At 43.7% G+C, this 72089-nt stretch overlaps 2 protein-coding genes across 3 annotated transcripts; both read left to right on the top strand.

Annotated features, from left to right (window-relative positions):
- Window positions 1-28197: 28197 nt before the first annotated feature.
- On the top strand, window positions 28198-39896 carry LOC123070277 (structural maintenance of chromosomes protein 3). Of its 2 annotated transcripts, none has more exons than XM_044493406.1 (30): window positions 28198-28358; window positions 29226-29276; window positions 29368-29443; window positions 29950-29988; window positions 30088-30155; window positions 30233-30304; window positions 30534-30613; window positions 30700-30778; window positions 30849-30966; window positions 31044-31219; window positions 32409-32654; window positions 32730-32851; window positions 32929-33073; window positions 33599-33771; window positions 33865-33964; window positions 35034-35170; window positions 35260-35461; window positions 36044-36131; window positions 36211-36360; window positions 36854-37005; window positions 37135-37326; window positions 37403-37586; window positions 37674-37744; window positions 37828-37979; window positions 38131-38299; window positions 38385-38531; window positions 38614-38709; window positions 38915-39089; window positions 39340-39541; window positions 39642-39896. In XM_044493406.1, the coding sequence occupies exons 2-29, from the start codon at window positions 29262-29264 to the stop codon at window positions 39528-39530; spliced, it is 3615 nt and encodes a 1204-aa protein (XP_044349341.1). In that variant the 5' UTR covers window positions 28198-28358; window positions 29226-29261; the 3' UTR covers window positions 39531-39541; window positions 39642-39896. The 2 variants fall into 2 exon arrangements, with proteins under 2 accessions (XP_044349341.1, XP_044349331.1); XM_044493396.1 differs by having other exon boundaries at window positions 39340-39548.
- Window positions 39897-40976: 1080 nt separating this feature from the next.
- LOC123070253 (F-box protein At5g07610) lies at window positions 40977-42761 on the top strand. The gene is made up of 2 exons (XM_044493355.1): window positions 40977-41181; window positions 41295-42761. The coding sequence occupies exon 2, from the start codon at window positions 41324-41326 to the stop codon at window positions 42515-42517; it is 1194 nt and encodes a 397-aa protein (XP_044349290.1). The 5' UTR covers window positions 40977-41181; window positions 41295-41323; the 3' UTR covers window positions 42518-42761.
- The last annotated feature ends 29328 nt before the right edge of the window (window positions 42762-72089 follow it).

Raw genomic sequence — 72089 nt, 5'->3', positions numbered from 1 at the left:
ATCAAGTGATCCTATTCTCAAAATTTGAGAAAACTCAAATATGAAAATAACGAAATCCCCAACTCTCTCCGTGGGTCCTTGAGTTGCGTAGAATTTCTAGGATCAAAGCAAAAGCAAAAATAAAATATGATATGCAATGATGATCTAATGTATAACATTCCAAATTGAAAATTTGGGATGTTACAAGGGCTAACTCCGTAACCACTGTGTACCGTCAATAGAGATGATCAGGAAGAGGGTATGTTGGATTTTCACAGAAACATGAAGAGCTATTTTGCTTGTTGCATCTTCTTTGCACTATGTCCTGTTGTTTATCCTTTAAGAAGTATTTAGTAGTTGACTCAATAAATAGTTGAAATTTAACGACCACGGTACTTGCTGAACAACCTGAATATTTTAATAGGTCATTATTCCGGAAGAGGCATGTGCATGAGATCCTAATTACATGAAAATGAAATCCATTATTGAGGAAATATAGAGCTTCGAGGTTCTGATCACCTTTATGAATGCGGAGGGCAACCTTGCCATGGGAAGAGTGTGGAAGTTCTTTTTGCAGGTGCATGCTTATGGAGACCGAGCAAGAGTTGAGGCTCTGAAATTTGTCGTTGTCCTTGTGCACTCAAGAGCTACACATGACGATAGCGTTATATGGGTAACACATCGGGAAGCGTATGTAATAGGCTGTTTGATGTGGCCCTTTGTTGCTCCGGGCGAGCTGCCATCGACCTGGGTTCACTACAACTCCAGCCGCTCAGCTTGCTTTCCTTCTATCTACGATATTCAAGTCATGGTGGGACTCAGCATAGAACATGAGACAGCAAGAAATGACAGAAGTGTGGCAGAGCTGGATGATTGGCTAAAGATCCGTGTAGACTCCCGTGAATATGTTGTCACTATATGTAGATGCTTCACTGTGTTAGACATACAAGTTTAGACATGACATGAATAGGATCTTGAGCCTAGCATTAGACCACCTAAAACAGATTAACAGAAAAGGGTTCGTGATTTCTTACAGGTTCCGAGGGAAACCATGTGCCTTCTTGATGCACCCTCCCGCTCTGAATAAAGCCGAGGGACGGTGCGGCGAGGCTTTCGAAGATCTGCTCCTATCCGGGGACACCCTCAACCATACGTCCATACTGATGTCTACTACACAACCTTCTTCTTGTAGACGTTGTTGGGCCTCCAAGTGCAGAGGTTGGTAGGACAGTAGCAAATTTCCCTCAAGTGGATGACCTAAGGTTTATCAATCTGTGGGAGGCGTAGGATGAAGATGGTCTCTCTCAAGCAACCCTGCAACCAAATAACAAAGAGTCTCTTGTGTCCCCAACTCACCCAATACAATGGTAAATTGCATAGGGGCACTAGTTCGGCGAAGAGATGGTGATACAAGTGCAATATGGATGGTAGATAAAGGTTTTTGTAATCTGAAAATATAAAAACAGCAAGGTAGCAAGCGATAAAAGTGAGCGTAAACGGTATTGCAATGCTAGGAAACAAGGCCTAGGGTTCATACTTTCACTAGTGCAAGTTCTCTCAACAATAATAACATAATTGGATCATATAACTATCCCTCAACATGCAACAAAGAGTCACTCCAAAGTCACTAATAGCGGAGAACAAACGAAGAGATTATGGTAGGGTACGAAACCACCTCAAAGTTATTCTTTACAATCAATCCATTGGGCTATTCCTATAAGTGTCACAAACAGCCCTAGAGTTCGTACTAGAATAACACCTTAAGACACAAATCAAGCAAAACCCTAATGTCACCTAGATACTCCAATGTCACCTCAAGTATCCGTGGGTATGATTATATGATATGCATCACACAATCTCATATTCATCTATTCAACCAACACATAGGACCTCAAAGAGTGCCCCAAAGTTTCTACCAGAGAATCAAGACAAAAACGTGTGCCAACCCCTATGCATAGGTTCATGGGCGGAACCCGCAAGTTGATCACCAAAATATACATCAAGTGAATCATGTGATATCCCATTGTCACCACAGATACGCACGGCAAGACATACATCAAGTGTTCTCAAGTCATTAAAGACTCGATCCGATAAGATTACTTCAAAGGGAAAACTCAATCCATTACAAGAGAGTAGAGGGGGAGAAGCAACATAAGATCCAACTATAATAGCAAAGCTCGCGATACATCAAGATCGTGCCAAATCAAGAACACGAGAGAGAGAGAGAGAGAGAGATCAAACACATAGCTACTGGTACATACCCTCAGCCCCGAGGGTGAACTACTCCCTCTTCGTCATGGAGAGCACCGGGATGATGAAGATGGCCACCGGCGAGGGATTCCCCCTCAGGCAGGGTGCCGGAACAGGGTCCGGGTTTTGGTGGCTACAGAGGCTTGCGGTGGCGGAACTCCTGATCTATTCTGTTCCCCGATCGTTTTAGAGTATATATATATAGGAGGAAGAAGTACGTCGGTGGACCAACAGGGGGCCCACGAGGGTGGAGGGCGCGACCTCGTGCCCTCCTCGAAGCTTCCTTGACTTAGGATCCAAGTCTCCTGGATCACGTTCGGTGAGAAAATCACGTTCCCGAAGGTTTCATTCTGTTTGGACTCTGTTTGATATTTTTTCTGCAAAACTCTGAAATAGGCAAAAAACAGCAATTCTGGGTTGGGCCTCCAGTTAATAGGTTAGTCCAAAAAATAATATAAAAGTAATAAAGCCCAATGTTGTCCAAAACAGTAGATAATATAGCCTGGAGCAATCAAAAATTATAGATACGTTGGAGACGTATCAGGCATCCCCAAGCTTAATTCCTGCTCGTCCTCGAGTAGGTAAATGATAAAAATAGAATTTTTGATGCGGAGTGCTACTTGGCATAATTTGAATGTAATTCTTCTTAATTGTGGTATGAATATTCAGATCCGAAAGATTCAAGATAAAAGTTCATATTGACATAAAAATAATAATACTTCAAGCATGCTAACTAAGTAATTATGTCTTCTTAAAATAACATGGCCAAAGAAAGTTCATCCCTACAAAATCATATAGTTTAGTCATGCTCCATTTTCGTCACACAAGAATGCTCTCATCATGCACAACCCCGATGACAAGCCAAGCAATTGTTTCATACTTTAGTAATCTCAAACTTCATAAACCTTCACGCAATACATGAGCGTGAGCCATGGATATAGCACTATGGGTGGAATAGAATATGATGATGGGGGTTATGTGGAGAAGACAAAAAAGGAGACCGTCTCACATCAACGAGGCTAATCAATGAGCTATGGAGATGCCCATCGATTGATGTTAATGCAAGGAGTAGGGATTGCCATGCAACGGATGCACTAGAGCTATAAATGTATGAAAGCTCAAAAAAAGAAACTAAGTGGGTGTGCATCCAACTTGCTTGCTCACGAAGACCTAGGGCACTTGAGGAGGCCCATTGTTGGAATATACAAGCCAAGTTCTATAATGAAAAATTCCCACTAGTATATGAAAGTGACAAAACGAGAGACTCTCTATCATGAAGATCACGGTGCTACTTTGAAGCAGAAGTGTGGAAAAAAAGGATAGTAGCATTGCCCCTTTTTATTTCTATTTTTTGGCCTTCTTTTTTTTGCCTTTCTCTTTTTTTTGGAACAATGCTCTATTAAATGATGATCATCACACTTCTATTTATTCACAACTCAATGATTACAACTCGATACTAGAACAAAGTATGACTCTATATGAATGCCTCCGGCGGTGTACCGGGATATGCAATGAATCAAGAGTGACATGTATGAAAGAATTATGAACGGTGGCTTTGCCACAAATACTATGTCAACTACATGATCATGCTAAGCAATATGACAATGATGAATGTGTCATGATAAATGGAATGGTGGAAAGTTGCATGGCAATATATCTCAGAATGGCTATGGAAATGCCATAATAGGTAGGTATGGTGGCTGTTTTGAGGAAGATATAAGGAGGTTTATGTGTGAAAGAGCGTATCATATCACGGGGTTTGGATGCACCGGCGAAGTTTGCACCAACTCTCAGTGTGAGAAAGGGCAATGCACGGTACCGAAGAGGCTAGCAATGATGGAAGGGTGAGAGTGCGTATAATCCATGGACTCAACATTAGTCATAAAGAACTCACATACTTATTGCAAAAATCTACAAGCCATCAAAAATCAAGCACTACGCGCATGCTCCTAGGGGGGTAGATTGGTAGGAAAAGACCATCGCTCGTCCCCGACCGCCACTCATAAGGAGGACAATCAAAGAACACCTCATGTTTGAAATTTGTTACATAATGTTTTCCATACGTGCATGCTACGGGACTTGCAAACTTCAACACAAGCATTTCTCAAATTCACAACTACTCAACTAGAACGACTTTGATATCATCACCTCCATATCTCAAAACAATCATCAAGCATCAAACTTTTCTTAGTATCCAACACACTTATAAGAAAGCTTTTACTATTTTTGTATACCTAGCATATTAAGATTATTCAAGCAAATTACCATGCTATTTAAGACTCTCAAAATAATCTAAGTGAAGCATGAGAGATCAATAGTTTCTTTAAAACAAATCCACCACCGTGCTCTAAAAGATATAAGTGAAGTACTAGAGCAAAACTATATAACTCAAAAGATATAAGTGAAGCACATAGAGTATTCTAATAATTTCCAAATCATGTATGGCTCTCTCAAAAGGTGTGTTCAGCACGGATGATTGTGGTAAACTAAAAATCAAAGAATCAAATCATAAAAGACGCTCCAAGCAAAACACAAATCATGTGGTGAATAAAAATTTAGCTCCAAGTAAAGTTACCGATGAACGAAGAAGAAAGAGGGGATGCCTTCTGGGGCATCCCCAAGCTTAGATGCTTGGTTATCCTTGAATATTACCTTGGGGTGCCTTGTGCATCCCCAAGCTTTGGCTCTTGCCACTCCTTATTCCGTGGTCCATCGAATCTTTACCCAAAACTTGAAAACTTCACAACACAAAACTTAACAGAAAACTCGTGAGCTCCGTTAGCGAAAGAAAGCAAAACACCACTTCAAGGTAATGTAATGAACTCATTCTTTATTTATATTGGTGTTAAACCTACTGTATTCCAACTTCTCTATGGTTTATAAACTACTCCCTCTGTCCCAAAATATAAGAACGTTTTTCATACTAGCGTAGTATGAAAAACATTCTTATATTTTGGGACGGAGGGAGTATTTTACTAGTCATAGATTCATCAAAATAAGCAAGCAACACAATGAAAACAGAATCTGTCAAAAACAGAACAGTCTATAGTAATCTGTAACTAAAGCAAACTTCTGTAACTCCAAAAATTCTAAAATAAATTGGTGGACCTGAGGAATTTTTCTAGTAATCATCTGCAAAAAGAATCAACTAAATAGCACTCTCCAGTAAAACGTTGAAGCAAATCTCGTGAGCGCTAAAGTTTCTATTTTTTTACAGCATGATCATAAAGACTTCACCCAAGTCTTCCCAAAGGTTCTACTTGGCACAAACACTAATTAAAACACAAAAACACATCTAAACAGAAGCTATATGGATTATTTATTACTAAACAGAACCAAAAAGCAAGAAACTAAAATAAAATTGGGTTGCCTCCCAACAAGCGCTATCGTTTAATGCCCCTAGCTAGGCATGATGATTTCAATGATGCTCGCATAAAAGGTAAGAGTTGAAACATAAAGAGAGCATCATGAAGAATATGACTAGCATATTTAAGTCTAACCCACTTCCTATGCATAGGGATTTTGTGAGCAAACAACTTATAGGAACAATAATCAACTAGCATAGGAAGGCAAAACAAGCATAACTTCAAGACTTTAAGCACATAGGGAGGAAACTTGATATTATTGCAATTCCTACAAGCATATATTCCTCCCTAATAATAATTTTCATTAGCATCATGAATGAGTTCAACAATATAACCAGCACCTAAAGCATTCTTTTCACGATCTACAAGCATAGAAAATTTACTACTCTCCACACAAGCAAAATTCTTCTCATTCGGAATAGTGGGAGTATCATAAGAGACTTGAATACTATAAATTGTTTCCACATTAAAAGAGTAATGTTCAGAAAAAGGGTAATCATAATCATGACAAGTTTTATAAATATAATCATCACTACTTTTTATAGCATAAGTTTTATCACAATAATCATCATAAGTAGCAACTTTGTTCTCATCATAATCGATTGAAACCTCTTCCGAGATAGTGGATACATAACTAAATAAAGTCATGACCTCTTCAAATCCACTTTAATAAATATTATAAGATTCAACATCCTCCAAAATAGTGGGATCATTACTTCCTAAAGTTGACACTCTTCCAAACCCACTTTCATCAATATAATCATCATAGGTAGAAGGCATGCTATCATCATAACAACTTTGAATATCAAAACTTGGGAGACTAAAAATATCATCTTCATTAAACATAGCATCCCCAAGCTTGGGACAAACATTAATTGCAGCAAATATATTCTCAAATATGTCATTCTCATCAAACATAGCTTCCCCAAGCTTGGGCCTTTTCATATCATAAGCATAATCACTCTCATCATTAATAGTATGGATAACACCAATAGTATAGCAATTATCATATTCTTCCAAGAAAGTGCCAAAAAGATTTTCAAGATCATAAGAAGTATCATTATTTTCCCAGTCATAATCATCACAACAAGCAATAGGCATAACGAGATCATCATCAAGTGCATCATCTTCATTTTCATGAGGCACAACAATAATAGGAGCAACATTATTTGGGAGAGATATCTTTTTACCTCTCCTCCTTTTTCTTTTCTTCTTCTTCACCTCATGTGTGGGTACAATCCTCTTTTTGGAGCTCCTTATTGATGAGATTGGTTGAATAGAAGGCTCCTCCTCGTTACCTGATTCATCATAAGAAATAATAGGAGGATATTGGGAAGTCTCTTCCCTTTCGTTAGCATTCTCTTCATCTTCTATTTGTTTTCTTTTCTGAATGTAATTGGCAATATAAGGATTTTCAATGCAATTCACCGCACAATACATATAAATCTTCTCTAGATCAAAATCAAGAAATTTATCAAGATTAAATTTTGGAATACCCTCAGTTATACGTTTCATTTCTTCATAACCCAAAAGAAGACTAATCTCTTTATGATGCTCAAGAGTAATCAAGTTATCACAATTTTTGGACACGACTTGATCATGAAACAAATAGCATTGGAGCTTTAAATGACCATGTTCATTGCAAAGTTCACAAGAGGCGCAATAAATATTGAATCTTTCAGCGCAATCATCTAGCCTCTCTTGCAACAATTTAGTTTCTAAGTACTTATGCCTCTTGCAATATCTATCTTCCCTATTTGGTGTGTACTCACAAACCAATGTACTCCACAAAAGATGACATGTTTATAGGAGACATTTTCATCATAACTAGTGCAATCATCATTAGTACTATGGATATTCAAGGAGTTCATACTAACAACATTGCAATCATGCTCATCGTTCAAAGATTTAGTGCCAAACATTTTAATGCATTCTTCTTCTAACACTTTGGCACAATTTTCCTTTCCATCATACTCATGAAAGATATTAAAAATATGAAGCGTATGAGGTAAACTCAATTCCATTTTTTGTAGTTTTCTTTTATAAACTAAACTAGTGCTAAAACAAGAAACAAAAAGATTCGATTGCAAGATCTAAAGATATACCTTCAAGCACTCACCTCCCCGGCAACGGCGCCAGAAAAGAGCTTAGTTGACGGGGTGTGAGTGCCGCTTACCTAGCCTCCCCGGCAACGGCACCAGAAAAGAGCTTGATGTCTACTACACAACTTTCTTCTTGTACATGTTGTTGGGCCTCCAAGTGCAGAGGTTTGTAGGACAGTAGCAAATTTCCCTCAAGTGGATGACCTAAGGTTTATCAATCCGTGGGAGGTGTAGGATGAAGATGGTCTCTCTCAAGCAACCCTGCAACCAAATAACAAAGAGTCTCTTGTGTCCCCAACACACCCAATACAATGGTAATTGTATAGGTGCACTAGTTCAGCGAAGAGATGGTGATACAAGTGCAATATGGATGGTAGATAAAGGTTTTTGTAATCTGAAAATATAAAAACAGCAAGGTAGCAAGCGATAAAAGTGAGCGTAAACGGTATTGCAATGCTAGGAAACAAGGCCTAGGGTTCATAATTTCACTAGTGCAAGTTCTCCCAACAATAATAACATAATTGGATCATATAACTATCCCTCAACATGCAACAAAGAGTCACTCCAAAGTAACTAATAGCGGAGAACAAACGAAGAGATTATGGTAGGGTACGAAACCACCTCAAAGTTATTCTTTACAATCAATCCATTGGGATATTCCTATAAGTGTCACAAACAACCCTAGAGTTCGTACTAGAATAACACCTTAAGACACAAATCAAGCAAAACCCTAATGTCACCTAGATACTCCAATGTCACCTCAAGTATCCGTGGGTATGATTATACGATATGCATCACACAATCTCAGATTCATCTATTCAACCAACACATAGGACCTCAAAGAGTGCCTCAAAGTTTCTACCGGAGAATCAAGACAAAAACGTGTGCCAACCCCTATGCATAGGTTCATGGGCGGAACCCGCAAGTTGATCACCAAAACATACATCAAGTGAATCACATGATATCCCATTGTCACCACAGATACGCACGGCAAGACATACATCAAGTGTTCTCAAGTCATTAAAGACTCAATCCGATAAGATTACTTCAAAGGGAAAACTCAATCCATTACAAGAGAGTAGAGGGGGAGAAGCAACATAAGATCCAACTATAATAGAAAGCTCGCGATAGATCAAGATCGTGCCAAATCAAGAACACGAGAGAGAGAGAGAGAGAGAGAGATCAAACACATAGCTACTGGTACATACCCTCAGCCCCGAGGGTGAACTACTCCCTCCTCGTCATGGAGAGCGCCTGGATGATGAAGATGGCCACCAGTGAGGGATTCCCCCTCCGGCAGGGTGCCGGAACAGGGTCCCGATTGGGTTTTGGTGGCTACAGAGGCTTGCAACGGTGGAACTCACGATCTATTTTGTTCCCCGATCGTTTTAGGGTATATAGATATATATAGGAGGAGGAAGTACGTCGGTGGAGCAACAGGGGGCCCACGAGGGTGGAGGGCGCGCCCTTGGGGGTGGGCGCGCCCCCCTACCTCGTGCCCTCCTCGAAGCTTTCTTGACTTAGGATCAAGGTCTCCTGGATCACGTTCGGTGAGAAAATCACGTTACCGAAGGTTTCATTCCATTTGGACTCCGTTTGTTATTCCTTTTCTGCAAAACTCTAAAATAGGCAAAAAAAAGCAATTCTGGGCTGGGCCTCCAGTTAATAGGTTAGTCCCAAAAATAATATAAAAGTGGATAATAAAGCCCAATATTGTCCAAAACAGTAGATAATATAGCATGGAGCAATCAAAAATCATAGATATGTTGGAGACGTATCACATACCATTGTAAGAAGACATCTTTGGGAGATCACATTTTGTCGTCCACATGAGCTAACCTGCCACATTCACAACAAAAGTGAGGAATATTTTCCTATTGAAATGCATACCACGTCCCAATCTTGTCCCGCGGTAAGGAACGAAGAAAAAAACCTAGTGAGAGGTTCAAAATAGAGAACTTCGCCTGCACTCGGAGTTTCTTCCCTCTCGCCGATCCATCTTTTTTCACAGCACTCTGGTGACCTTTCCTGGCCAGTTCCTCAAAGCCTTACCAAATATTCTATACATTTATCTAGCGGGACATCCTTAACCCCCACCCATGCCTTAGTCATGTCAAAACTCATCTTGGAGTGCCGGGTTTTCGCGGTGAAAACCTCCAACATCATGACATGAAAATAGAATTGCCAGTGACTATTTTGTAGAACATGCTTCCATCACCTTCACCACCAAAAATTACAATGAAAAATATTGTCTCCCATATCCTGAAGCCGAACCTCGCGATGGAGCCCCCATGCATGTTGCATCGCCCTCTCCAAATCATGGATGTCCAGCGGGAGTGGCGAGCAAACCTAGCTTCCCCACCGCCGCCCACTTATAGTTCACGTTTAGATCCCTCTCTGGCTCTTCAAAGATCACTCACTACTGGAATTAGCTTATTTGCCGCCTGCCAGTTCTTTGTCGTCCGCTGGCTGACGGCAAAGAAGGTCTTTGCCGTCCGCTTACGGAAAACGGACGGCAAAGATCTGGCTGATGGCAAAGAAGGTCTTTGACATCAGCCAATTCTTTGCCGTCTGCTAGCGAACGGCAAAGAATCTTTGCCATAAGGTGGCGGACGGCAAAGAGAGAGGTGGGCCCCACTAACGAGCAGCTTAAAAAAACTAACGGCCCCCTCTTTGCCGTCTGCTAGCAGCAGACGACAAAGAGCAAAAAAGTGGACGGCAAAGGGGGGCGGACGGCAAAGAGATAACCTAACTAACGGCTGCCCCCACCCCGTCCCTCCCTCTCTCTCTCTCTTTGTCGCCTCTCCCCCACCACCCCGCCCCGCCGAGACCACCACCGCCCCCACCACCCGCCGCCGCCCCTCGCCCTGTCGCCCCGACCACCCGCCGCCCCCCTTGCCCCGTCGTCCCACCACCCGCCGCCACCCCCTCGCCCCTCGCCCCGTCGCCCCACCACCCGCCACCGCTCCCTCACCCCACCACCCGCCGCCACAGCCCCTTCCACGCCAGCCAGCCGCCCCGCCCCCTCCCTTGCGTGGCCGTCCCCGCCCCGTCCCGCCGCGGCCTTCCCCTCCATTGGGCCGCCGCCACCCCCACCCGTCGCGGCCTCCCCCTCCACCGGGCCGCCGCCGCCCCCACCCGCTGCGACCTCCCCCTTCACCGGGCCGCCACCGCCCCCACCCGCCGCGACCTCCCCCTCCACCGGGCCGCCACCGCCCCCACCCGCCGCGACCTCCCCCTCCACCGGGCCGCCACCGCCCCCACCCGCCGCGACCTCCCCCTCCACCGGGCCGCCGCCGCCCCCACCCTCCGCGGCCTCCCCCTGCAGGTGAGTGATCTCCCCCATTTTTATAGTTTATTTTAGTTACTTTTAGTTAATTTAGTTTCTGTTTTAGTTATAGTTTTACTTTAGTTTTAGTTTCAGTTTAGTTTTAGTTTTATTTTTAGTTTAGTTTATTTTAGATTAGTTTTAGTTTTAGTTTAGAAGAAGAAGAAGAGTAGAAGGAGGAGGAGGAGGGAGGAAGAGGAGGAGGGAGAAGAAGAAGAAGAAGAAGAAGAAGAAGAAGAAGAAGAAGAAGAAGAAGAAGAAGAAGAAGAAGAAGAAGAAGAAGAAGAAGAAGAAGAAGAAGAGAAGAAGAGAAGAAGAAAAGGAGGAAGAAAGAAGAGGAATGGGAGAAGGAGGAGGAGGGAGGAAGAGGAGGAGAAGAAGAAGAGGAAAAGAAGAAGAAGAGGAAAAAGAAGAAGAAGAAGAAGAAGAAGAAGAAGAATAAGAAGAAGAAGAAGAAGAAGAAGAAGAAGAAGAAGAAGAAGAAGAAGAAGAAGAGAAGAGAAGAAGAAAAGGAAAAAAGAGGAAAAAAGAAAAAGACACCCTGACACCCCGACCCCGACACCCCGACACCCTGACACCCCGACCACGACACCCCGACACCCTGACACCACACCCCGACCCCGACCCCGACACCCTGACACCCCGACCCTAACACGCAACCCCGACACCCCGGCACGACACCCCGACCCCTGACCCCCGACACCCTGACACCACACCCCAACCCCGACCCCGACACCCCGACCCCGAAACAGCACCCCGACCCCGACACAGCACCCCAAACCCGACACGACACCCACGACACCAGAGGCCGACGGGGTCATATATTTGTGAATTATGAGTTAGGTCATATATTTTTCGATTTTGTTATGAAAAACATCATATATAATTGTGTTGATCGGGTAGATTTAAATGTGCAGTTGTTTCGTCGCTGTGAGGTTTAGTGTTCGACGACCTCCCCGTGCGTTTGACGAGCTTTGCCTCTTCGTTCGTGGGTGGGCACAAATGACATGTCCTCCTCCCCCCTTAATTATTTGCTCTGTTCCAGTGTTCGTGTCAATGAAACTTGCTAGCTAGCTATATATGTGTCTTGAATCATCAGTATGCGTAACCAATATGTGTCTCCCATTCGAAAGGGTTATAGTTATAAATTGCATGCATTTGCATATTTATAATCGTGATTCTTTTGAATTGTCCAACGCTATCCATGGATAGCCCGAGTATGTGTAGATTGGGTTCGTTTTCCCGTATGCTTTGCTCTGGATCCGACGCATAAATTTCGTCAGTGCCTCCCCTGTTGTTCTCCGGGTACACATCCTCTCTGTTTATTGCAGAGACGTGTATCAGGAGAACAGCGGGGAGGTGCTGCCGAAATTTTGTGTCGGATCCGGAGCATAGCATGGAAAAATTAACCCAATCTACACATACTCGGGTGGGATTAGGACCTATCATTACCTATTAGAGTGTAGGTTGCATGGAGGTAATAAAATTGACAAACTAGATCAACTGATGAATATATACATGGTGAATTATATATGTATATATATATTGTTGTGTGTCCAGTAGCTCTGAAAGTCAAGATGAGTGATCGTGCGTGGATGTACACCGGTCACACTAGTCAGAACAAATGGAGCACTGAATGGTTCACAAAAACCAAGGCATTTGTGCAAGCAGCATTTGCAAATGGCCAGAGGAAAACCTGGTGCCCCTGTTCCCGGTGCGACAATTGGGAAAAGAGGACAGAGGCTGAAATGGGAAAACACCTGCAGAAGAGTGGTTTTACGCCCAATTATATGGTGTGGACATTTCATGGTGAGTCTGCCCAACGTGACCGAGCTGAGGTGGTTCGTCGTCGCACCGATGAGCATGGTACCGGGATGGAAAACATGGTGCAAGACTTGGATGATGCTCGGTATTCGGACGAGGAGATGGAGGAATCTGCAAAGGCCTTCAATGAAATGTTGGAGTCTTCAAAACGTCCGCTCCATGAGCACACTGAGCTTTGTCAGTTGGATGCCATCTCACAAGTAATGGCTCTGAAGGCTCAGTTCAACTTGGGCAGAGAATGCTACGACCCAATGATGACAGTATTTGGACGCTTTCTACCCAAAGGCCATGTAATGCTTGCAAACCTGTACCAGTCGGACAAAATCCTCCGTGCACTGAAGATGCCCTATGAGAAGATACATGCCTGTGAGAAAGGATGTGCCTTATTTAGGCTTGAATATGCGGACTTGAACTATTCTCCCATTTGCAAGTCTTCCAGGTATGTTATGGTAGACAACGGTATGGGTGAGAAGACGCAGACCAAAATCCCCGTTAGTGTTCTTCGGTATATGCCAATCGTACCAAGACTTCAACGTCTTTTCAAGGTCGAAGAGACGGCCAGACATATGACATGGCACAAAATGGGCAAAAGAACCAAACTAGATGCAGATGGGAATCTGATGATGGTACACACATCGGATGGTGTTGCGTGGAAGAAGTTTGATGAATTACATGATGACAAAGCGGCAGATCCGAGGCATCCTCGAGTCGGCGTCAGCACGGATGGGTTCAGTGTGTTTGGTCTGATGGCAGCCCAATACAGTTGTTGGCCCATATTTGTCTTTCCACTCGATCTCCCCCTGGACAGATTATGCAAAGAAAGAACAATTTCCTAACGTTGATAATTCTAGGGCCCAACTATCCGGGGAAAAATATGAATGTGTACATGCAACCGCTTAAGGACGAATTGCAAGAAGACTGGGATAATGGGTTCAAGACATACGACGCCTATAGCAAACGGAACTTTATAATGCGTGTCTGGTACATGTACTCGACGCATGACTTGCCGGCGTATGCGCTATTCGTTGGCTGGTGTGCTCATGGAAGGTTCCCGTGCCCCACATGCAAGGGAGCTCTTGAGTTTCGTTGGCTTCAGGCCGGTCGCAAGTTTTCTTGCTTCGACATGCATAGACAGTTCCTGGATCCTCGCCATAAGTTCAGGAAAGACAAGAAGAACTTCATCAGAGGTAGAGTTGTCAAAAACTCTGCACCACCTGCATTGACATGCCAACAGACCCTGGATCAGTTAAACGCTCTCGAGCCAGATCCAGAGCGTCAGGGTACTTCAAGGGGTATAATTCTGAACACGCCTGGACTCACAAGACATGCTTGGGATCTGCCTTACTTCAAAGACCTGCTTTGCCCACACAATATCGACGTGATGCACATTGAGAAGAATATTGCCGAGGCACTTTTTGGTACATTGTTCGGCATAGATGGGAAGTCAAAGGATAATACTAAGGCTAGAGTCGATCTGGAGGCGCTATGTGATAGGCCGTTACAAAACATGAAAGAACCGAAAGGAAAGCAGAACTGGACGAAGCCAAAGGCATGGTTCAATCTTGGAAGGCCAGCTATGAGGGAAATTATCTTGTGGGTGAAAATGCAGTTGATGTTCCCTGATGGGTATGCAGCGAATCTAAAGAGGGGAGCGAGTCTTGATAAATTAAAGATATTTGGTCTCAAGAGTCATGATTGGCACATATGGATTGAGCGGGTAATGCCGGTGATGTTGCGTGGCTTCATCCTTGAGGATGAATGGCTAGTACTGGCAGAACTCAGCTATTTCTTCCGTGTTCTTTGTGCAAAAGAACTATCACCTAGTGTGCTAGAAGAAATGGAAGAGTTGGCGCCGGAGTTGATCTGCAAGTTAGAGAAGATCTTTCCACCGGGCTTCTTTAATCCAATGCAACATTTGATTTTGCATCTCCTGACCGAGGCAAGATTGGGGGGCCCATGCAAAATCGTTGGTGCTACCCAATTGAGAGGATGCAGAAGACGCTTCGAGAAAAATGTAAAAATAAACGTAGAATTGAAGCATCGATGGCCGAGGCATTCATCACTGAGGAGGCGGCAAACTTCGTGACAGCACACTACGAAGCCAAAAATCGTCATTTGCATAATCCGAAGCCTCGGTACAATGCTGACGACCCTAAAAAGGGTGGATCCAACCTCAGCCTATTCAAAGGGAATCTCGCACCAGCCAGTGGTTCGAAACCAGTATCTTTGGATAACGAAGAATGGCGGACCATTTCGTTGTATATCTTCAACAACCTGACAGAAGTGCGGCCGTACATCGAGTAAGTTCTCGGTACATTGTTTCGCAACTTCTATTTCCTTTGAACTGCTCTTATTCCTGGATATTTCATACAGTCGATACGTCGCCATATTCTCGTATGGAGCGGTGATCCAAAAGGATTCCGTCGAAGAGTATGAGCTTCTCGCAAAGCAGGGAGGCGGCTATCCCGGTTTCATCTCTTGGTTCAAACAAATGGTAATTTCTATTAGACCATTTCATTTCATTCGCTAATTTGTGCCTAATGCAACAATCTTTTTGTACCTTCTGCATTCACGTTTCTTCAAATATCTAATGCGTTGGCCTTGTCATGCTGCGGGGGTTGGGACCACCATCAGAAAGTCCGCCGGCCCAAATCCATCCTTGGAGTGCTTTGCCGGCAAAACTTCCCGGGGTTTGTCACGTTGCCTAGTGAGGGTCGGCTTCCAGAGCTTGGATTGAGCTGGGAGCACTACTTGGCTGCCCCGGCCCCGCCGGGTGAGATTATCGACGGTGTCTTGTGCGACACGAGGGCAGACGTGGCGATCAGAAAGTTCTAGGTAATTTCTCCTTTACACTATTAAAAATCTTCAACTAGCTAGTTATTAATTGTACTGATCAATATTGTCTCATTTGATTGCAGACATTCTACAGGTGTGAGGAGGGATACGAGGAGGACGCGGCAAATGTTATCAATAACGTCTGCACGCGCCTACTACAGAACTTATGGCACGAGGCACGGGTGCAGGCTGTTCGAAACTACTACGCCTTGCGTGGTATCAAGAAGACCAAGCCGGAGTGCCGCGAGAAGTTCCTGAGTAAGGAGCAGTACATGAAGGTAATTCTTAAGGCCTTGTACTTACTTCCTTCATTTAGTAATTCATAGCCGTAGCGCTCAAGTTTCTATTTGCTAACTTAGGCGCCTCCGAGATGGTGTGCGGATCGGATGGATTGTTGGGAGGTGTTGGTCAATGAGTGGTGCTCAAAAGAATGGCTAGCCGTCCACAACGAGGCCAAGGACAAACGTGCCTAAATGGAAGGTGTGCCACACCATCAAGGCAGCTCCAACTTATATCAGTTTGGGCGGAACTTGGTATGTGGTTTGCTTCATGATTCATGCAATTCATTCATCATGCTAGCTTGAGCCCTTTAATTAATAATTTACTTTGTTTCTCTCTTTCAGGCACGCTACAATAAGGCGGATAAGGTGCCAGAGGTGTACGACCTCTATGCCATGGCCCATACTGCCTCTTACAAGAAAATCAAGGCATTCTCTCCGTCTGACCTCGATAATCCAAACAACTTCACCAACATCTCCTCCCACGACAAGCTCGTGAAATATAGAGATCAGGGAAGGCAAGGAAAGGGGAGGACTTTAACCTGAGCCAGGGTCCCATTGATCCAGAGCTGGTGATGATAGCTGGTGGCGAGAGGTCCCATGGCTCGATAGCCATTGGAGATGGACTTATCCCTTGTCCTAGCACTCTCCCGGAGATCAAGGCGCGCCAGTCGAGCTCCGCTCCTGAGATAAGGCCTCATGAACGGCTAGTCCAACTCGCCATCAAGGTTAGTTATACGTACTCAGCTATCTTTCTCCATTACATTGTGTGCGCTTCCATCAATGATTACAAATGCTAACGAGGAGTGGTGTTGCAGGCTGCTATACAGAGTGAGAGAGATAAAATGGAGAAACTTCTGGCGGAGGCGGCGGAGAGGCAACGGGAGTTGGAGGAGAGGACGACAAAGATGTTGGAGGAGAGGGCACGGAATGACATGCAGGCAAGGGCCATGTATGAGCTCCTTGTGGTAAGTTTCTTCTGCAGATTAGCCAAAATATTCATGTAGTGTTTGTCTCATTACTAACTAGTATGATTGAGTCGTCAAAACCAAATGTGCAATCTGTGCGCGAGAAGGCCGGTCAGACCGCTCCGCTGATGCCAGAGATTGCTCCTGGGACCACGGTGAGTTTAATTTGAACGGACATTCCTTGCTAGTCTTAACATTTGAGTGTCATCATGCTAACGAGACATTGGAAATGATCTTTGGCGCAGCGTAACTCCAGACAAGCATCGCACGATCCTTCTCCAGCTACCGGCACGAGCCAGCCCGCTCCTACACCTCCACGATCACGGTAAGTTTCTCTAGTGTTTACCTTAATTAGCTCATAAATGATCCATTTTACCCAAGTTAGCTCTAAAATGACCCATTTTACCTAGGTTAGCTCCAAAATGATCCATTTTACCTAGGTTAGCTCTAAAATGACCCATTTTACCTAGGTCACTCCAAAATGACCCATCTTACCTAGGTTAGCTCTAAAATGATGCATTTTACCTAAGTTAGCTCACAAACGATCCATTTCACCTAGGTTAGCTCATAAACAATCCATTTCACCTAAGTTAGCTCACAAACGATCCATTTCACCTAAATTAGCTCATAAACGATCCATTTCAACTAAGTTAGCTCATAAACGATCCATTTCACCTAAGTTAGCTCATAAATGATCCATTTGAAGGAAATATGCCCTAGAGGCAATAATAAAGTTATTATTTATTTCCTTATATCATGATAAATGTTTATTATTCATGCTAGAATTGTATTAACCGGAAACATAATACATGTGTGAATACATAGACAAACAGAGTGTCACTAGTATGCCTCTACTTGACTAGCTCGTTAATCAAAGATGGTTATGTTTCCTAACCATGAACAAAGAGTTGTTATTTGATTAACGAGATCACATCATTAGTTGAATGATCTGATTGACATGACCCATTCCATTAGCTTAGCACCCGATCGTTTAGTATGTTGCTATTGCTTTCTTCATGACTTATACATGTTCCTATGACTATGAGATTATGCAACTCCCGTTTGCCAGAGGAACACTTTGTGTGCTACCAAACGTCACAACGTAAATGGGTGATTATAAAGGAGCTCTATAGGTGTCTCCAATGGTAGATGTTGGGTTGGCGTATTTCGAGAGTAGGATTTGTCACTCCGATTGTCGGAGAGGTATCTCTGGGCCCTCTCGGTAATGCACATCACATAAGCCTTGCAAGCATTGCAACTAATGAGTTAGTTGCGGGATGATGTATTACAAAACGAGTAAAGAGACTTGCCGGTAACGAGATTGAACTAGGTATTGGATACCGACGATCGAATCTCGGGCAAGTAACATACCGATGACAAAGGGAACAACGTATGTTGTTATGCGGTCTGACCAATAAAGATCTTCGTAGAACATGTAGGAGCCAATATGGGCATCCAGGTCCCGCTATTGGTTATTGACCAGAGATGTGTCTCGGTCATGTCTACATTGTTCTCGAACCGTAGGGTCCGCACGCTTAATGTTACGATGATAGTTATTATGAGTTTATGCATTTTGATGTACCGAAGTTAGTTCGGAGTCCCGGATGTGATCACGGACATGACGAGGAGTCTCGAAATGGTCGAGACATAAAGATTGATATATTGGAAGCCTATGTTTGGATATCGGAAGTGTTCCGGGTGAAATAGGGATTTTACCGAAGTACCGGGAGATTACCGGAACCCCCCGGGAGCTATATGGGCCTTAGTGGGCTTTAGTGGAAAGGTGAAAGGGGCAGCCCAAGGTGGGCTGCGCGCCTCCCCCCTCCCCTAGTCCTATTAGGACAAGGAGAGGTGGCCGGCCCCCCTCTCTCTCTTTCCCCCCCTTAAGGAATCCTATTCCAACTAGGATTGGGGGGGGGGGGATCCTACTCCCAGAGGGAGTAGGACTCTCCTCGCGCGCCCTCCTTGGCCGGCCAGCCCCTCCCCCTTGTCTCCTTTATATACGGAGGCAGGGGGCACCTCTAGACACACAAGTTGATCCTTGAGATCGTTCCTTAGCCGTGTGCGGTGCCCCCTGCCACCATATTCCACCTCGATCATGTTGTAGCGGTGCTTAGGCGAAGCCCTGCGACGGTTGAACATCAAGATCGTCACCACGCCGTCGTGCTGACGGAACTCCTCCCCGAAGCTTTGCTGGATCGGAGCCCGGGGAGCGTCATCGAGCTGAACGTGTGCCAAGAACTCGGAGGTACCGGAGTAACGGTGCTTGGATCGGTTGGACCGGGAAGACGTACGACTACTTCCTCTACGTTGCATCAACGCTTCCGCTTCGGTCTACGAGGGTACGTAGACAACACTCTCCCATCTCGTTGCTATGCATCACCATGATCTCGCGTGTGCGTAGGAATTTTTGAAATTACTATGTTCCCCTACAGTGGCATCCGAGCCTAGGTTTTATGGTTTGATGTTATATGCATGAGTAGAACACAAGTGAGTTGTGGGCGATATAAGTCATACTGCCTACCAGCATGTCATACTTTGGTTCAGCGGTATTGTTGGATGAAGCGGCCTGGACCGACATTACGCGTACGCTTACGCGAGATCGGTTTCCCCGACGTGCTTTGCACATAGGTGACTTGCGGGTGACAGTTTCTCCAACTTTAGTTGAACCGAGTGTGGCTACGCCCGGTCCTTGTGAAGGTTAAAACGGAGTCTATTTGACAAACTATCATTGTGGTTTTGATGCGTAGGTGAGATTGGTTCTTGCTTAAGCCCGTAGCAGCCACGTAAAACTTGCAACAACAAAGTAGAGGACGTCTAACTTGTTTTTGCAGGGCATGTTGTGATGTGATATGGTCAAAACGTGATGAGATATAAGTTGTTGTATGAGATGATCATGTTTTGTTGAAGTTATCGGCAACTGGCAAAAGCCTTATGGTTGTCTCTTTATTGCATAAGATGCAAGCGCCAAATAATTGCTTTACTTTATCGCTATGCGATAGCAATAGTTGCAAGAGCAATAGTTGGCAAGACGACCATGTGACGACATATTGATATAGATCAAGATGATGGAGATCATGGTGTCATGCCGGTGACGATGGAAATCATGATGATGGTTTGGAGATGGAGATCAAAGGCACAAGATGATGATGGCCATATCATGTCACATATTTTGATTACATGTGATGTTTATCTTTTATGCATCTTATCTTGCTTTGATTGACGGTAGCATTATAAGATGATCTCTCACTAATTATCAAGAAGTGTTCTCCCTGAGTATGCACCGTTGCGAAAGTTCTTCGTGCTGAGACACCACGTGATGATCGGGTGTGATAGGCTCTACGTTCAAATACAACGGGTGCAAAACAGTTGCACATGCGGAATACTCAGGTTAAACTTGACGAGCCTAGCATATGCAGATATGGCCTCGGAACACTGAGACCGAAAGGTCGAGCATGAATCATATAGTAGATATGATCAACATAGTGATGTTCACCATTGAAAGCTACTACATTTCACGTGATGATCGGTTATGGTTTAGTTGATTTGGATCACGTGATCACTTAGAGGATTAGAGGGATGTCTATCTAAGTGGGAGTTCTTAAGTAATATGATTAATTGAACTTTAATTTATCATGAACTTAGTCCTGGTAGTATTGGCATATCTATGTTGTAGATTTAGCTCGTGTTGTTGCTTTCATATGTTTATTTTGATATGTTCCTAGAGAAAAATTGTGTTGAAAGATGTTAGTAGCAATGATGCGGATTGGATCCGTGACCTGAGGTTTATCCTCATTGCTGCACAGAAGAATTATGTCCTTGATGCACCGCTAGGTGACAGACCTATTGCAGGAGCAGATGCAGACGTTATGAATGTTTGGCTAGCTCAATATGATGACTACTTGATAGTTTAGTGCACCATGCTTAACGGCTTAGAATCGGGACTTCAAAGACGTTTTGAACGTCATGGACCATATGAGATGTTCCAGGAGTTGAAGTTAATATTTCAAGCAAATACCCGAGTTGAGAAATATGAAGTCTCCAACAAGTTCTATAGCTAAAAGATGGAGGAGAATCGCTCAACTAGTGAGCATGTGCTCAGATTGTCTGGGTACTACAATCGCTTGAATCAAGTGGGAGTTAATCTTCCAGATAAGATAGTGATTGACAGAATTCTCTAGTCACCATCACCAAGTTAGTAGAACTTCGTGATGAACTATAGTATGCAAGGGATGACGAAAACGAATCCCGAGCTTTTCATGATGATGAAATCGATGAAGGTAGAAATCAAGAAAGAGCATCAAGTGTTGATGGTTGACAAGATCACTAGTTTCAAGAAAAGGGCAAAGGGAAAAGGGGGAACTTCAAGAAAAACAGCAAGCAAGTTGCTGCTTATGTGAAGAAGCCCAAGTCTGGTCCTAAGCCTGAGACTAAAGTGCTTCTACTGCAAAGGGACTGGTCACTGGAAGCGGAACTACCCCAAGTGATTGGCGGATAAGAAGGATGGCAAAGTGAACAAAAGTATATTTGATATACATGTTATTGATGTGTACTTTACTAGTGTTTATAGCAACCCCTCAGTATTTGATACTGGATCAGTTGCTAAGAGTAGTAACTCGAAACAGGAGTTGCAGAATAAACAGAGACTAGTTAAGGGTGAAGTGACGATGTGTGTTGGAAGTAGTTCCAAGATTGATATGATCATCATCGCACACTCCCCTATACTTTCGGGATTAGTGTTGAACCTAAATACGTGTTATTTGGTTTTTGCGTTGAGCATGAATATGATTTGATCATGTTTATTGCAATACGGTTATTCATTAAAGTCAGAGAATAATTGTTGTTCTGTTTACATGAATAAAACATTCGATGGTCATACACCCAATGAAACAAGTTCGTTGGATCTCGATCGTAGTGATACACATATTCATAATATTGAAACCAAAAGATGCAAAGTTAATAATGATAGTGCAACTTATTTGTGGCACTGCCGTTTAAGTCATATTGGTGTAAAGCGCATGAAGAAACTCCATGTTGATGGGCTTTTGGAATCACTTGATTATGAATCACTTGATGCTTGCGAACCATGCCTTATGGGCAAGATGACTAAAACACCGTTCTCCGAAACAATGAAGCAAGCAACAGATTTGTTGGAAATCATACATACTGATGTATGTGGTCCGATGAATATTAAGGCTTGCAGCAGGTATCATTATTTTCTGACCTTCACAGATGATTTGAGCAGATATGGGGATATCTACTTGATGAAACATAAGTCTGAAACATTTGAACAGTTCAAAGAATTTCAGAGTGAAGTGGAAAATCATCGTGACAAGAAAATAAAAGTTTCTACGATATGATCGCAAAGGTAAAATATTTGAGTTACGAGTTTGGCCTTCAACTAAAACAATGTGAAATAGTTTCACTACTCACGCCACCTGGAACACCATAGTGTAATGGTGTGTCCGAACGTCATAACCGTACTTTATTAGATATAGCGTGATCTATGATGTATCTTACCGATCTACCACTATCGTTTTGGGGTTATGCATTAGAGACAACTGCATTCACGTTAAATAGGGCACCATCTAAATCCGTTGAGACGACATCGTGTGAACTATGGTTTGGCAAGAAACCTAAGATGTCGTTTCTTAAAAGTTTGAGGTTGCAATGCTTATGTGAAAAAGTTTCAACCTAATAAGCTCAAACCCAAATTGGAGGAGTGCGTCTTCATAGGATACCCAAAGGAAACTGTTGGGTACACCTTCTATCACAGATCCGAAGGCAAGACATTCGTTGCTAAGAATGGATCCTTTCCAGAGAAGGAGTTTCTCTCGAAAGAAGTGAGTGGGAGGAAAGTAGAAAACTTGATAAGGTAATTGTACCTTCTCCCTTATTGGAAAGTAGTTCATCACAAAAACCTGTTCTTGTGACTACTACACCAATTAGTGAGGAAGCTAATGATGATGATCATGTAACTTCAGATCAAGTTACTACCGAATCTCGTAGGTAAACCAGAGTGAGATCTGCACCAGAGTGGTACGGTAATCCTGTTCTGGAAGTCATGTTACTAGACCATGACGAACTTGCGAACTATGAGGAAGCGATGATGAGCCCAGATTCCGCGAAATGGTTTGAGGCCATGAAATCTGAAATATGATCCATGTATGAGAACTAAGTTTGGACTTTGGTTGACTTGCCCGATGATCAGCAAGCAATTGAGAATAAATGGATTTTCAAGAGGAAGACGGACGCTGATAGTAGTGTTACTATCTGAAAAGCTAGAATTGTCGCAAAAGGTTTTCGACAAGTTCAAGGTGTTGACTATCATGAGAGTTTCTCACTCGTATCTATGCTAGAGTCTGTCCGAATCATGTTAGTAATTGCCGCATTTTATGAAATCTGGCAAATGGATAAACAAAACTGCATTCCTTAATGGATTTATTAAAGAAGAGTTGTATATGATGCAACCAGAAGGTTTTGTCAATCCGAAAGGTGCTAACAAAATGTGCAAGCTCCAGCGATCCATCTGTGAACTAGTGCAAGCATCTCGGAGTTGGAATATATGCTTTGATGAGTTGACCAAAGCATATAGTTTTATACAGACTTGCGGTGAAGCCTGTATTTACAAGAAAGTGAGTGGGAGCACTACAACATTTCTGATAAGTATATGTGAACGACAATATTGTTGATCGGAAATAATGTAGAATTATTCTGTAAAGCATAAAGGAGTGTTTGAAAGGAGTTTTTCAAAGAAAGACTTCGGTGAAGCTGCTTACATATTGAGCTCCAAGATCTATAGAGATAGATCAAGACGCTTGATAAGTTTTTTCAATGAGTACATACCTTGACAAGATTTTGAAATAGTTCAAAAGGGAGCAGTCAAAGAAAGAGTTCTTGCCTGTATTACAAGGTGTGAAGTTGAGTAAGACTCAAAGCCCGACCTCGGCAGAAGATAGAAAGAGAATGAAAGTCATTCCCTATGCCTTGGCCATAGGTTCTATAAAGTATGTCATGCTGTATACCAGATCTATTGTATACCCTGACTGATTAAGCAAGGGACTACGATAGTGATCTAGGAGTAGATCACTGGACAGCGGTCAGAATTATCCTTAGTGAAATAAGGATATGTTTCTCGATTATAGACATGACAAAAAGGTTCGTCGTAAAAAGTTACGTCGATGCAAGTTTTGACACAGATCTGGATGACTTTAAGTCTCGATCTAGATACATATTGAAAGTGGGAGCAATTAGCTAGAGTAGCTCCATGCAGAGCATTGTTGACATAGAAATTTGCAAAATACATGTGGATCTGAATGTGGCAGACCCGTTGACTAAGATTCTCTCACAAGCAAAACATGATCACACCTTAGTACTCTTTGGGTGTTAATCACATAGCAATGTGAACTAGATTACTGAATCTAGTAAACCTTTTGGGTGTTGGTCACATGGCGATGTGAACTATGGGTGTTAATCACATGATGATGTGAACTATCGATGTTAATCACATGGTGATGTGATCTAGATTATTGACTCTAGTGCAAGTGGGAGACTGAAGGAAATATGCCCTAGAGGCAATAATAAAGTTATTATTTATTTCCTTATATCATGATAAATGTTTATTATTCATGCTAGAATTGTATTAACCGGAAACATAATACATGTGTGAATACATAGACAAACAGAGTGTCACTAGTATGCCTCTACTTGACTAGCTCGTTAATCAAAGATGGTTATATTTCCTAACCATGAACAAAGAGTTGTTATTTGATTAACGAGATCACATCATTAGTTGAATGATCTGATTGACATGACCCATTCCATTAGCTTAGCACCCGATCGTTTAGTATGTTGCTATTGCTTTCTTCATGACTTATACATGTTCCTATGACTACGAGATTATGCAACTCCCGTTTGCCGGAGGAACACTTTGTGTGCTACCAAACGTCACAACGTAAATGGGTGATTATAAAGGAGCTCTACAGGTGTCTCCAATGGTAGATGTTGGGTTGGCGTATTTCGAGAGTAGGATTTGTCACTCCGATTGTCGGAGAGGTATCTCTGGGCCCTCTCGGTAATGCACATCACATAAGCCTTGCAAGCATTGCAACTAATGAGTTAGTTGCGGGATGATGTATTACAGAACGAGTAAAGAGACTTGCCGGTAACGAGATTGAACTAGGTATTGGATACCGACGATCGAATCTCGGGCAAGTAACATACCGATGACAAAGGGAACAACGTATGTTGTTATGCGGTCTGACCGATAAAGATCTTCGTAGAACATGTAGGAGCCAATATGGGCATCCAGGTCCCGCTATTGGTTATTGACCAGAGACGTGTCTCGGTCATGTCTACATTGTTCTCGAACCGTAGGGTCCGCACGCTTAACGTTACGATGACAGTTATTATGAGTTTATGCATTTTGATGTACCGAAGTTAGTTCGAAGTCCCGGATGTGATCACGGACATGACGAGGAGTCTCGAAATGGTCGAGACATAAAGATTGATATATTGGAAGCCTATGTTTGGATATCGGAAGTGTTCCGGGTGAAATAGGGATTTTACCGGAGTACCGGGAGGTTACCGGAACCCCCCGGGAGCTATATGGGCCTTAGTGGGCTTTAGTGGAAAGGTGAAAGGGGCAGCCCAAGGTGGGCTGCGCGCCTCCCCCCTCCCCTAGTCCTATTAGGACAAGGAGAGGTGGCCGACCCCCCTCTCTCTCTTCCCCCCCTTAAGGAATCCTATTCCAACTAGGATTGGGAGGGGGGGAATCCTACTCCCAGAGGGAGTAGGACTCTCCTGGCGCGCCCTCCTTGGCCGGCCAGCCCCTCCCCCTTGTCTCCTTATATACGGAGGCAGGGGGCACCTCTAGACACACAAGTTGATCCTTGAGATCGTTCCTTAGCCGTGTCCGGTGCCCCCTGCCACCATATTCCACCTCGATCATATTATAGCGGTGCTTAGGCGAAGCCCTACGACGGTTGAACATCAAGATCGTCACCATGCCATCGTGCTGACTGAACTCCTCCCCGAAGCTTTGCTGGATCGGAGCCCGGGGAGCGTCATCGAGCTGAACGTGTGCCAAGAACTCGGAGGTACCGGAGTAACGGTGCTTGGATCGGTTGGACCGGGAAGACGTACGACTACTTCCTCTACGTTGCATCAACGCTTCCGCTTCGGTCTACGAGGGTACATAGACAACACTCTCCCATCTCGTTGCTATGCATCACCATGATCTTGCGTGTGCGTAGGAATTTTTGAAATTACTACGTTCCCCTACACCATTTCACCTTAGTTAGCTAATAAACGATCCATTCAACTAAGTTAGCTCATAAATGATCCATTTCACCTTAGTTAGCTCATAAACGATCCATTTCAACTAAGTTAGCTCATAAATGATCCATTGCACCTAAGTTAGCTCATAAATGACATATACTTCTTCTTCTAGTCTTCTTCTTCTAGTCACCTTTTTCTAACTTTCTTATTTGCCATTTTGCAGTTTTCATTCACTTCACGGAAGCTATCTTGCTATGATGGAGTGCTTATTTTTTTCTTTCATTCTCTTCTAGTATTCTTCTAGCTTGCTATGATGGAACTTGCTATCTTCATGAAACTTTGCATTGTAATATGTGTGGATATCGATGGAACAATGTGTATGTGCAACTTGCTATGTATGAATGGATGGAACTATATGTATGTACGATGAAACTTATGTGCTGGACATGTCATATGTTTGCTGTGAAATAGCCCTGTGAAATAATGCAGGCTCTTTGCCGTCTGCCACCGATGGCAACGGGCTCTTTGCCGTCCGCCGCGGACGGCAAAGAAGCCACGTGGCAGCCACCTGTGTTTCCTGGGAGCTGACCCATTTGGTCAGTTTGCCTACAGTGGCGGACGACAAAACCTTTGCCTACAGTGGCAAACGACAAAGGATAACCGCAGTTGCCTACAGTGGCGGATGGCAAAGCCTTGGTGGGCAGTGACGTCCAGCTGACGTCATTTGGCCGACGGCAAAGGCCTGATGCTCTTTGCCGTCAGCTGGCGGACGACAAAGACTGCCGTTAGCCACCTAACGGACTAACAGCGAATTAATTGCCGTCGCCTTTCTTTGCCGTCAACCGCTGATGGCAAATGCCCCTTTGCCGTCCGCTTCAAAAAGCAGACAACAAAGAAGGTCTTTACCGATCCTATCTTTGCCGGAGCCCTTTGCCGTCCGCGGCAGACGACAAAGGCTTTGCCGTCTGCCTTGGCGGACGGCAAAGTAGCTGATTCCTGTAGTGACTCCCCATGCTTCATTCTCTGTCAATACCAACCCTCTCATCCAATCCGATAGTTTCTTCCAGCGACTTTGCACCCGCAGGAGATCTCTTGAGGTGTGCGTCCTTGAAAAAGATTCCTCTAATGCCTTCTTCCTCACACATGCAAACCAACATTCTCACTCGAGAGAAAACCCTAACCTAGCCACCAGACACGGACTCTACTGCCGCAATCACCGTCGCCGTCGAAGAACAGTCACCCATGAGTTTTGGAAACCCTATGCAGGCTCCCAATCGCCTCTAGAGAAACCCTAACCACGGCGGACCAGCATCGTACTGCTACCTTATCCTTTCAATTTTGTCTTCGAGCACGTGGTTCAAATTTGAATTTGGAACCAATGTTTTATCCACAAGAGGAGGGGCATGTTTGTTTCGTTTTTGATTGGATTCGAAACACCTATAGATTCTCTTTACTGGCAGAGTTGATTTATGCGGTCTATAGTTTGTTTTAGGTTTGATTGGACTCAAATCACATATGGATTCGCTTCAGTTGTAAAGCCGATTCACGGAATCAATTTCGCCACTGAAGCACACTTTGAGATGCTTCAGGCAATTGCAGTGACAACAGCCTGAGTTAAGATGTTGCTTCACTGACAAAGCTTATTCGGAATAGCTTTTTTGTTTTATCTTCTACATCCAGCTTCACTGACAAAGCTGAATCTGATATCTAAATCTGAAACAAAATGACTGTTGAAGCTCACACAAAATAGTTGTTTGCTTCAGATTCTAGATTCGACCCTGTTTATTTCAACTTTGATGGGATTCGAATCACCCATGGATTCACTTCAAAAAAATAATAAAAGATCTGATATCTGAATCTGAAGCTCAATAAACAGAGGTGATTCGAATGGAACCGGAGCCTGGACTGGAATGGTCGAACCAGACCCAGACCCAGACCAGCACGGGAAGAACCGGGTGCACGTTGACGTTGGGCCTGGCCGGCTGGCCCTCTCCTCCTCTGGTCTCGTTTCGGAGCAGAGCAGAGCAGCGCGACGACTCCTCTTGGACTGGACTCTCGCTCCTTCTTCCCCCCCTCCCGCCCCGCTCCGCCTCCGCTTCCCGCCCAGTGGAGCACGCTCGCTCGCCCGCTCCCACCGCCATTCCGGCGAGGTAAATCCCTCCTCCCCCTCCCCCTCTCCGTACACGGCAGCCAGCAGCCGCCGCGGTCCGAGCGCGTACCACGGGGTCCTCGAGGCAGGCGCCAGGGCTCTCCCCCTCCCTCCGCCGCCAAGCCCGGGCGCGCCTGAGCCAAGCTAGCCAGCTAGGGTTTCCGGTTCCGCAGCTCCGCCCCGCGCCCCTCGCGACCCCCCGCTTCTCCCCCCGTCGGCCTCCCGCGCGGGCGAACGCTCGCCCCGCGCCCGCGCCCTAAACCCTAGCTAGCCCGCTAGTTCCGAATCTGACGGGCGGGGGCTCCGGGCTCGCTCTCGCGGCCGCGGGTGGAACGGCGATTCGCGGCCCCGGGCTCCTTCGTGGTGGATAATTCCTGGGATCCTGGAGTGGTTTACACGCGGGTGTGTGGCGTAGTGTAGTGCAGTAGGATGCGGTCTTCGGGCTGCTGCTTCCTTACCCTGCACGAGTTATTTGTTGGCGCAGTCATGTATAGTTGCTGGCAGCCCTTTGGTCTGTTGGATTGATCTATCCGTGCCTGGAAATCGGAGGCAGCGGTGCGCTGTCTGACGGGTCTGTGCGGCATTTTGTGACTGTTTCGTTCAGCTCTTGGTTTCTGAGATGCTGAATAATGATCACCCCTAATTCGAGCCGGACCAGGAAAACTTGGAAAAACCTTAGTTGCTATGCTCAATTCTACTGGAAAAACCGGACCACTGTAATCCATCCACATTAATTTTGGTCGCGGTTGCAGCTTCAAACCAGAGCACCACCTTAGCACGGTTGTTTGCTCACACATTTGCCAGCCGGCCTGTAGAGTTTTAGTTCACCCTGATGCTCTATTCACGAGTGGTCTTCCTCTGTTTGCAGGAATTAATGGTGGTGTGATCTCTCCCCGTCTTAGCCATGTATATAAAGAAGGTAACTGTGCTAGCTTCAGAATGACTTTGTCTGTACCATTTTTTTATCATGTCACTGCTTCATCCTCTTGACGTAAGAGCTGTCTGTGCAGGTTATAATCGAAGGGTTTAAAAGCTACAGGGAGGAGACCTCGACAGAACCTTTCAGCCCCAAAGTTAACGTAGTCGGTAATCTTCCTCTCTCTGTAATGAACTTGGCCATAGGGTTCTGAGGTTCATGTGTTTCGGTTGTCAGCTGCCTCATGGTAACTTAAGGTGTTGTCACTGTCAGCCTGTCAAACAGCCACCTCCAGGTCTCTGGGGCCTGGACCAGATAATCCTTATGTAGTTAGCTAATCGCATACTTACTAGATGTTGATCCAAGATTCAAGTCATTGTTCAGTGTTTCTCTGACATTTTACATCGTTCTCTAGATTTGCATAGCCATCACATGCACGTTCGAATTAAATAAATGAAATGTGCTCTTGTGATGACTTCTTTCTGTTAAAACTCTATCGTGCTTTCATTATTGGCTTGCATGGTAGCGATTTCCATTCTTTGTCTTTCCTGATGACATATTTGGTTAAGTACCGAAGTATCAATTTATTGCAAGTATCATAGAAGTCCACTTTAGAGTTCATCACATAGTTTTTGTGCTGCTAATGCACTAACATTGATTTAACTGTTTGTTGCAGTTGGTGCAAATGGATCTGGCAAATCAAATTTTTTCCATGGTAATGCCTTAAAACATCTGCTGAATTACTATTCATTCTTATGGTTATTGACGCTTGTGTGCTACTCCCATCCTAATTTCACCGTGCTGAATGCTGTAGCTATACGCTTTGTCCTGAGTGACATGTTTCAGAACCTGCGCAGTGAGGACAGGGGAGCTCTTCTCCATGTATGCCTTCTCCTTCATTGATCAATCTGAATACTTAAAATAGGTGACTGGTGTTTGATACTAATAACCATTGCCAGGAAGGTGCTGGACACTCAGTCGTATCTGCTTTTGTCGAGATAATTTTTGATAATTCAGACAACCGTATTCCAGTAAGTCCTCTAGTTTATTAAGTGTTGGTATTTGATTAAAGTCATCCACTTCAGTCTCAAGCTGCATATTTCACTTGTAAAAGTGTCAATACCCACATCATCCATATGAGTGCATGCATATCATTATCATAATAAAAACTACTCTGCTCCACTTATACGGTTTGTCCAGAGCAACACATCAGCACGTAGATTTTGCAGTAGCCCTCTAAATTATGAAATTTGGCTGCAGGTTGATAAAGAAGAGGTACGCTTGCGAAGGACAGTTGCTTCAAAGAAGGATGAATACTACTTGGATGGAAAACATGTCAGGTATGTTGGCTTATGCCCTAAACCAGTAAAACAGTGTTGTACCTTGTCTCTTGCTCAGCTCCACTTTTTATTGCTGTTTTGTTCAGTAAAACTGAAGTCATGAATCTGCTGGAGAGCGCTGGTTTCTCTCGATCTAATCCATACTATGTTGTACAGCAAGGAAAGGTAATAAATATTCATCTGATTGTTCCCAGGATTTGTTCAGATATAATATTGACAATTTTTGCATGTCTAGATTGCATCCCTTACTCTAATGAAAGATTCTGAACGACTGGATCTTCTCAAAGAGATTGGTGGTACGCGTGTTTATGAAGATAGACGTCGGGAGAGCTTGAAAATAATGCAAGAAACAGGCAAGTTTAAATCACCAAAAGTATCTCTATAATCTTTCTGAGTGGCCTGCTGACATGTCCATTAACTTCATTAACAGCCAATAAAAGGAAGCAGATTGATCAAGTTGTCCGCTACCTGGAGGAGAGACTGAGAGAACTTGATGAAGAGAAGGAGGAACTAAAGAAGTACCAGCAGCTGGACAAACAGAGAAGATCACTTGAATATACTATACTGGACCATGAACTAAATGATGCTAGAAATGAATTAGCTTCGGTAATACTCGCCCTTTTTGTTATGTATGTTTACTTTGGGTATTATTGTGTTCTGTTAGGCAAGTTCTAATAGTCTGTCTTATGAGTGAATGCCTTAAGCTGAGTTTTGATGAACAAACCATTAACGTTTCCCACTCAGATGATCCTTCAGCTGAGTTTTGATGAACAAACCATTAACATTTCCCACTCAGATGACCACCCGAGTATCTTTTCTATTGTATATCACTCATGGAAGAACCTTGTGGTGCTCTCTCATCAAGACCAAAGAACTTGGTGTGGAAAACTAGAAATGTTTTCTGAAAGCCCAGTGTCCTGTTCTGCAGCTGCTTTAACAGCTGTGTAACTTGATTCTCAAGAGAGCATACAAGGCACTATTTTTGAAATATTTATTTTGTTATTTGATGGATGAAGGTAGTGTTGACTGGTAAGTTCAGGGCTGTTTGGATCTACGCCCTGAGATGCCCATCCAAAATATTGGTGTTGACCATGCATAGTGTATGTGTTTGGATGGCTACCAAATAATTGGTACGCCCTGGCCTACTCTGCCTTGCTAGTTCAATCCAGCACCAATTTGTTGGCGAGATGTGGGCGGTGGAATCGGCCACCAATAAATTGGCGCGCTGAGGCGGACCCTGGCGCAATCCAAACAGCCTCTTCATATTTCATTTCTTGAGCAAATGTCTCTGGTGTTTTATTGATTGTTTTTGTAACCAGTGGAAATATAAAATAGTAAAAAAAATGTCATTTCATATACACATGTCTAGTGTTCTGTTACCCAGCCAGCCTTGTTAGTGAATTTCCTGTGAATTGATGCAAATTGGTTTCGTCTCACCTCCCCTGGAAACTGAGCAATTAGGTGATAAATAAATAAAATAAATAGAAATATCTTACATAGTTCTATTCAGACAAATAATTGTCAGTGGATGCTATCCTCTATTTCCTTTGCCAAACGTTACATGTATTTCTTCAGTAGCATGCCTGTGCCTATAAGATTGTAACATGCTTTACCATACACTCCTGTAAACATTCTCTTGCTATCACTGCTTGCTTGCTATGCCATAATATATGCTACATCTCCTTGGCACTATCTCCGAAATGAGATATTCTAGACCAAACTTTCTGATATCATTGATCCTGCTGTATCCTATAATGCTTATTCTACCCACTACATTTGATTTATTTCTTGTTAGATGGATGATAATCGAAGACAAATTTCTGAAAGGATGTCTCAAGCGGACAATGAAGTGGTAGAGTTACGTGAGAGGGTCAAAAGTTTGGAGAAAGAAATAAAAGCCTCTACTAAAGGGATAAATGAAACCAAGTCTGAAAAGGACGATGCAGAGAAGAAGCGTACTGAAGCACTAAAGGTAGTTTCTCAGATTGAACTTGATCTGAGAGATTTAAAAGACAGAATTTCAAGTGGAAAACGAGCAAAGGTATGCCATGCTTGATCTTTCTCATGATGTTGAGTAACTTTGTTTCGTTGCCGGACTTAAAAGATCTATCGGCAGGATGAAGCCGTAAGGGAGTTAAATAGTATGAGGAAAGAAAGTGAAAAGTCAAAGTCTGAATTGGCTCAAATTAGTAAGGTGCATGCGGCCAAATTGAAGGAAGAGGAAGATATATCAAAAAGGTAAAATATAATATACACATATATACTTTCGACTTGTTGATAGATATTCCTATTGACGCATCATTTTGTGGGGATAGTATAATGGACCGCGAGAAGCGGCTGAGTATATTGTACCAAAAGCAGGGGAGGGCAACTCAATTTAAGAATGAGGCTGCCAGAGATGAGTGGCTTCGGAAAGAAATTCATGATCTTGAGCGTGTACTTTTATCAAATAGAAAGCAGGTATTCAACCAGTTACCTGTTTGATACTTGAAATTTCATTCTTGACCTTCGTTTTGATGTGCTATTCTACTTATTACTTGGGTTCGCTTGAATCTGCACTGAACCACCCTACATTAGAGTGTGTATTACTTCCTTCAGTCCAAAGCATTAGTCTTTTAGGACATGACACATTCTTCAATATGGTACTCTGTCCATCAATTTCTGTGCAAATATGGTGCCTCACATAAAAATAATTCTAAATTTGAAAATTCAATTCATGATATATCTAGTTATGTAAATTTGATAATTTGAATGTTAGTATTTTTTTTCTTTATAGATGGTCAAATTTAGAAATGCCTGACTGGTAAAACTCTAAAATGACTTTATTTGTGGATCAGAGGTGGTAGTTTGATCCATTTCAGGTTATATCATGATATACGAGTTTAGTGCCACAAGTCAAGATATAATCATTCCTATTTTTAGCTTTCACATTTCCATTGTTGATGCATAGCTGGTCCGTGGGCTGCACTTTTGCTTTTATGACAGGAAAGCTTACTTCAAGATGAAAGTCAGAAGCTTAAAGACGAAATTAATAAGTTGACAAACCACATTGAATCTCGGAGAAGTGAATCAAGCAAGTTAGAGGCTGTTCTTGCAGACAAGCAAAAGAATCACAATGACTTCACGAAGCAGAAAAATGCACTTCAAGATGAAAGGAAGTATGCACATTTCTTAGCATTCATAACCTTGTGATTTGATTCAAGATGTGTAGCTTTAGACTATATATACTTAGTTCAAATAAATTTTCACAGATCATTTTGGAAGGAGGAAACTAGTGTGACAGCTGAAATCGATAGGCTAAAGGAAGATCTTGTGAAGGCACAGAAGAGTTTGGACCATGCAACACCTGGGGTATGGAAATCATTTAGTTGTTCACATGTTCTATTGTTAACATTTCTGACTGCTACTGACTTACTAATTTCCAATGATTCCATTCTTGTTCCTATGTACACACTTGCATATTGCATCTTAGATATGCATCTATGAATGATTGCTGGATTGGAAACTGAATTATAACAAAAAAAAGGACACTCCCTTCTTAGTGACATAAAACGTCTTCCATTTGTTTACAGAGGGAGTATTTATTAATTATAGTTTGAGTGTGCTGTGCATTGATGGCCGGAGAAGCTCTGCTCCGTCAGCCTCGTCGAGCCCCCACGCTCGAGGGGGGAAGCTGCCGGGGAGCAAGGTCCCGGATCCGCCCGGGCTTTGCCTGGTGGGGGGCACTGGCACCAGCAGGGGGGGGGGGCCCGGGGAGGGGTTGAACGTTGTTAAGAGTCGAGGGGACTAATGAACATTCCTTTAGACAGAAAGTTTTACTGAAACTCAATGGTCAGAAATCTGAATTGCAAAGCATAAACTGTATCGGTGATCTGGTGTCTAAAATGGCAAGTAAAAGGAGCAACTTCTGGTGACCTGACTCAAAATTTGCACGCCAAGAAAGCGAACCTTAAACTTTGTATGACATGCTTGGTAGCTTGCAACTTTAGCACATAATATCATGTGTTACCAAAAGCACATACGATTGTGATCATCATTTACGGTCTTGGTATCATTTCCTCATCGTTAGTATGAAATTGTGGTTACTGGTAAGGGGCAGAATAATTCGATGAGTTGGAGGGAAGAGCAACGATAGTTGTAAATCAAATGGCTTAGGTGTATTGTTATATACATTTAACAACTTCAAAAATATCTTATCATGGGTTTACATCAGTCGTACCTGACTTTGTGTTTATTGTCGCAACAGATTTCATGAATTTTGGAGTATATAGCATAGCCCTAAACCTGGTTTTGCAATTGCTAGACCTTCTCCTTCTAAATATTGAGCTATGCCAATTTTGTCATACTATGGCATTCCTTTTTACTTTAAGAACGGCTTAAAGCTATCTTTGGATGGTGTTAATTTTGTTTTCTTCCTCAGGATATCAGGAGAGGCCTGAATTCTGTTAGCCGAATCATCAGGGACCATGGTATTGGAGGAGTTTTTGGTCCAGTGTTAGAACTGGTTGACTGCGAAGAGAAGTTTTTTACAGCTGTTGAGGTCACTGCTGGGAATAGGTCTTGTTCTGTTTCTTTTTTGTCTTGATCCTTCACTTTCATTTCATCTTCTCTGTTATTGAATAACCCATATTTTCTGATGTGAATAGCTTGTTCCATGTGGTGGTTGAAAATGACGATATATCGACAAGGATAATTCAGGTATTGACTCGAGAAAAAGGTGGACGGGTGACTTTCATACCACTGAATAGAGTGCACGCTCCGAATGTCAATGTTCCACAGAGCTCTGATTTTGTTCCATTGTTAAAGAAGTTAAAGTTTCGTGCTGAGCATCGTCGCGCTTTTGAACAGGTGTCATTCAAACTTTCCTGTTATTTTTTCCTTCCAATGGATGTCTACATCTTTTATTGGGCTGCCATGGTTAATTTAGTTCAGGCTCAGTTCTGATCTATCTTCTTACCCTTCATCTGCATTACCAAATACCAATGCTGCCTTCACGTTATCATCTCTTCTGTTGCATGTATCCATCTTAGCTTTGTTTGCTTGGAGCGTTGACACCCAGCAAAATCACTTGAGTTATGAGTGACATCGCAGATTATTTTATAGTATATCCTTGTTTGGATACAGAAGATTTCATTCTAATTTATCTTCAGCTTCCAATTGGATGCCATGTTGGAGACATTAAAAATATAAATAAGGTGTTCACTACTCACTCCCACGTTCCCATTTATGCATGTTTTTACCTTTAGCGCACTTCTGTAGAGGGTTCATGCCATATGTACGTACTTACCGGGAAACCTTGCTCCTCCAGATTATGTAGCTTCCCTTCCTCAAGCACCTAAGCTAGTTTTTTCTGATAACTTTTCGTTCAAAAGTGTACTTCTTGGCTTTCATATGGTTCTTTTTCCTGCTTAACTTAGAATTTTCTGTTAGGTTTTTGGTAGGACAGTTATATGCCGAGACCTGGAAACTGCGACCAGAGTTGCACGCAGCAATAGTCTAGATTGCATCACACTTGATGGTAATCCTCAATTTTGCTCTTGAGCTGTCACTGTCATTATTACTTTTAACATATAAGTTGACATTGTGGTTATCCTCAGGTGATCAAGTAGCCAAAAAGGGTGGCATGACAGGAGGTTTCTATGATTCTAGACGCTCAAGACTGAAGTTTGTAAAAGTAATCAGGGACAACAAAGCAGAAATTGAAAAAAAGACGGCACATCTAGAGAACGTGGGAAAAAAGTTAAAAGATATCCTGCTTTAGTTCAATGATATTCCTGTTTCTCTTGCACGAGGCTAGTGCAAGGCCTCATGTTTTGTCCTTTTAGTGCCTGCTGCAGCTAAATATACACCTGCAACTGCTTCTTGCCACAGGTCCAATGGGCAAGTAGTTTAAGGTTATGTTCTACATTTGAATTTGAGATTCCTTGCATGCTGTGTTGCTCATTGTCATCACTCAGAAGAAGTATGAACACCACGTAGGTTTAATTCTTGCAAAATGTATGTGGTAATGATCTGGGATCCACCACACTTTATCAAATCATATGTATATGTCAATTGTCAGTTCAAAAAAGTTTAGCTTCTTGGAACTCATGACATCTCGCTGCTTGCTTCTATTTGTTTGTTTTCAATCCCTATAAATAATTGAATATGTGATGAAAAATTTACAACTTCTCCTAGATGTTTACTGCTTATCTGCAAGAGAGACATTGTACATCAAAGAATTTTCTTAACTCCCCATACATATAGATAAGAAAATTACGGATTTGATTACCAAACATCAGCAAATGGACGCTGAACGTGATCATGCCAAGTCAGAGTTGGAACAGTTTAAAGTTGATATTGCCAGTGCAACGAAGCAAAAGGGATCACTGGAGAAAGCCCTTGCAAAGAAGGTACCTAGTAATAATACCCTTTTTCATTGCTCATGTGGATTCCTCTTTTTATTATGCAGATCCTTTGCTGTTTATATACTCTTGCTGTAATTGTGTATGGAATGCGGTCTTATATTATCTACCTTGCAGGAAAAATCACTCGCGAACATCCGCAACCAAATTGAGCAAATCCAATCTGGCATTGCAATGAAAAATGATGAGATGGGCACAGAACTGATTGACCAGCTAACTTTAGAAGAAAGAGATCTCCTTTCGCGACTGAATCCTGAAATTACTAGATTGAAGGAGAAGTTCCTCTCGTGTAAAAACAGTCGCATTGAGGTTGTTTAAGCAAAATTTTGTAACCATACTTTTGTTTCCGAGATGTCATTATTAACTAATACAAACTATTATGTAGATTGAAACAAGAAAGGAAGAACTGGAGAACAATTTGTCAACTAATCTTATGAGGCGTCAGAAAGAGTTGGAAGCAATAATTTCATCTGCAGATTCTAAAATCTTGCCTGTTGAAGTCGAAGCAAAAGAGCAAGAATTGAAAGAGTCTAAGAGGACTCTTGATGAGGCGACAACAGTACTGAAAGGTATATATGCATCAATTGACTTCTCTTTTCCTTTTGTGTTGCACTAGGTGGAGTTGCCCCTTAACTCTTAAATGGTCCTTTGGGCAGCTAATGTCGATGCTATTAATGCCCATACAAGACAGATGGAGCAACTGAAAAAACAAAGGGATGATCTGAAGGTATTATATAGCTTTAATGTTTTCTTGGGTTTTAACTTATATAGCTACTGTTGACTTGTTATGTATCATGTACATATACACAGGCTCTTGAAGCTAATTTGGAGCAGACGGTGCAAGATGGTGCGAAAGATTTGGAACAGTTGATGAGCAGTAGGAGCACGTATCTTGTCAAGCAAGATGAGTGTATGAAGAAAATCCGAGATCTGGGCTCATTGCCTGCCGATGCTTTCGAAACGTATGTTTCCATTTTTCTTATGCTGCTAAACTGCCCGACTCATTTGCACAATGCCTGTTTGCTTGTGTTTGTTATGCTGTAGTAATTTTCAGCAGATAAATAAGGTGGTGTTATGAACTGTGTTAACTTGTTTTTTTCACCAATAACATAGGTACAAGAGAAAAAACAAGAAGCAGCTACAGAAGCTGCTCTATGACTGCAATGAGCAGTTGAAGCAATTTAGTCATGTCAACCAAAAGGCTCTTGACCAGTATGTGAACTTCACTGAACAGCGTGAACAACTGCAGAGAAGACGGGCTGAACTTGATGCTGGTGACGAGGCAAGCTTTTTGATCATTACAACCTGTTTCCCTTTTGATTGTCCTAAGACTAGAATCTCATAAAATCTACTGATTGGCATTGCAGAAAATTAGAGAGTTGATATCAGTTTTAGACCAAAGGAAGGATGAATCAATTGAACGCACATTTAAAGGAGTTGCAAGGCACTTCCGCGAAGTGTTCTCTGAATTAGTGCAAGGTGGTCACGGATACCTGGTTATGATGAAGAAAAAGGTTTCTATTTCCTTTTGCTTTAATCACCAACTTTGATTCTGTTTCTTTCACTTCTAGTTCCTTACTCACTCCATTTCTATAGGATGGTGATGCTGCCGATGATGACATGGATGAGGACGCGCCTCGTGAAGCAGATCCTGAAGGGAGGATAGAGAAGTATATTGGTGTGAAAGTCAAGGCATGTGTTCTTTGCAGAGATCTTTTATGTATTCATGCATATTTTATTCTAAATCCATCATAAAAATCCAAATGATGCTCTGATACTATTTCCAAGCTGTCCTGTAAAAAAAAAACTGTTCCCAAGTTATTAAACTCTTCCTGAATTACCATGGTGATGACTTCAAGGTTGTCTGTCTGGAGACTCATGCTTAGTCATGTTTCAGGTTTCCTTCACTGGCAAGGGAGAAACTCAGTCCATGAAGCAGTTGTCTGGAGGGCAGAAGACAGTGGTGGCATTAACACTGATCTTCGCTATCCAACGATGTGACCCAGCTCCGTTCTACCTGTTTGATGAGATTGATGCTGCTCTGGATCCTCAGTACAGAACGGCTGTCGGGAGTATCCTTTTAATTATTTCTTTCTTTCGCATTTTCATCCTCGCCATGGAGGAGCTTTCATATGCTTGTTTTCCAATGAATTCAATCCTCCATAATATCATGTCATACATCTAACGTTCTAGTGTCTGTCTAGCTGGGTGCATGCCCAACAATGCCTTCTGTGTTCATTAAGCTAAATCACATGGTATACAGCTGCTGCTGAGAATATCCATCCGAATCTTTGTTGCTGCTTTCCTTAAGTCCTGTTGTAGGCGTGGTTCGGCGTCTGGCCGACCTGGCGGACACCCAGTTCATAGCCACCACATTCAGGCCGGAGATCCTGAAGGTCGCGGACAAGATCTACGGCGTGACACACAAGAACAGGGTGAGCTTCATCAACGTGGTGTCCAAGGAGCAGGCCATGGACTTCATTGAGCACGACCAGACGGCCAACGCCAGCTGAGGCCGACCGAGGCACAAGGTGTTGTTCCTCTTTGCATTTTGAGTTATCTTGGCAGCTAATCATCATACGCAGTGGCTCGCTGACATCGCCATCTTTGTTTGTTTCCTGCAGCAAGATGTTTACACAGGAAAGGAAAGATAAGGGGGATTGTGTTGCCGTTCGTCTACTCCTGGACATTGCAGGCCACTGTTAATGTAGCTGTGTATATTTAGCTAGCCTTTGGATTGGTAACTTGAAGAAAGCGTAGGAGCCTTTGGATTGCTAAAACTTGTTTAAGTATATGGTTAGGGAGCATTTGCGTGATTGGAGATGTGTGTTTTTCGATTTGTCTATTTGTACCGCACTGTTGCAAAATTTGGCCCATCATCTCTGTTGTTTCATTGGCTACGACTGCGAGGGGTTAGCGGCATCTGGAACCTGCTGATAACCTGATAGATAAGAGTTATGTGTGTGGTTTGGAGTTATATTTGTCTCTAGTTGGAACTGAAGTTAGATGCAACAGATCTAGGTCATACAGTACTTTTAAGCCGTTGGCCCTGTGTGATCGGTAGGATTCTCTTCTGAAAACTAACACTCGAACATGTTAGGAATGATTCTCTTCTGAAGACTAAACGTTATAAATAGTTTTGTCAGTACGTGCCGAAAGAATAGAGACCATGACCATGATAATTTCTGTGTTGCTAAGTTTTTTGAGGGAAGACATCATGGTGACTTCATTCGGTTGACATAAAAGTTAAATTGTTTTTTTTGGAATGTTGGTAATTTGACTGCCAAATTCATTGATCAGTGGGAAAAGTTTGCTAATTGTGCTAAGATAAAAGATGTGTGTTCCTGCTGCCACATATTAGCAGCAGAAACCTTAGAAGTAGAAGCTAAAAGATGCGCAACTTTTTATAGGACAATGATCGAACTTGACAAGTCTTGAACAGAAAGGAGCATTCTTCATAAACTGCAGCTGCAACCCTTACTGAGTTGCCTCCGTTCTTGGTCGTGTCCACCACCTAATTCAGTCTGAATCAAGTAAAATTTTGTTGCAACCCACCTGTCCGCAAGGACCAGACCATTACACAGGGCAATTGCCTCCGCCATGGTTGCCGAGTCATGTGGGGTATTGTGCCGCTATAAAATTTCCATGATCATCACGTGGTGGGCAGAAGCACCATTCTCTAGGAAGCAACAATATTTGAAGAATAGTGCTCTATGCAAGCCAAAGATGTATCAGTGCAAAATCTTTGTAACATGATGTTTAATTGTAGCATAGTCTTTGTGACGGCATCACTTTATTTTTCTTTTACTGAAAGTATGGGGCCTGCAATTTTTTTTAACACGATACAGACGCAAGCGCTCATATACACACGCACACCGTATCCCTATGAGCACCTTCGAAAGACTGAGCCGGCATATCATCTTGAATGCATTTTGGCTCAAGTAATTAAATGCCTAGAAAAACATGTTTTTTTAGAGACACGTTTTGGGCCGAGAGGCCGCCGCAGTTGTGTTTTATTCTTGGGCCGAAGATGCGGGAGACACGGAGCTGACAGCAGAGTGTCCCCCTTCCGGGTTCGGCAGCTCGCCTCCACCATCTCGTACGCGCCGCCGCCGCCGTCGTCCCGTCCGTCGCCGCAATCCCCATCGCGCTTTGAGGTGCAAGGTTTGTCGCCCTCCTCCCCTCTCCTTCCCCTAACCTTCGGCTCGAGTAAGGGATCCAGGAGGACCACATCTCATCAAAACCCTAAGCGAACAAACTGCCTCTGCCATTCGCAGCAGGAGCAGCCCGCGCACCGGGGTACGGGATGAAGAAGAGGAAGAAGGTGGAGGAGGACGAGGAGCAGAAGCAGCCGGCGGCGGAGGAGAGCTCCTGTGGGGTCGAACTGCTGCCGGAGATCCTCCGGGAGATCCTGTCGCGGGTGCCGTACCGGTCGCTGTGCCGCTTCAGGTGCGTGTCGAAGGCGTGGCTGGCGCTCTGCTCCGACCCGGCCGTCCGCAGGAGGTCGCCGCAGACGCTCTCCGGCTTCTTCTGCTACTCCCAGCACGACGTCGGCGGCGGCCAGCGCCGTGACGCCCTCGGCTTCCTCAACCTGTCCGGGCGGGGCCGGCCGCTGGTCGACGACCCCTCCCTCCGCTTCGTGCGCGTGCGCGGCTACTGCGACGTCACGCCCCTGCACTGCTGCGGCGGCATCCTCCTCTGCTACTGCGAGAAGGCGGCCATGAGCGACGACGGGAACTACGTCGTGTGCAACCCTGCCACCAAGGAGATCTGGGCCGTGCTGCCCGTGCCCCGAAACAAGATCATGACACGCCTCAACACCGCCCGCCTCTGCTTCGACCCCGCGGCCCCCGGCCGATTCGTGGTGTTTGTGTTCGTGCAAAGTTTTCGCGGGATTCAGACGGTGGAGGCCTATTCCTCGGACACTGGACGGTGGACCTCCATGCGGAGCGAGTGGAACCCCAAGACCCTCCTCCTCGGTGAGGATTCAGAATGCGTCTTCTTGAACGGCACTTTGCATTTGGTCGACGCCGACCATTCTGATGCCGATTTTGACTGGGAGGGGAACCTGATACGCTGGATGGTGACTGTGGACATGGAGGGTAAAACATGGAGGAAGATCCGAATGCCGGATTCCATCTATAATGGTTTCATCGGGCAGTCGCAAGGACGCCTATACGCAACGCATGTTGAAACTGAAGGTAGATGCCGGCTATCCGTTTGGGTTCTTGAGGATTATGCCAGCGGACAATGGACCCTGAAGTGTACTGCCAGCATTTTAGAAATGCTAGGAAGGCCTCACCATGAGCCCGGCGAACACTACACGCTGATCGCGATCCATCCAGAGTGCAGTTTGATCTTCCTAGTAGCGAGCCGTGGAAAAACACTTATGTCGTACGATATGGATACCAGTAAACTGAGTATTATCTGCACTTTCGGAGACCGCCAGCCACGAAGATTTCAGCCGTACATTCCGTGTTTTGCGGAGAAGCCTAAATAAATTTTGGAGCAGCTTCATGTTTGCTGAGCAGGCATGGCTCCAGTGACTTCATGAGAATCAGATGTTGGTATGGCCCAGATTTCCTTGATTTAGGGTGGTGGATTGGATAAATCCTCTTTCTATCCATTTGTTTATTTCAAGTAACTGTAACTTGTTATCCATCACTATCCATTTATTTAGTTTAAGTAACTGTAACTTGTGATCCATCACAGTTAAATCATTGATGTCACCCTATTTTGATGCATCTGAGAGTAGTATCCTGTCATATGTTGTTTGAAATGGATGTCTCCTTTGTACTCCCTCTGTCTCAAAATGTAAGACAGAGGGAGTACAAAGGAGACAGAGGGAGTAGTAATTTAATACCTTGGAATCTTGAATCAACTTGTCTAAATTGGTGTACATATATACACACTGGGAGATCCCCTGCGAAATATGCCTGCATGGTGTCAAAGAATACCAAATAGGTGCACAACTCATTCAGTGATACCACTATTTGTAGTGAAGATTGGTCATGTAATGCCACACATGTTCAATGTTCATCACCATCACCCTTGCCCCATAGTGGCCTTGTTCTGAGTAAACTGTCCATGGTCAGTATAGTTCTGCGACAAATTCCTGAATATACTGTCATACCACTGTCATATGCAGTAGCTTTGTATGTAGTTCACGAATCAGGAGCATGTCCCGCGGATTTTTTTTAATATACTTAGGAGCATTTGTAAACTTTGATACAGTTACTGTGTAATGGTATGCTTGTCATCGAATAGGGATAACAACATGAATAAGAATGCATATAAAAAATATATACTTTGTTGTTTGTGACGTAAACTATGGAAATAAATTTGAATGCAAACTTCAATAAAAAGAAAGATCTTTGGTTTCCTTTTGAGATTGGAGTTCATGTCCATATGAGAGGTTTAGCTTGACCAGCAATTGATTATTATTTTCATTGGTTGTTTAAATTATTCACGTCATCCTTTTCTGATGCTTTTGAAAGCAGTGTGCTCTCATATGCTATTTGAAATGGAATCCTGCATCAACTTGTTTAAGTTGTTGTACATACAAACTGGGAGATTCCTTCAGCGAAATCTGTTTGCATGGTGTCAAATAATAGCAGTGCATGCTAGTCTGAGAACAGAATTGTATTTTATTTGCTTTTTGGGGGAAGATAATAACACAACTCATCCAGTGATACCACTGTTCGTAGTGAAGATTGGTTATGTAATGCCACACAGGTCCATTGTTCATCACCAGCACTCTTAACACCCTATAGTGTCCTTGTTCTGAGTAAATTGTCCATGGCCATTTTAGTTCTGCAAGTAATTCCTGACTAGACTGTCATACCGCTGTCATATGCTGTGGCTTGTATGTAGTTCATGAATCAGGACCATGTTCTTATAAGAGTGTACTGCCCAGCTGATTTTACAAACTGGATGATGAATCTTCCTGGCTATTTAACTGAGCAAGTAATTAGCATCCATTTATAGTAAAAAACTAGAAGGATAGGTATATCAAACCAGAAAGATCTATCATCCAGGAAGTGACTTCAACATGACAGTTCTTGCTTGACCTAGTAAGTGTTTATAACTTCAACGAAATTTAGTGGCGAGGTCTCTCCTGCAGTCGCATGTTCAAACATTTATAGCAAAATAAAGAAACGACAGGTATATTACCAGAATGTATTCAATGTAATAGTATGATGCAAGCATGGCATACAGGGTCATTTCTCCATTTATTCACACCATATATGTACATTTTAGCACACTCATGTTGAAGCCATTTGTAAACACTGAGGAATGCTGTTTTAAAATAAATAAAAACTAAGGAAATCATTCACATGGCATTGGGACAAAGTGACGATCTTTTGCATCATTTATAACACTAACCTCAATTTATTGACCCGAGATTTCAACACATCGATACAATTTATTCTATCACACAACAGGATCCTTTGAAGTCCGAAGCCAAGATTGTAATGCTACACTTTTAAAACAGAACCAAAAAACATGATATTTATGTGCCGTCCCCCACAAAACTGCATGTTTTTATGGAAATGCGGCTTTAGGTTCTTGGCCAATTGTTCTAGCTTCTTTAATCCTTCTTTAGGAGAACCAGATTCGCCCAACTGCCTCATCAGTGCGCTCCCGATGATCACACCATCTGCGCCCCACCCCGCGATCTGCATTGTAGACAAAATTGAAGCCACAGGGTTGTCAAAGATTGAGCAAGCAAAGGAAGGGGGATAGAACAAGATATTTTGCTTAGCAAGAGAGTTTCTGGATATATATGATTTACCTGTTTCACCTGCTCTGGAGTTGACACTCCAAAGCCAACAAGCTTTATCTGTCACCTATAATAATAAGTAGACAATGTTCTATAAGCATCGTTGAACAAGATGCACATTGCACAATAAGGTAACAGACTAAAACTAGTTCATTGTGTAACAATAAAGAAAAGATATAGCAAACCTGCTTGATTTCCTTAAGAAGTGCTTCCACCTTGAAAGTACAATTTCTAAACAGAACTACGAATATATATATATATGGTATACATGCGCTTCCCCCCACAAGACAAAAGTGCATGCTTCATGGAAGTTCCCTTGGCTAATTCTTCTAGCTTCTTCAACCATTCTTCAGGAGAGCCAGATTCGCCCAACTGCCTCACATTTGCACTTCCGACGATCACACCATCTGCACGCCACCCCGCGATCTGCATTTCTTTGTAGACAAAATTGAAGCAGCAAAGTTGTCAAAGATTGCGCAAACAAAGGAGGATATTTTGCTGAGCAAAACTAGTTCAGTGAGTAACAATAGAGAATAGACTTAGCAAACCTACTTGATTTCCTTAAGAAGACCTTCCACCTTGAATCTTACGTTTGCACGTGTGCCAGTAACTCCATTAGTGCTTATCTGAATAGCAAATATTACTGCAACTTAGCTAGTAGCCTATCATGTAGCTGTTTATGCTCAAACAGGTTCAGTAGAATCACAAATGCTCAACCTCAACAATGTCTGAGTGAATTCATAAAGCCAAATGGAGAAGTGATAGAGCATGACCAAAAAATATGTCTGTCTTTGTTAACAGTAGTGTACATTTCATCATATTTTTCAGTTTAGCAATTAGCACAGCTAGCAGCAGGATACATGTCAGCAGTCAGCACAGAAGCATGTCAAGCTAGGCCTCTGTTGAAGAGAAAAAGGCATGACTGGACAGAAGCATGACCAAGGCATCTCAGTCTTTGTAAACAGTAGTGTCTTTCTTAAGTTTATGAAGTTAACTTCAGATGATAAATTCCCTCAACAAAATTTGAAATGATAAACTACTGTGCTCTCCTTATAAGTTTTATACAACTGCAGAGAAGACAGGCTGAGCTTGATGCTGGTGACGAGGCAAGCTTTTTGATCAGTACAACCTGTTTCCCTTTTGATTGTCCTAAGACTAGAATCTCATAAGATCTACTGATTGGTATTGCAGAAAATTAGAGAGTTGATATCAGTTTTAGACCAAAGGAAGGATGAATCAATTGAACGCACATTTAAAGGAGTTGCAAGGCACTCCCGCGAAGTGTTCTCTGAATTAGTGCAAGGTGGCCACCGATACTTGGTTATGATGAAGAAAATTAGCAAGTAGCCTATCATGTAACTGGTTATGCTCAAGCAGGTTGAGTAGAATCACAAACCTCAACAATGTAAACTGAATTCCATTTGTTTACGATTCACAAAGCCAGATGGAGAAGTAACAGAACATTTCCAAGGCATCTCAGTCTTTGTAAACAGTAGTGTACATTTCATTATATATTGTTTATAGAGATCTTTTATATATTCATGCATATATTGTTTTAAGTCCATCATAAAAATTCAGATGATGCTCTGATACTATTTCCAAGCTGTCCTGTCGAAAGAACTATTCCCCAGTTATTAAGCTCTTCCTGAATCACTATGGTGATGACACCCTGTTTGTTTTTTCCGCAAATTTGTTAAAGGCTGTCTGTCTGGAGACTCATGCTTAGTCATGTTTCAGGTTTCATTAACGATGGAGAAACTCGGTCCATGAAGCAGTTGTCTGGAGGGCAGAAGACAGTGGTGGCATTAACACTGATCTTCGCTATCCAACGATGTGACCCAGCTCTGTTCTATCTGTTTGATGAGATCGATACTGCTGTGGATCCTGAGTACAGAATGGCTGTTGGGAGTATCCTTTCATTAGTTCTTTCTTTTGCCTGTTTATCCCCCAATAGAAAAGCCTTCATATGCCTGTCTTTTGAAACGAACATCTCATGGTCTAGTGTCTGTCTAGCTGGGTGCATGCCCAACTATGCCCTCCTGTGTTCATTGAGCTAAATCACATGGTATACAGCTGCTGCTGAGCTGAGGACATCCATCCGAATCTTTGCTGCTGCTTTCCTTAAGTTGTGTTGTAGGCGTGGTCCGACATCTGGCGGACACCCAGTTCATAGCGGCGGAGCTCAAGAACAGGGTGAGCTACATCAAGGTGGCGGACAAGATCGCGCAAGAATTGTCTTATGGAAATCAATGTAGCTAATAGGAAATTTACTTGGAGTAATAATCAAGATAATCCCATTTTTGCAACCATAGATAGGGTTTTTGTTTCTTTGAACTGGGATGCCCACTTCCCTTTGTTAGTGGTTACTGCACTTCCTCGAGTGGGAAGTGATCACACACCATTGATTCTGGACACAGGAGCTTGGAGGGTTACCTCCCCGAGGATTTTTCGATTTGAAAAATGGTGGCTTGACCATCCTGATTTAAAAAAATGGCGATTGATACTTGGAACACCTCGGTCCCTGGTAAAACAGCCATGGATATTTGGATGAATAAAAGTAAACTTTTTAGGAAGAAACCCAAAGGATGGAGTATTAACATTTAGGCAGGTACTAAGAAGAGGAAGAGAGAGCTTTTGCTCGAATTTGACATTCTTGACGTATTCGCTGAGAGGAACCAGATTGATGATGGAGATAAAACTATGATGGAAGAAATTAGGAAGGAACTTGCTCTGATCTGGAGCAAGGAGGAAACTGCCTTATGGCAGCGCTCCAGAGATCGTAGGATTATTGACGGGGATAAGAATAATGCATATTTCCATGCAATGGCTAACCACAGACACAGAAAAAAACATTTGTCTGAACTGATTGGGGAAAATGGCCCAGTTTATACTACCCAGGAAATGCTGGGGGTGGCTACCTCCTATTATAAAAACTTATTCTGTTTTGAGAGAAAAATTAATATCTGTCTTGGCCCTTCCTTTTGGGAGGAGGATGAATTAGTTACTCAGGAAGAAAATGACCACTTGCAAAAGAACTTTTCTGAGGAGGAAATTAAGGAGGCAATATTTGGCTCATATGCCCATGGTGCCCCTGGCCCTGATGGGCTATCCTTCTTGTTCTACCAAACTTTCTGGGACGTTATAAAAAAAGATTTCACGGCCCAAGTCAGAGACTTTGAAGAGGGAAAGCTAGATTTACAGCGTTTAAATTTTGCTCTAATTGTTCTCATTCCTAAAGAACCAGATGCCAGAGAAATGAAAAAGTTTCGTCCTATTAGTCTGAGTAACTGTGGGATAAAAATCTTTTCCAAAGCTATGACGAATCGGGTCTCCCCTGTGGGACGTAGGTTGATCTCATCTAACCAAACTGCTTTCATTAAAGGGAGGTATATATTAGAGAGCGTGGTTATGGCCCATGAAGTGATCCATGAGATTAAAAAATCAGGCTCTCAAGGTCTGGTCCTCAAGTTGGATTACGAGAAGGCGTATGATAGGGTTAGCTGGGAATTCTTGTGTCACATCCCTAGTTCTAGTATGCACTAGGCTAGCCCTTCTTGTGTGCATCATGTTAATTTTTCAATTAAAGTTGAAATGGGGAATGCCTAAACCCTAGCATTAAAGGAATTCACTAGGTTAACCTAAAATATTTCCAGTAAGTCCAAATGGCTTTCAAAAATGTTCATCATTTATGGAAAATACTGTAAACAGTAGCCAGAGGTGATGCACATTTTTCCATGTCATATTTGGGCTCTGAATTAAATCATACCCTATTTGAATTTGGGCACTTAAATTCTATTAAATATTTAGAATGTCCAAATAATCCTAAACTAAAATGTTCCATGTTGGATATTTTCCAAACAGTGGCCATGAGCAGTTTGGTGAATTTTGAGTGTGCCTAAGTATTTTTAATAAAGCCAAACGCAATTACAGAAAATAGAAAAGAGAAATAAAATTAGGAAAAGAACAGAGGCTCACCTGGGCCTTACCTGGCTCACCTGCAGCCCACCTGGCTGGCCCAGCTGCCCAGCCCAGCCCACTGGCCTCTCCCCCCCGTCGTCTTCCTCGCGACAGAAGGACGATGGGCGTGTGGCCGCCGTGCGCGCACACGCGCCTCGGCCACCTCCTGCTTGCCGCTTCCCCTCGTCGCCCTGGACCTCCCTCGCGACGCCACGCGGCCTCGACCGCTCCCTCACTCTTTCTCGTGCTTCTCCCCTCCTCTGTTTCTCTCGCGCACAGCCACCCGAACGCGCCGTCGCCGCCGCTTGCTGTTGCCACGGCCACCGGCCCTCCCTCGCCCACCCAACGTGCTCGAGAGCTCCGCCTCATCCCCCTCTTCCTCCTCACCAAGATGTAAGGCGCCGGAAGCCCTGGACGCCGCCAGCTCCGCCGTTCCCCTCCTCGGCCACCGAGGGCCGCCGCCGTCGATTCGTCGCCGTCAGGTCTTCCCCGAGCCCGCTGAGCAGCTCGTCGCACCGCTGTGAGCCCCGCTCCTTCTTCCCCCCTTGTCCCCTGCTCAAACGCATGCCGTAGCCGCATTCCTGAGCACGCCCGAACCACGACCGCCGCACAGCTCGTCGCCGGTGCCCCAGCAGGCCACCCCAGCTCCACTCGCCACCACCACTGGATGCGCCCCTCCGCCAGCTCCCTGTAGATGCTCCCCGCGCGCCAAACCGCGGCCCCTAGCGTTTTCCCGACGCACGTCCGCCGCGGCAAATGGTCACCGGCGGCTGAACGCCGGCGGGCTGACGTGGCAACGTCGTTAGCTGCTAATGACGGAGCTACCTAACCCCCTCTCTCACTGACTACTGGGCCCCACGCCTTAATTAACCGTAGTTTAGTTTATGATTAGTTTTAACTAATCATAGTGGCCCCACAAGTCAAAGTTGACTGTGCTGACGTGTCTGTTGACCGGACCCACCTGTCATTGACCCTAGGCTGCACTGGGTCACTGACCAGTGGACCCCACTGGTCAGGTTTGACCCGGACCAGCCCCCGTTGACTTGCTGACATCACACTGACGCCAGGCTGACGCAGTAAACCCTTTTCTGGATTTATTCTTATATGGGAAATTCCAGAAAATAGTGTAAACTTCTAAAATTCATAGAAATTCAACCGTAACTCCAAATCAAACAAGTTATATATGAAAAATTATCAGAAAAATTCAATCTATCCATCTGTACTGGTTTCATGCATGCTAGAACACTTTAACCTTGCTGTTTAGGTGAATCAAGTTAATGCACTAATATGACTTCATGAAATGGGTTTGCATTTGAATCTTTGGTTCAAATGGACTCATTCCAATCTGTTCTAGCTTGCATTAGCCCAAAACACATTCATATTGCCATGTCATCGCATACATCATATTGTTGCATTGCATTGATTATGTTCCCTCTTGTTTGCCGGTAATTGCCCCCTCTCGATAGACGTGGTTCCGACGATGAGTTCGATGACACCGATGAAGAGTTATATTATCTTCAGAAGTGCCAGGCAAGCAAACCCCCTTGTTCATTCCGATACAATCCCACTCTCTCGCTCCTGCTCTCTTTTACTGCATTAGGACAACATCGATTCAACTGTTACATGCTGCGGTAGCTGAACGCCTTTTCCTCTGCATGACCTGTCATTGCCACAGTAAATAGATGAAACCCACTAGCATGAGTAGGAGTTGTTTGAGCCCTGATGTGCCTACTCATTCATGCTTTTTTGTCATGCCTGCTACTGCTTAGAGTTGAGTCAGGTCTGGTTCATCGGAGATGAATCGGAGGTGTGTGAACATGTCCTACTGTGTGTGAGCTAAGTGTGTGAATACGATTTGGTAAAGGTAGCGGTGAGAGGCCATGTAGGAGTACATGGTGGGTTGTCTCATTGCAGCCATCCTCAGGAACTGAGTTCTGTGTTTGTGATCCATGAACAGTTACTACCACACATTGGGCTCCGGGCGCTCCAAGCTCTCTCGACTTATTAATCAACTTGATCTCTGTCCAGGAGTTGCAACTAGTTTCTGGAGTTTGTAGGTAGTGTTAGTAGTCTACCAAGTGGTACCCGGTACAGGTGGGCTTGGGACAGACTAGGCACCATGGCACGGTGTACCAAGCGTAGATCCACCCGTCGAGGTGGGCTTGGGAACCCTGCACACATCGTTTGGGGCCGTGAGCGACACCCCGGCCGGATCTCTTTGCGGATGGAACCCGAATAGGTGATAAACCTGGACTAGAGACTTGTGTGGTTAGTCAGGTCGTGGCCGACTCCCTCGCCAGGCTTCCGCTTGAAGGTTGCCGAGATACATGATGTGTACATGGTGGTAAGTGACGAGAGCATGTGTGAAGAAGTACACCCCTGCAGGGTTAACATCATCTATTCGAATAGCCGTGTCCGCGGTAAAGGACTTCTGGGTTGCCTATATCAGTTCATAGACAAGTGAAAGTGGATACTCTAAAATGCGCAAGATAAGCGTGAGTGCTATGGATGGCATTCTCGTAGGGAGACGGGAGCGGATCCATAGTGGTGTATTGGTATGGTGAATATGTGGACTCGTGTGCGCCACCTCAAAAGAGTTACTTGCAGTCGTAGTTCAGGATAGCCACCGAGTCAAAGCTGGCTTGCTGCAGTTAAACTCCACCACCCCCTTTGTTGATACCGATGCATATGTAGCTAGTTCTGATGTAAGTCTTGCTGGGTACATTTGTACTCACGTTTGCCTATTTTATGTTTTTGTAGAGAGACGTCAGTCTCGCTAGTAGTTCCGCGTGGATTTCGACGTTTAGCTTGTTACCTCAGCTACGATCTTGTGCCCTCGGCAAGGTCTTGTAGATAGTCAGGCTTCTCAGCCTTTTTCATTTATAGATGTCTGTACTCAGACATGATAAGCTTCCGCATGTGTTTGACTTGTATGCTCTGAATGTTGGGTCATGAGACCCATGTTTGTAATATCTTGCTCCTCGGAGCCTATTGAATAAATACTTGAGTCGTAGAGTCTTGTTGTGATGCCATGTTGTATTTACACATATCGAGCATATTGTGTGTATGATTGAAATGCTTGGTATGTGTGGGATCCGACAATCTAGTTGTTTATCCTCGGCAGCCTCTCTTATGGGGAAATGTAGTCTAGTGCTTCCTTGAGCCATAGTAGTCCGCTACAGCCCGGTTCACCGGAGTCCTGCTAGCCCAGCACTACTGCTCAGGAAACTTGACTCGCCGACATGTGTTTCACTTCGTTCCTGTGTCTGTCCCTTCGGGGAAATGTCACGCGGTGACATCCGGAGTCCTGCCTAGCCTGCTACAGCCTGGTTCACCGGAGTCCTGTTAGCCCAGTGCTACAGCCCGGATTCACACGCTGTTGACCGACATGCTCGAGGTTGATTCATGTATGCCTGTCCCCATGGGTTAGTGCCGCTTTGGGTTCACGACTAGCCATGTCGGCCTGGGTTCTTTGTCATATGGATGCTAGCGACACTATCATATACGTGAGCCAAAAGGCGCAAACGGTCCCAGGCCAGGTAAGGTGGCACCCGTGGGAATACCGTGCGTGAGGCCACAAAGTGATATGATGTGTTACATGCTAGATCGGTGTGACTTAGGATCGGGGTCCTGACAGCTTTGGTATCAAAGCCTGACTGCCTGTAGGATTACCAAGCCAAACTGGTCAAAGTTGTGTCTACAAATGCTTTAGTTATATAAGGGAATTGATTGTGGAAGGGAACGTAAGGCTCTTTTTACTCCTTATACCTCATGGGCTTCTGATCTGAGTCATCCTCTTCTTTTCTACGGGGGTTAAGAACTAGGCCTTCTCATCTATCTATCAGGATGACGAGTTACTATGATAGAGACTTATAGGATTGTTGGATTCGAGCCCTTGTTCAGTTTCTACTACTTTTAGTATGTTGTCAGTTGATCTCAGAACCTTGATATTGTGGTGTTGCGTGGTTATGCCACAATTTTTGCAGGATGTCTCAAATAATTTTGAGCATTTACAGCCGTTATGCTGTCCGAGTCATCCCAGGTCTCTAAATAGTCTGATGCATTTGCAAATCCTTTCTCTCCGTTCCCGATGTCCTTTTTGGTTAGAATAAGCACACTAACCGGTCAGTTGAGGTACTCTATTGCCTCGACATATATGTCGGAGTTACTAGTATGACCCTAGGTGTTTTAGGGAGTCACCTAGTAACCTAGCCATGTTTTGTGTTCCCGGTGTGATGATTCTGGCCACCATTCTCGAAAGCATTCCATGATGCCATTTAGTTAGTAGGTATTCTACTCCTGGGTTTCTAAACCCGAGATTCACCCTACTTACTTCATGTTGATAGTGTTGCTAGTTCCTTTAGGATATTAGTAACCTTTGTGATAGTCCTCGAGGCCTGTGGTATATCGTTCTTCCAATACCATGAACCACTATGGCAGAAGTTCTTTCAACCAAAAGATCACAATAAGAGTGCTCTTGATGAGTGCTTCGTTCTACATTGTGAATCTGCCAGTTCCACCTTTCTACATGGGTTATCCGGAAGAAACGTTGAGCTTTGCTCGGCATACTAACCTATGCATCCATAACTCATAAAGTTATATGGTCCTTTGAGTTGTCCCTCTTCATCTATATTTCGACCATCATCTATCAATTGATAGTCAAGGGTATGCGTGCATTCGTTCATCAATGCCTATTATTCTTGTGGTCTATCAAGCCATTCTATTCTGGAATGACTAGGAGAAACAAACTCCAGTACCTTGTCCACTTCGAGGATTGGGTCAAAGTAGTTGTATTCCACAGACCAAAATGCCAATTCAGCTTTTGCTCTATTCTACCTTGGAGTGTCACCCTCTTTCATATCAAGAATGACGTGAGAATTGTACAATCTTTTATGAATTCTTGATATAGTGATACTTTCGCCATCATTATTCATTCCTCGGTCCCATGTTGTTGTAACCGGAATGCCGACAAGTGAACTATGATGTGTGAAATCAATACTCCTAGCAACCGTGTTGCTTGGTAGTTAATGGACAATATTCGCATTCTTAGCGTGCTGGTTATTGAATCATCATCCTAAGATTGATCGTGCTACCTAGTCAATTTCCTGGTGCACTCCTCGATCAATGAGTTAGGATTGTAACAATCCTTTGCTCTTTTGGTCATATCGTCTTGCCTTGAGAAGCAAGATTGTTCTCGAGCTTAGTAACATATCGGTGGTTCATGAATTTCCGAATATCTTCTCGGAAGTGTCACCAGGTTGTCCCTTAACTGTTATGTTGAGCTCGTGATCAAGGTTGGTTTTCCTCTAGACCACCCCTTCTCCAAGCACTACAAGAAATATGTCAACTTGTGACCACCACTATTGGTCACTAAAAGGTCACAAATTTCCATTTACGACCTTTTTGTGACCAAAAACAGAAGGTTAAAAGCTGGCGGTCGTAAACTGACTATAGCGACCTTCTCTGTGAGAAGGTCATGGACGTTTACGACCAAAATATTCCTACTGTGGCGTTTTGGTCACTAGCAACCTCCCCAGGCCACGTAGGCATCCAGCGTGGCAAGCTGATGTGGCACAAGATTCAGCCCGGTCCAATTCGGTTTTCTACATGGGCCTAGCCCAACAATTCGGCCTTTTAATGTATTTTTTTTCTGCAAGTTACACGGGCCAAGCCCATTTCAGCCTTTTATTTATTTCTGGGTCGAGTCTTTTAACATTGTTTGGGCCATTATATTTTGGAGCTGGTCCCACTTGTCATCTTCTCACACATTGGGCCCACTTGATAGAAAATTCAAAAATGCTCAGATTATTTTCATAAGTGGATCCCACAAGTCAGGTTTCCATTCCACACGTTTTCAAATCACATACATAATCATTATTTCAAACGGAACAGTATAGATGTAGTACGTCAAATAACACTAAGTCTACTACAATCTGTACATAGTTATTACAACCCAGATATGCCTACTATTACAATATTGCAATATTTACATTCTATTACAATCAAACAGAAGAGATGGCTCTTTGCTGAGTAGAGCTATATGGTTTCGATCTTCAAATTTTGTAGACCTCGAGCTCCTGAACACAAAGACAAACATCATTAGAGATTAGAGTGTACACATGCTAGGAATAGCATTGGTTAAAAATAACTAATAATCACATGATGAAGTCCTAGAATGAAATTTCAGTAGTGACCAGATCTAGATCTATAGGAAACAGAACAGCCACGACAAAATCCTAACCAGAATGCATTTAATAAAAATGGATTGCATCTGGTTACTGTAGTGCAAGCTAACGACATGAAGGTTCCATCAAGCAATGATCAACTACTCAAAACCATTCCGTGCTTTGCAAAGAAAATACTAGATGAATCTCACTAACAAGAGCACTAGGTGATTAATAGAAGAAGTAATCAGCAGATGACACAATAACAACAACAGATTCTAGTTAGAGACCAATTATCTAGTGGGTATAATATTTGATTACTTCAAGAACAGATTCTGGTTGGATCAAATATATGATAAAGCAACAGATTCAGCCAACTTCAAGAGACCACAAGAGCATCAATCAACAACAGGTATAGTATAATATTTTAGAGACCAATTTTAGAAACATATTTTAGAGACCAATTTTATATCAGAACACTAGATGTTTGTGATGCATCTTCGAGAACCACAAGAACACTAGATATAGTAGAATATGATTCCAGGAGTATAATGCTAACCACAAGAGCATCAATCAGCAGCAGGTATACATCAAACTATCTACTAGACATCATCAGGATAGGAAGGGTCACCTGACATATTGAACTCGATGCTGCAGCAGGCCGATGACGTGGTCGTACAGAGCAGGCCCTTTGTGGCTGGCTAGATGCGCCCCTCCTCCTCCTGCTCCTCGAGCAGGACAAGGATGAGCTGGTACAGAGCATGCAACTCCTCCCTAAACCAGAAAGCACACAAATCAGTATGCACAAGTGTTAGACCTTCAAATAAGGAGACTTGAATTCACTGGTAAGCATTAGCGGAACTAATATATATTTTTGCATTATCTTAGTGTATCTCTACATCACATAGATTCACCCACTCTATCACTACCAATTCTACTACACAGTAAGAATGGAATGATGCTAATCTATTGAGGGAAAGGATCTGCTCTCATCAGCAGTGGTGTTGCTCCTAGGCCAGGTGAGAGGAGTCAAATCATTTGCCAAAGTCAGAAAGCTGGTAGGAGCATTAGGAGATGTTAACACACACACACACACCAGGATATGTTTGCTTCACTCAACTTGACATAATATAGCAGCATGCAAATACAATGGATCTACAATGGAGAAGGACGCCATGCTGTGGCTCCCATATTAGCCCACTAGCCAGACGGCACAACTACAATAACGCAAATGACCCCAGTTATGTAGTTATGGTATCTTGTATCCTATAATTGCCAGTTTTATTAGATAAGCTGAGATCACAAAACATAAGCAAGACGAGAACTGCTAGTCTTGGTATCTTGTATCCTATGATGCCAAAGAGGATTGATGGAGGCACACACATATCATAAACAAGTATGCACAGATTATGATTGAAATCTTGCTAGAAGGCACTGCCGAGGTTGTCTTTCACCGTCATGGTGCTGATCTTCCCCTGGACAAGGGCCGACCTCCCTGCATATCCTGCACAGTGTGGTCGCACAGTGGATCAGAGATTGACCGAAATTCCGACGATAGAGGACTATCACATCGCTCTGTGGTAGATCACCTGATTTGGGCCTGCCACGTTGAGCACTTCTTTTCCTTTGCGGAGTAAGGACGACCAATGCATCACAGAATAGTTCTACATCACGTACACATCATGCTTGGAAGTAGCCCACATGATGTTCCTCAGCTGCACATGTACAAGTATACGGTCAGTGCATTCATACCAGAATTCTTCTTAAAACTCTGCAGAAATACAATGATGCAAATGAGCGCCATTTTATTCAAGCACACCAAATTCTACTGCGATAACAAACAAGATCGCCCGATGGAGGACATAACAGTGAGCTTCTATTAAAATTTCTCGGGTAATTACAACTATGTGATTCTACTGTTAATCTAGATCTCCTTCAGGTTTTGATTCATTTAATCAAACAATAGAACACAACTGCTGGAAACTGTTAAGAGATACATATTATGTGCACGCCAAAAAATAGCAGATCTGTGAAGGGGGTGTCTATTAGCAAATTTTGGTCTAAATACAACTTAGGCAGGCAAATGCTTAGTGTAACTAATGAACTGATGTTGTTTGCGTTTCGGAACTTTGCTAAATGAACTCTAGAGGAATACACCAAAAACTAATGAACTCTATCTCCACAGACTCCATCTCTAGACAAATGATACATTATCATTCACATTCACTGGAGAATAATCAACATCATTATTGGCAGTTTGTGGCACCTTCAAGATTTTTATATATATAAACAAAATTTTCAACGGTGGGCAATCAGTCAATTAGGCACCCAAACACAATAGTAGTATAATCGTCGCTAGCCCAGCTACTCAGATCCGATCGATGAGGCCAACTACTAATCATAATGTTTCCCCTGCCTGCTATGGATCCTTGCTGCTAACAACCCATCCAGACTCCCTTGCAAGATGCCAAAAAGAATCGGATTGATCGGAAATAGCTACTGGCCAACTGCCTACTGCTAGTGCTAGCCATCAGTGGGGATAGATCGGACTGGGTAATTACCTGTGATGATGGCCCCACACGGCTCGGCGAAGTGCCCACTGCAGACGACCACGGCATCAAACCTCCTCCTCCAGCTCGCTGCCAGCACAGGCGAGCCTCACCCTCCAGCCCGCGTCGTCGTCCCTACTACGGCGGACGCTCACCACCTCCGTCCCGAACCGGACCAACCCGAGGGGTCGAATCGCCGCGCAAACTCCTCGAGGTACCGCAGGTCAGCGGAGGAGCGGTCCGCGACGACGACCACCGCGTCCCGAAGATCTTGGCCGCGATCTCCTTGTTCTACGGTGGCAAGTTGGATCTGGGAGTGGGGAGAGGATCTGGGAGTGGGGAGAGGATCTGGGGTGGGGAGGGGAGGTGTGGCGGAGGTGGGTGGCGGCGAGGAGAGGGGTGGGTGGTGGAGGTGGGTGGCGGCGGGGGAGGGGTGGTTGGCGGCGGGGGGAGGGGAGGAGTCTGGATCGGGGAGCGCTAGGGTTTGCCCGCGGGGGAGAGAGAGGACGGGACAAGGAGTGGTGTGCGGGGGAGAGAGGAGCTCCCGGTGGGTGGGTGAGAGGGTGAGAGGGTGTGGGCCGTTGGATCCGGGAGTATCCAACGGTCTCTAATGCTTGATCCACGTGGCATGCTCGTAGACCAATCAGAACGAAGTACAGGATTTGATGACGTTATGACCATCTAAATTGGTCGCAATCGATTAACAATAGGTGGCTAATACGAGTCAGTCAGATGATTTTGTTTAGAAATCATCCGCCTAGCTAGGCGCTTGATCTGCGCATTGGTGATCATTCGATCACATCAATATGTCACGACAGCACCGAGCATGAAAAAACTTCAATGCAACACCGATGACATCCCCACGAAGCTCCATTGCGGCTCTCAACGGCGCGCCAAGAGCTCCAACGCAGCACCATGGTGTCCGGCGAAGCTCCATTACAGCGTCGGGGGAGCTCCAACGCAGCACCACGACGCCCGACGGTAAGTTCCCTTCTCTTTTTATGACAACGTCTAAGTACGATTCCCTCGAATAACTAGAGGTACTTTCATACTAGGTGGGATTTTCGTCGATTCACTAGGAAGCGGGTCAAATTTTAACTACAGCTGCCTCATAGTTTGTTCAAATGATCTAATATTATGCATAAGGGTGCATCTTGGAATGGCAAACAATGTTGTCTAAGGAAGTTTTCATTTTTTTGCATGGAAAATTCATTTTCCATTTTCCGAGTGCCCGAAACAAGGCTTTTTTGGGAAGGACCTACCATATATTTGTTGCAAAATTGGACCAAATAAATTTTATAAAATACTAGGCCATATTTAATGCACAATTGACCAAATGTTTAGGTGTAAAAAGCTTCTGATCCACCTCTCGTGAAAAAGACAAATTCCCGCCGATTCAGCTCGAAGCGGGTCAAATTTGAACTGTAGTTGCCTCATAGTTTGCTATTTATTTTTTCCAAAAATCATTTCTAGGTACATAAGTATCTATTTAATCAGAGAAACACCAAAAAAATTCTAAGATTCAACCACTAGCTAGGAACGCTCAAGCCCGCCGTTTTGACCGCATTTTGAAATGGGCATAAAAAATTCAAAAAAAATCAAAATATTGGGAAACCTTCGCATTGTGTCATTATATGTGGCCAAGTTCCCACGAAAAATAACAAACTTGAAATATGGCAATTATTTTAAAAAAAGTGTTCTAAAAAACGAGCTATCACGTGTGGAGATCAATGGCTTTCAAGCCAAATGATCAATCTTATGGCCACATTCATGGCATAGTTTGTTCAAATGATCTCATATTGTGTACAAGGGTGCATATTGGAATGGCAAACAATGTTGCCTAAGGAAGATTTCATTTTCTTTGGACGAAAAAACCATTTTCCATTTTTTGAGTGCCCAAAAGGAGGTTTTTTTGTGAAGGACCTACCAAATAATTGTTGCAAAATTGGACCAAATCAATTTTCTAAAATACTAGGCCATGTTTAATGCACAATTGACCAAATGGTTGGGTGTCAAAAGTTTTGATCCACCTCTGGTGAAAAAGACAAATTCCGCCGATTCAGCTGGAAGCGGGTTAAATTTGAACTACAGCTGCCTCATAGTTTGCTCTTTATTTTTTCCAAAAATCATTTCTAGGTACATAAGTATCTATTTAATCATAGAAACACCAAAAAAATCCAAGATTCAACCACTAGCTAGGAACGCTCAAGCCCGCCGTTTTGACCGCATTTTGAAACGGGCATAAAAGATTCAAAAAAAAATCAAAAAATTGGGAAACCTTCGCATTGTGTCATTATATGTGGCCAAGTTCCCAGGAAAAATAACAAACTTGAAATATGGCAATTATTTTAAAAAAGTGTTCTCAAAAACGAGCTATCACGTGTGGAGATCAATGGCTTTCAAGCCAAATGATCAATCTTATGGCCACATTCATGGCATAGTTTGTTCAAATGATCTCATATTGTGCACAAGGGTGCATATTGGAATGGCAAACAATGTTGCCTAAGGAAGATTTCATTTTCTTTGGACGAAAAAACCATTTTCCATTTTTTGAGTGCCCAAAAGGAGTTTTTTTGTGAAGGACCTACCAAATAATTGTTGCAAAATTGGACCAAATCAATTTTCTAAAATACTAGGCCATGTTTAATGCACAATTGACCAAATGGTTGGGTGTCAAAAGTTTTGATCCACCTCTGGTGAAAAAGACAAATTCCGCCGATTCACCTAGAAGCGGGTTAAATTTGAACTGCAGTTGCCTCATAGTTTGCTCTTTATTTTTTTTCAAAAATCATTTCTAGGTACATAAGTATCTATTTAATCATAGAAACACCAAAAAAATTCCAAGATTCAACCACTAGCTAGGAACGGTCATTCCCGCCGTTTTGACCGCATTTTGAAACGGGCATAAAAAATTCAAAAAAAATCAAAAAATTGGGAAACCTTCGCATTGTGTCATTATATGTGGCCAAGTTCCCAGGAAAAATAATAAACTTTTAATACGGCAATTATTTTAAAAAAGTGTTTTCAGAAACGAGCTATCACGTGTGGAGATCAATGGCTTTCAAGCCAAATGATCAATCTTATGGCCACATCCATGGCATAGTTTGTTCAAATGATCTCATATTGTGCACAAGGGTGCATATTGGAATGGCAAACAATGTTTCCCAAGGAAGTTTTCATTTTCGTTGGACGAAAAAACCATTTTCCATTTTTCGAGTGCCCGAAAGGAGGTTTTTTGTGAAGGAACTACCAAATAATTGTTGCAAAATTGGACCAAATCATTTTTATAAAATACTAGGCCATATTTAATGCACAATTGAAAAAATGGTTGGGTGTAAATTTTTTTGATCCACCTCTCGTGAAAAAGACAAATTTCCGCCGATTCAGTTGGAAGCGGGTCAAATTTGAACTGCAGCTGCCTCATAGTTTGCTATTTATTTTTTTCGAAAAATCATTTCCAGTTACGTAAGGACCTATTTAATCATAAATACATGGTTTGTTGGCGATACGTCGAGGTTTGGGCGGTGGCCGAGGGCCCCAACTCTAGAGCGCGTAAACTCGCATGCCCGTCGCGTGGTCACCGCGTGACCGTAATGTTTCCATGTGTTCTGGGCGGCCTAGGCATGTCTAGTGGGTTGGGCACTCCCCAGGTTGGTGCTAGGAAGAAAATTACAATATAAGATTCTCAGGAGGAGACCGATCGATGCTCAAACATGAATTAGCAGCCAAGTGTTTGATTAGCGGTACGGGAAATGCACATGGCCAATGGGCGTGATTTTTGTCTGAGGATGATCATCTACTAAGGAGAATGTATTCACAAATTTTTAGCTCAAAAGGAGGATCCTAGGTGGTACTTGCTTTGCAAAGTACCACGCTGGACAAAAATATGAATGTTGAAGTTGGGCTCAAAATAATGAATGGAGTGAGCTGAAATTTTGTGGAGGATGGTTATTTGGGCATAGGAAAGCATTGTAGAAAATTGATACCATTTGGACATGCGAAAGTAGTACTTCCTTCACAATGCTCTTCTGTGGACAGAAACTTGGGAAAACTAGTGAGAGAGATTGGATGAATGAAATGAGCTCAAAATTGGTGTAAGTAAGTTACTTAGGTATGGTCATGCTCTGGTAAATTTTTAGATCATTTGGGTAAGCCTAGCTAGTACTTACTTCACAAAGCTTCTCTCGAGGTAGAAACTTTGAAAATTTCCCGAGAAAGATTTACTAGGAAAATTGAGCTGAATATTATTATGTGGCAATGATTTGGGTATGGAAGAGTGCCCGAAAAGTTTGAGGGTAATAGGAGGGGTCTATATAACACTTGCTTTGCAATGTGCCAATTTGGCCATAAAATATAAACTGAACCTGGGCTCACATAGATGATTTGACTGAGCTGCAATTTGGAGGAGGTTGATAATTTGGGCACATGAAGGAACTGTATAAATTTCATGTCAGTTAGAGATATAAAAAAGGTACTTCCTTCACAATGCTTCTAGGTGGACAAAAACTTTGGAAATTTGCCGAGGAAGATTTGCTAGGCAAATGGAGCTGAATTTTGTCATGCAGTAATAATTTGGATAGGAAAGAGTGCCCAAAAATTCCTAGGGCAATCAAGAATATATAAATAGCACTTCCTTCATAAAGTGTTGTTGTGAACAGAATAGGAAAATGAATATTGTTGAATTAGTTTTGAACTAGGCAAGGAAGGATTTTTACATATTTGATGAAGACATGCCCCAAAGAATTTATGAGATTTTTTTGGGAATTTTGGGAATGATAGAAATATAGGTTGCTTCACAACCTAGGGTAAAAACTGCCACATGGACATGACACATAGGCAAAACTGATGAGATGGCGCCTAGTCATCACAACCCACCACAATCTACAAGGCTATGACCATCTATATTGGTCATTAACAACTAGAAATAAGGCAGCGGACTAGCACTGTTTGCTTTGTGACCATCTCGTGTAAGGAAATTACGACCTTTCTGACCAAAATGGTCGCAATGGTTTAGGGTTTGGAGCCCTCTGAACAGCTTTTGACCAATTGGTCTAAAATGGTCATAAATTTATGACCAATTCTTTGAGGGTCACTGATAGAAGGTCATAAGTTGACATATTTCTTGTAGTGAAGAATCTGTGTTGGATACCCCTGAGCTAGTTGGTTAAGCTAAACAACAACTTGGAGAGTTGGAAGATGAAAGCTTGTCTGACTTAGTTCATGATAAGGGATATCTTTTTGTGTGTGTGTGTGTGTGTGTGTGTTGAAGAAAGATGATATCTTCATCGATTGGTCCCTGTGATCAGTTGTTGGACCTATTGTCATATCAACTTTGATTTGAGTATGGGCTATCGTCAAATCAAATCAGAACCAATGATGTTCGTAATGTTGTCTTACTCGTGGTTGATCCCTCGAGCATACACCATTACATCCTTTGGATCTGACCAATGCTATCACCGTGTTCACATGATGGTGGAAGTCCAGTGATATGGAAATTCCGATGAGTTGCTATTGAGCCCATCAACAACATTATTATCTCCTCCATGATTCATGTTGAACATCTAAGTTAGTGTTGGAAACTTTTGTAAGCATTTCTTCATCTCCCGTTCATGAAGTATATGTTTGGTGAAAGAAGTGACTTTCTCCAAGTTCACGTGCATTAGGTGTAAGTTGCCGCCATGAATTTGAGAAAGGTTTGTTTTGTTTCCTCTGGAATCATCCCAAATCGTTCATGCATACATGCGAAGTATTCTATGGTTTGGTAGATTAATTACCTCCACTCCATATGTATTCCCTAGCACACCAAGCCACTGATTGATTTGTTCAAGGAGAAGAAGTTCCTTCCTAAGAGCTAATCCGGACTTGTGTAAGGACTTCTATATCCTCGATGATGGTTCCTCACCTGAACTTTGGTAGTGTTTTATTGTAAGACTACTCTGTGGTCATGCATGTCTTGGACAACATGTTCACATGTGTGTAGCAGAACCAGCTCATGTTTTGGAGCTTGCTATCGTAGTTCATTTCCCGAGAATCTCGCAACGTCATCTCGTCGGTTTGTGTTGCAAACTTTCTTTCCAGACATGCTGTCTGAAATATCCTGTTACCAACCAAATCTGAATCTCAGGCAGATATGATGGTTGGAACTTTTCCAGGATCTATGATGTAGGTCCCGACAAGGTTGATGTTCTGGCCGACGCACCTAGCCGGAAGATCTGTCATTGTAGTATCTTTGACCATCTTTCCATGAGGATTTCGTGCGACTTATTATAGAAGTTGTTCCTTAGAGATCCTTGTGCTCTCAGTTTCTTCGATGATTCTATAACCATTGAAACGTTGGAAACACTCTCGACTGTTGAGTTTTCCCCAGTCACCAGAATCATTCCTAGCATTTGCATTTTGTTCCCAGCTTGCACCTCAGTAGTTGTTCTCCAGGATCATCTTCAAAAGTGGACTTACCATGTGTGACGCCCGGGTAATTAAGCTACAGTGATCCTCTGCTAGTGATGCCACGTCACCTCGATTATAGTTGCTAATCTCGAGTTAGTTCGAAACCGATTCAGATTCAAATTGAAAATTTGGTAAATAATAAAAGTTTTCAAACATTAAAATAAAATTGTTCGGTTTGTACTAGATATTACATAGATAATTATGGTGTAGAAGACACAGTTTTATAAGATGCATAAATATTTTAAATTGAATTAAAATAGAGGAGAAAATAAATAAAAGAAAACAAACAAAACAAACAAAAAAACAGAAGACCAGAACCCCCCCCCCCCGCTGGGCCATGAGGCCCAGCTAGCTAGCCAGCCAACCGGCCCACCCCGGCCGTGGCCTATATGGCCTGCCTCTCCATTCCCCGAACCCTAGACCCCCAACCCCATTCCTCTCCTCCCTCGCTCCCCACGCGCCGCCACACACTAGCGCGCGCAGGGCAGCGCCCAAGCCCGTGCTCCTCCTACCTCCCGCCCCGTCGCCCGTTGCCGCCCCGCCGCGCCTCCGTCCTCCCCCGCGACGCCACCTCGCCGGAGCCGCCCCACCGTCTTCACCGGCGTCGCCACGCCCTGCCCCGCGTCGGACGCCACCTCGACCCCCCTCCTCGCCGGACCTCGCGTCCTCGGCCTCTTCCCCGCCGGCCGCCAGCAAGCCTCGGCGCCCCCTCTCCCCATCAACGCTGGTGAGGCCCTGGGCCTCTCCCCTTCTCTGCTTCCCGTCTCGCTCGCGGTCACCGCACGGTAGACGCCCCCACACGCGCGCCCGCGGTGAGCACGCTCTCACCGTGCCCCGCACGCCCTTTGCGCCGAGCCCCCCCCCCCCCCCGTGCCCGAGTCATCCTCGCCCTGCGCTGCCTCCCTGCACAGATCACGACGGCCGTCGCGCCTCGCCCGTCCGCCCGTGCTCGCCTTCCCGTGCACACTCGCCGACGCCCCGTGTTGAGGCTCTACGCGCGCCGTGCTCGCCCACCGGCCGCCCGCGTTGTCCGGGCTTGCCGTGCCCGTGGCCGGCGCCTCCCCCTGTCGATCTGGGCATTGCCCAATCGGGCCGGGTGCCTGCGCCCGTAGCCACCGCTAGGCCCCCCGGGCCACTGACTAGGGGGCCCCGCCCCAGAACGGTTAAAAAAAAGAAAGAAAGAAAAGAAAAGGAATTAGAAATATATATATATATATATATAATATATTAAATAAATAAATAAACAATAACTAAAATAATTAAAATATTAATTAACTAATTAATTAATTAAGTTAATTAATCTTGATTAGATTAACCTAATCACTAATTAAGCTAATTAATCTGTTTTAGTTAATCATAGAGAATGACAGGTGGGTCCCCCTGGACCCACATGTCAGGTTGACCAAGTCAACTCTGTTGACTGCTGATGTCAGCATGACATCATGCTGATGTTATTAACCTGTTTTTCGAATTAATTAAATTCCAGAAATTAATAAAATCCTTAGAAAATCATATCTTTTAATCCGTAACTCGGATTAAAATATTTTCAACATGAAAGTTGCTCAGAACGACGAGACGATTCCGGATACGCAACCCATTCGTCCGCCGCACCCCCCTAACCTACCGAACTCGCAACTTTCCCCCTTCGACTCCTATGCCCGAAAACGCCAAACATCGGGAATACTTTCCCGGGTGTTTCCCCCCTTCACCGGTATCACCTCATACCGCATTAGAACACGTCTAGCTCTGCTTGTTGTCCTGTTATGCACTTGCTTGCTATGTATTTACTGTTTCTCCCCCCTCTTCTCTCCGGTAGACCCCGTGACGATGCTGATGCCCCTGTGGTCGACTACATCACCGACGACCCCTCTCTCTTGCCAGAGCAACCAGGCAAGCCCCCCCTTTGATCACCAGATATCGCCTACTCTTCTCTATACTGCTTGCATTAGAGTAGTGTAGCATGTTACTGCTTTCAGTTAATCCTATACTGCTGCATAGCCTGTCCTTGCTACTACTGTTGTTACCTTTACCTGCTATCCTACTGCTTAGTATAGGATGCTAGAGTTCCATCAGTGGCCCTACACTCTTGTCCGTCTGCCATGCTATACTACTGGGCTGTGGTCACTTCGGGAGGTGATCACGGGTATATACTATATACTTTACACTATTACATTACCTGTGGTACTGTTCGGAGATGGGGGCTGAAAGGACATGTGGCTCCATCCCGGTAGAGGTGGGCCTGGGTTCCCGACGGTCCCCGACTGTTACTTTGTGGCGGAGCGACAGGGCAGGTTGAGACCACCTAGGAGAGAGGTGGGCCTGGCCCTGTTCGGCGTTCGCGGATATTTAACTCGCTTAACGAGATCTTGGTATTTGATCTGAGTTGGCTACGAGCCTATACGCACTAACCATCTACATGGGAGTAGTTATGGGTATCCCGGCGTCGTGGTATCAGCCGAAGCACTTCAGACGTCAGCGACGGAGCGGCGCGCGCCGGATTGGAACGTAAGCCTGCTCTTGTATTAAGGGGGCTAGTTCTGCTTCCGGCCGCCCTCACAACATGCAGGTGTGCTATGGGCGATGGGCCCAGACCCCTGTGCGCTTAGGTTTAGACCGGCGTGCTGGCCTCTCTGTTTTGCCTAGGTGGGGCTGCGACGTGTTGATCTTCCGAGGCCGGGCATGACCCAGGAAAGTGTGTTCGGCCAAATGGGATCAAGCGTGTTGGGTAAGTTGGTGCACCCCTGCATGGAAGTTAATCTATTTGAATAGCCGTGATCTTCGGTAACAGGACGACTTGGAGTTGTACCTTGACCTTATGACAACTAGAACCGGATACTTAATAAAACACACCCTTCCAAGTGCCAGATACCACCGGTGGTCGCTTCTCTCAGGGGTACGAGGAGGGGATCGCCGGGTAGGATTATGCTATGCGATGCTACTGGAGATGCTACTGGAGATGCTACTTGGAGATGCTACTTGGAGGACTTCAATCTACTCTCTTCTACTTGCTGCAAGACGGAGGCTGCCAGAAGCGTAGTCTTCGACAGGATTAGCTATCCCCCTCTTATTCTGGCATTCTGCAGTTCAGTCCACCGATATGGCCTCCTTACACATATACCCATGCATATGTAGTGTAGTTCCTTGCTTGCGAGTACTTTGGATGAGTACTCACGGTTGCTTTCTCCCCCCTTTTTCCCCTTTCCTTTCTTTCTGGTTGTCGCAACCAGATGCTGGAGTCCAGGAGCCAGACGCCACCGTCGACGACGACCCCTACTACACCGGAGGTGCCTACTACTACGTGCAGCCCGCTGACGACGACCAGGAGTAGTTAGGAGGATCCCAGGCAGGAGGCCTGCGCCTCTTTCGATCTGTATCCCAGTTTGTGCTAGCCTTCTTAAGGCAATCTTGTTTAACTTATGTCTGTACTCAGATATTGTTGCTTCCGCTGACTCGTCTATGATCGAGCACTTGTATTCGAGCCCTCGAGGCCCCTGGCTTGTATTATGATGCTTGTATGACTTATTTACGTTTTAGAGTTGTGTTGTGATATCTTCCCGTGAGTCCTTGATCTTGATCGTACACATTGCGTGCATGATTAGTGTACGATTGAATCGAGGGCGTCACAAGTTGGTATCAGAGCCGACTGCCTGTAGGAATCCCCCTTCCACACTCCTTGGCCGAAGTCGAGTCTAGACATTGCAAAAACTTTTACTAACTTGGATGTGTGCCTTACGGGCCCACGTCGCCATCGGGTGGTATTAGGATCTTTTATTCCTCGTCTATACTCTGGGACTCTGATCTCTCTACTATTCGGGTTAAATGAATTTGCTAACTCTAAGATTAGGATCTCGTGATCGCATCCACCCGAAGAGCCCCTTATTGCAGAGGATTGCCTGCTACATCAGAAGATTCCGAAGATACTCTCTGATGTTCTCTCGAGACTTGTGCCCATCACTTTGGCTATTCCTGACCACCGATAAATCCGTATGGATAACTACTTACACTTGCCATTCATACGATCATCCCCCATTGATCTTGTTATTACAAGATACCCCGAAGTTTTCTCTATTGTTCCGAGAATACTTTGTGCCTACTGCCTAGCAGTTCTTTGCCACATGAATACCCCTTCGAATAAATCCTCGCACTTGTCGAGTATCCGCTCATCCCCAGTTGTTCATGTGTTTCACAAAAGTCTTCGAAATAATATTCGATCTTCCGAAAATCCTTTGGGGCTTGGCTCTTGAATTCTTGCTTGCTTGCATTATGGATAATCCCATAAGTCTCGTAGTCATATTGACATTCCTTGTCATTACCATTTTGAGTCTGTTGACTCAATATGTTTGCGAATACACGCAATCATCATTGATCCTTATAAATTACTTTTCCGGCTGAGCTGCCATTCTTTTTACTGGAATTGGTTCTCAACCAATCCAATTGTCTTTGATTGTACCCTACGGCTATTCAACTTATCCACCCCTAATCAGAGCATTGCTTCTGATCCCTTGATTTGGAAATCATAATTCCTTTGCATTTGACAATTGAGTTAGTCAGTTGTTTCTATAATCTGCTTCCTCTAGTTGAGTACCGATGCTCACGTCAGATCCCTTGTGGACCACCAGATCCTTTGTTGGATTTTATCTGACAACGCCCTTCATATTCAATAAACTTGTGAGCCTTTTTCTCGGATACATAATGCCTTTGGTAAATTGTATCGTCTGCTTTCTCAACCATGCTCTGCCTTCGAGCTTGAGTTAATTACTTCTAAAAGATTCTGGTATAGGATTCTAAGATGCCCCGATGGGTTGAACCTATGCCTTCCTTAATATGTGTGAACTCGAAAGTTTTCACGAGTCGTACTCTTCTGGTATTTTGCCAGATAAAATTTCAACGCTATAACTTCATCGAAAGCGAGAAGTGAATGAAAGGGTATGCATTGGAGAAGTGGGAGTCGACCTTGAACTTTGTGTTCATGCCCATGGACACGATGTATATCCTATCATGGAAGCTTCTTGTAACAATAACTATTTCCTTGATAACTAACATATGGTATCTGTGAATTGATCCCTTGCAACCGTGGTTCCGACCATGATTGTTCTTCTTTGATCTCATTTCTCGGACAAGTTAAAACAATTGTCTCCTATGGATCAATACCCCAGTCCAACCTCTATTTTGATCTGTCGTCGAGTATTACCCCCTGGTATCTCGAGATTATCATGGAACTGCATAACTTCTTATGAGTTCTTCATCAAGTGCTACGTTCCCACTGATTCCAATTTTTCACGGGCTCTGAATTACTAAACACTCAAAGACACCAATATCTGAACCGAGTCCACACTACGGTTCAACAACCCTTCGGTAAGCTTCTATAAGTACGAGTTTGTACCCGATCACATCATTCCTAGCCTGATCGGCTATATCATTAACATGCTAAATTTTAACTGTGCTACCGGGTCCTTCTCCTCGGAGCACAAAATTCGACGGTGAGCTAATCTTACAATCGATCTTCCTCGTCATACCGTTGGTCCTTGGACAGCAAGCTTGATTTCGAGTTTGTGTCCTACCCATGGTTCCAATAACCTTCCGCTTCATTATTCCTTTGACTTGATGTCATCACTGATTGATTACATCTTCATGAAATCTCTCGACAAATGCATCGTGATCATCATCAACCTTATGAGCTCTTCCAGGATATCAATTGAGTTCATGATGAGAAATACCATCCTTGCACCTGATGATTTGTGTTACCTTTGACCACTTATTTGCCTTCCGTTCAACACAAACTTGTTCGTGTTTTGAGTTATACCTTGAGATCCCTACTATCCAGCATTTGTTCTTTCTTACCTTGGAGTATTACCATCTTTTAGTATCAAGGATGTTGTGAGGACTGCTCCACCTCTTAAAGAGTTCTTGGTATAGTGATACTACTCACCATCACCACTCTTTCATGGTCCTCGTGTTGATTCCAACCGGGGGTACCAACAAGTGAACGGTGCTGTTTGGATCCTGCACTCCTAGCAACCCTATTGCTTTGAAGTTAATAGTCGGTCGTTCATTCTTAGTCTATTGATTATTGAATCACCATTCCGACATTGGTCGTGCAACCCAACCCGTATTTCGGGCGCACCGTTCAACCAATGTTTAATTATGTATGTTTTCCTCGAGCATATCCCATTTTATTGTTTAATCTGACAGATGTTATCCCCTTATCCACATAATTGTGGAGATCCATCTTTTGGATACCTCGTTGAATTATCGCTGAGTCCATCAGCCACCTCATCATCCTCTCCTTGGGTTAATGATGAACTCTTGTTAACGGAAATCACTTCTTAGTTCATTTCCCGAGAATCTTACAGTGTCATCCCGTCAATTTGTGTTGCACCTTTCTTCTCGGGCATCCTGAGCCTGAGGTATCCTGACACCCATCATATCTGAATCTCCATCAGATATGATGGTTGGAACATATTTTCAAGAGTTATAACATTGGTCCTTTGATGACCTGGTAACATGATGTCATGCCTAGCACCCCCCCTGGGTGGAGGACCTATTATTGTAGTATCCTTTTTAGCAAGTTTAGCCATTCTTCCCTGAGGAAATTGTAAGACTTATCCTACAAGTTGTTCCTAATGGATCCTTCCTATATCCAAAGTGTGACCTTTTGCTTGAAGACCATGTCAATGCTATCTCGAAGCATGTCTATGGTACTCCAATTTTCAACAAGAACATTTGAAGCCCAATGATAAATGTTTCCTGCTCAATTATCCAAACACCGCTGTATGGGTAATATCATGAAATTTCTCTCCCCTACCTAAGGAGTTTTCTACATAATATCCTGTCATGGATATCATGCTCTGCTTGTCCTTGGAAGGATATACCCCTGATATACGTGTTTAAGCACATTTTCCTTCCCGTTGTTTTGTTCAAACTTACTTGTAAACTACTTAACCGAGCAGTGGTAATCCCCTGCTTAGGTAAACACCTCGGTGTACCTTCCTGTCTGGTGTAACCCTGTTTCTACTGTTGATGACTTCCGGTAACCGCCGATGGACGAGAACTTTGCCTATTGGTCCGCCTCGTTCAACGAGCAGGAAAATGGTTCTCTTCGTCCCTCACCCTTGGTACCGACATTGTTGACAACAAAACCGACAGGCTATCCTCTGACATACCTTGTTATCTTGACCGTGCAAATATTAGCGCCTTCCCGCTTTTAACCCACATGGTGGGCCCATAACCCACGGTTCCACAGGATCGAAACCTGACTCTCATGTACAACCCTGTTTCCAATGGTTATTCCCCACGCTTGGCTTTGTATTTAATTCATGGGCCACCTTCCTAGTGCTCTATTATGGTATCTGACGCAATACCTACTCTCGCTACTCTGAGCCCCTTTCTCACTCTGGTTCAGGCCTCGAGCAACTATCTATCCGCTTGGAACCTCTTATTGTACCTTCGTACCTTACTCTCGATGTATTTTATATGTTCAACTCGAGAGATACTCTTATGCTGATTCTTGGGTTAACCCCAGATTGTTCCCTCATAAGCCTTTTTGTCGTAGCCGAGCTTCTCCTTATTGATTCGTTAGTACGTGGAGATCCCGAAGAAAGGATGACGGCTCTATCATGATGACCTGGAGCAGAGAAATGGAAGACTTCAACGTAATGGATCCACCTCTTCGAGAAGAGCAACCAAAGACGAGAAGATTCGTTAGAATTTCGTAACCAAATCCCTTCCCCCCTTATAACCGCTCCTAAATCTCGGGACGAGATTTCTTGTAGTGGAGGAGAATTGTGACGCCCGGGTAATTAAGCTACAGTGATCCTCTGCTAGTGATGCCACGTCACCTCGATTATAGTTGCTAATCTCGAGTTAGTTCGAAACCGATTCAAATTCAAATTGAAAATTTGGTAAATAATAAAAGTTTTCAAACATTAAAATAAAATTGTTCGGTTTGTACTAGATATTACATAGATAATTATGGTGTAGAAGACACAGTTTTATAAGATGCATAAATATTTTAAATTGAATTAAAACAGAGGAGAAAATAAATAAAAGAAAACAAACAAAACAAACAAAAAAACAGAAGACCAGAACCCCCCCCCCCCCCGCTGGGCCATGAGGCCCAGCTAGCTAGCCAGCCAACCGGCCCACCCCGGCCGTGGCCTATATGGCCTGCCT

This window comes from Triticum aestivum, chromosome 1A (assembly GCF_018294505.1).
Source record: "Triticum aestivum cultivar Chinese Spring chromosome 1A, IWGSC CS RefSeq v2.1, whole genome shotgun sequence".
In the NCBI taxonomy this organism is placed as follows: Eukaryota; Viridiplantae; Streptophyta; class Magnoliopsida; order Poales; family Poaceae; genus Triticum; species Triticum aestivum.
Note: the sequence above shows the minus strand (reverse complement) of the source record. Positions and strands in the feature narration are given on the sequence as shown.

Excerpts from the sequence above, each read along its gene's own strand:
- LOC123070253 (XM_044493355.1), top strand. The coding sequence starts at position 41,324 with ATGAAGAAGAGGAAGAAGGTGGAGGAGGACGAGGAGCAGAAGCAGCCG.
- LOC123070277 (XM_044493406.1), top strand. Across the intron at positions 29,989-30,087 it reads CAAATCAAATTTTTTCCATG|CTATACGCTTTGTCCTGAGT; the intron begins GTAATGCCTTAA and ends TGAATGCTGTAG. Across the intron at positions 37,745-37,827 it reads AACAAAGGGATGATCTGAAG|GCTCTTGAAGCTAATTTGGA; the intron begins GTATTATATAGC and ends ACATATACACAG.